General features: G+C 32.8%; 2 protein-coding genes, 1 non-coding gene and 1 pseudogene across 3 annotated transcripts; 2 read left to right on the plus strand and 2 right to left on the minus strand.

Annotated features, from left to right (window-relative positions):
- Positions 1–3,420: 3,420 nt before the first annotated feature.
- On the plus strand, positions 3,421–11,493 carry LOC133692577 (mitochondrial import inner membrane translocase subunit TIM22-4). Its single transcript, XM_062113632.1, has 4 exons — positions 3,421–3,830; positions 4,468–4,658; positions 4,757–4,829; positions 11,015–11,493. Exons 1-4 carry the CDS (start codon positions 3,641–3,643, stop codon positions 11,098–11,100), a joined length of 540 nt encoding a protein of 179 aa, XP_061969616.1. The 5' UTR covers positions 3,421–3,640; the 3' UTR covers positions 11,101–11,493.
- A 6,134-nt stretch (positions 11,494–17,627) lies between these two features.
- On the plus strand, positions 17,628–17,709 carry TRNAS-CGA (transfer RNA serine (anticodon CGA)). Its single transcript has one exon. It is a non-coding gene; the product is annotated as a tRNA-Ser (tRNA).
- Positions 17,710–25,820: 8,111 nt separating this feature from the next.
- LOC133703148 (protein LIGHT-DEPENDENT SHORT HYPOCOTYLS 5-like) lies at positions 25,821–27,077 on the minus strand. The gene has a single exon (XM_062127592.1). The coding sequence runs from the start codon at positions 26,622–26,624 to the stop codon at positions 25,941–25,943; it is 684 nt and encodes a 227-aa protein (XP_061983576.1). The 5' UTR covers positions 26,625–27,077; the 3' UTR covers positions 25,821–25,940.
- Positions 27,078–40,845: 13,768 nt separating this feature from the next.
- On the minus strand, positions 40,846–52,380 carry LOC133675633 (uncharacterized; annotated as a pseudogene).
- Between the last annotated feature and the right edge of the window lie 7,042 nt (positions 52,381–59,422).

A 59,422-nucleotide genomic window follows, 5' to 3' on the forward strand; every position in this document is an offset into this window, starting at 1 on the left:
TGTTGAGGCATGACATGGTTGTCAAACACCTGATACTAGAGTCACGCATGTCTGTCAGACCTAGAGAGCTCAAGTTAAGCATGGTTTCCAGACCCCCAACATTTTGTGTCTGGAAATGTTAGCAGACTCAAGCGTCATGGATCTAGTAAGGACGTCAAACCCATGTTAATTGGGTTTGGCCAAAGAATATAGGTTTGGCACCAATAGATCAAAGTAACTTAAGTTTGGAAGGTGATGTCATATCCAAGGAATTTGGGTCTAGCTCGGTCAAATGCTAGAAACTTGGGTGTGGCACGACTAAACCTCAGGAGCTAGGGTCTAGCAGGGACGTTATATCCAAGTTATTTGGGTTTGAAGGGGGATGTCATACCTAAGAAACGTAGGCCTTATTATTATTATTGAAAAAAATATTACTAATATTGAAGAAAAATCATAGATTTGATTTGAAAGGTAAAAATATCATGGTTGTTAAACATCTGGCACTAGGGTCAGACATGTCTGCTAAACCTCAAATACTCGGGTATAGAAAGGTAACTAGACCTCGGACGCTCGGATCAAGCATGATTGCCAGATCCTAGTGCCTTGGGTTTAGAAAGACTGTTAGACTCATACATCATGGGTCTGGTAGGGGCATCAAGCCCACGTTAATTGGGTCTGACAAGGGATGTCATACCCAAGAAATTTAGGTCTGGTTCCAACAAACTCAAGTTACTTGAGTTTATAATGGATGTCATACCTAAGAAAACATAGGTCTTATTGTTATTATTATTATTATTATTAAATTTGAAAAAAATATATGTTATTACTATTAAAGAAAAACTATACATTTGATTCGAAGGATAAAATTAAAAATTGTTGTTGTTGTTGTTGTTGTTTTTTTGTTATTGTTATTATTTTCATTATTGTTAATATTATTTATATAACTATTGATAAATTTGAAAAAAATATTATTATTAAAAAATAGTAATAAGGTCACACTTGGGGTTGACACAACCACATCCTAGGAACTAGGGTCAGGCAGGGGCACTAGACCCGGGTTTGGTAGGTGATGCCAGATCTGGATCTGGTAGAGGATGCCATACCCAAAGAATATGGATTTAACACCAACAAACCCAAGTAATTTGGGTTTACAAGGTGGTGTCAGACCCAAGAAACTTTGATGTGGCACGACCAAACCCCATGAGCTGGGGTCTAGCAAGGTTACCAAACCCAAGTAACTTGGGTCTGGAAGAAAATACTATATCCAAGGAACGTAGGTTTTATCATTATTATTCTTATTCTTTATATTATTATTATTATTATTAAATTTGAAAAAAAAATTATTATTACTATTAAAGAAAAAATCATAGATTTGATTTGAAGGGTGAAATTGTTATTGTTGTTGTTATTCTTTTCATTATTATAAATGTTATTTATATAATTATTAAGTATTACTATTGGAAAAAATAGTAATAAGGTCACGCCTAGGGTGATTGACATGTCTACACCCCAAGAACTAGAGTATGACATGACCTCTAGACTCATCGCTTTTGAGTTTGGCATTTCAGCCAAGCCCAAGTCGCTTGGGTCTAGCATGACTGACAACCCCAAGTCGCTTGGGTCTGGCATGACCGCCAGACTCAATAGGCTTAAAACATTCTCAATACTTTTAATACTTTTTTAAAAAATTTATATTGACCCGCTGCAGAGCGTAGATGAATAAACTAGTTTTATTTAAAACTAGTTGTTTGTTTTTGTTTTTTGTTTTTGAAAAAAGGTGGACAACCCTTATACAAGACAAAAAAAATAAAATAAAAATATTTTTTATTCAATATTAATGAAGAGACATCACTTACATAATATTAATGTTGATTGAATGTGATAGATTCTTATAAGACTTTTATATATAGAGAGGCGTGGAGAGATAATTATTGTTGACTTTTAACTTTTTTATATAAAAAGCTGTAAGAATGAACAAACAAAACCTCATAAGCAAACATTGGGCCTATAATGATAACGAGGCTCATACCTAATTGGATCTGGAAAGTTGTCAAGCTCAAAGGTGATGGGTCTGATAACGAGGCTCATACCTAATTGGATCTGGAAAGTTGTCAAGCTCAAAGGTGATGGGTCTGGGTCTGGTGGATTATCATACCCATGTCTATTTGGGCTTAATGAGTAACTAGACTAAGGATGTTGGGTTTAATAGCTTAGCAGACCTATATCTATTTGGGTTCAACGCATAGCTGAACCCAATAATACTAGGTCTGACCATTTGCCAGACGTATACGTATCTAAGCTTAGTATGTAATTGATATCAAGAATGTTAGGTCTTATGGCTTGCTAGATTTATGTCTGTTTGGACTTAGCACACAACTGATTCTAAGAATTTTAGGTCTAATAGATTACCAGATCCATATATACCTAGACTTAGTGCATAGTTGAAAAAAAAATATTAATCTTGAAAGCAAGCCAGATCTTTATTAGACTTAACATTTTGCCAAACTTAAATATAGCAGCTTATCACCATGTTTTTGTCTCTATCAAATATGTAATTAGGCTAAAAATAAAAATTTGAAAATATGCTGATCCATTCATCAGGTACACAACTTAATTACTTAATAGTTGATATTATCTTAATATAAGTAAAATTGGTCCATGGTTTTAATATCTGTTTAAAAAAATTAGGGTTATGGCACATTGTCGAGCATAGGTACCAAACTCGAATTAGTATGGTGAGTTGATTTGGTGACCGGACCGGTCTAAATAAGATAAAGGATCAGGATAAGCAAACACCCTACAAAATCTGGTTGACTTGTGACCCGGACGACCCGGCAAAACATGGTTGAGACCTTCTTTTTTCAAATGTGTTTTTTCTCCCAACCAAAGATTTTTTTTTAATATTTTTTAGTTGGTTATTAAATATTTTCAAAGTTCACTATATAGATACTAGAAAAATGTTTTATTTTTTCAATGTGGGATTTGAAATCTTTTAGTATATATATTCTATGTTCATAAGAAAAAAATTATGTTTTTTTTAATATGGAATAAAAAATATTTTTTGTTTAAATACTTCAACTTAGAAGGATAGCATCATTCTAACATTGCATTCAATGTGAGATAGAAAATATTTTGTAATAATTTTTTAAACTTTATTATTTATAATATGTATAATTTATATTAACAGAGATTGTTTTTTAATTTTTTCATATAAAATATTAAAATTTTAAATATTTTTTAATTTTTTTAAATTAATTTAATTTAATCCACATCGATCCATATAACTCAATGCCTAGCTTCTTATCTAGCTCAACTTCCAAATTGGATCTGATAAATATATTGTCGAGGTTTTTTTTTTTGTTTTTGTTTTACCACGAAACAGAAATATTCCAATCAAAAGTCATTTTGCTAAAGTACGCCTGACGGTGACTTACAACCTCACACAAGGTATACACCTAAGCAATTTCTTGCAGCCAACGAATAAACCTTTGAACTTTCCTCTTCCTGTGGCTTCCTAAAACCTCAGCTGAACCCAACACCGTTCATTAAATGGCCGCCAAGCCCCAAACCCATTTTAACCTCCATGATATATAAATTTTAATTATTTTTTAGCCTTTTTTTTTTTCACTTTGGTGGGTTCTCGTTTGTATGATTTTTATCTATGGCTAGCAATGAGAATCCAGGAAGTGAATCCAATAATAATGGCGGTGCTGCTTCTTCTTCTTCGACTTCAAAAGATGGAGAAACACCCACGCAAATTCAACCTTTTAGAATGCCTACAATAGAAGAGGTTCGTGCCCAAGACGTTTGGAATAACTGTGCTGTTCGCAGTGTTGCTAGTGGAGTCATGGGTGAGGATTGATTGATTAAATTACCTTCCTTCTTGTTTTTTCAAGACATTGAAATTAATGGGTTTTGTTTTGTTCGTGCTTTCGATAATCAGCTCTTATATAGTTGCAGTGGTAATAGATGAATTGAATATCTAACAATTCTAGCCTCTGAATGAGAAATTTTAAATTTTTTGGGTGGCTTTATGATTGATTGGGTCAAGATACTTTCGGTAGTATAGCAATTATTAGGAAATAATTGAATTTGCACCGTAGCTTTGAATTCAACAGTGGTGATTGACACAGGAGCTCCCCTAAGTTTTCCAGTCGGCGGGGCGACTCTAGGATGAATTTTCAAGGGGCTTGGAGAACCTATTATTCTGTTACAAAAATTCATTTTTTTGCTAATGATCCAATCAAGGAACAACTGAACTGTTATATCTGGTTTCCGTAATACTATCCATTACAAATGAATTTTTTATCATTTGACTCCATACCACCAAAAGGTTTAGTTGTGCATTTGAGCTTGAAAGATAGCCTAATAAGGGGAAGGAATCATCCTTTAAGAAACTTCACCTTCAATAAAAGTAGAGTGTTTTCAAATCTGTGGTTTCAAGTAATATGATAATGTGTTTTGTGTAATGGAAATGTTTATTTGTAGGAGGTGGGCTGGGGTTGTTCATGGGACTGTTTCTAGGTGCATTGGATAATCCCATCATGCAAGATGAGATGACAGGAAGGCAGCAATTTATTTATACTGCGAAGCAAATGGGACGGAGGAGTTGGAGTTCTTGTAAAACGTTTGCAATTATGGGCTTGGTTTTCTCAGCTGCTGAGTGTGTCACTGAGAAGGTAGTTTACCAAGGAGACTTTATTAATAAAAACGTTGATTTTTATGTACCTTTGAAATTTAAAAATCCATAGGAGTTTAATTTGTTGATTGTTTTTAGGCCCGGGCAAAACATGACACCACTAATACGGTTGTTGCTGGGTGTGTCACTGGAGGTACAATGTCAGCAAAAGGTGATCTCTTACTTTGCTGCTGTTCAATGCTTTTTTCATATTAACTGCATTCAGTTTGAGATTAGTAGTCAAGATGTTGGATTAATTTATACAACTCAGCACTTGCTTGTCGTAGAGCTTTCAAATATGTCAGCTCATGGTTCCTGATACCATCCTATCAATCCACTTCCTCCTCACAGCTTATAAAAGATGTTCCTTAAATCTCCTTTGTGCTGACTTTTTTGAATCCATGTGCTTTATCATAGCTTGCAATTCATGTGGCCAAAAGGATAAAATCACATGTCATATTAAAGTTTGATGAAATTAACCTATTTTGCATATGAAAATCCTGACTAAATTTGCCTATGGTTTCTTGTTAGTGAAACTGAACAACATCTGTGGTAAACATGCATACACTTTCAAACCAATTTCAAAGGAACAAAGGAAATTTATCTGTTAGGAAACCAGAGGGACAAGTTCAGGAAAATGTGGAAAATTTTATACCAGTGCAATAGTAGTGATGACATATTCTAGGTATTTTGACCATTCACTATGTTCATTAGGGTGGAAATGAAGGAGAGTGGATGGGGTGTATACTGTTGAGGGAGGGAAGAGGTGCTCACCTTGTTTGGTAGGATAGATGCATTCTTGAGAAAGGAACAGAAGAATACCTTCCTTCCATCAATCTTCAGTTTCCAATCCTTCCAAATTGGAAATATTGAAAAAGAGACCCGAGTGAGATGAAATATTTTCCTGATTTTACATCATTTGGATCTTTTTGATTACCTTTTTCCTGCATTTAAACTACTAGAAGTATGGATTTGTTTTCATTCTTCACCTATCCCTCATGCACCGTATTGTCCCTATACTCCCGACTAAGTAGTGTTTTAATATGGCGGTAGAAGGGCATAACCTCATGATGCGGACAACAAAAGAAGCAAGATTGGTGACTTTTTATAGACAAGGGTATCTCTGTAATTTCTCTATTTGCTGGAAATTCTGGGAAATCTTCGATGATGCAGGAAAAAAGAATAAGATTTATATGGTCTATTTCAACTATAGAATACAAGGGTGTTTTAGTAATTTTCAGATGTGGAAAATCTGAAAAATATAGTTATTTATATCTATTCATTGTTTCAAAATATGTTCCAAATATCTAAGAAAACAAAAAATTAAAAAAATATATTTTTGATGCATTTCATCTATTCACACGTCCTTCTTGTAATTCTCAATTATTTTCTCTTGTTGATGTCTTATATAAAAAAAAATCAAATTCAAAGAAATATGTTTTTGATATGTTTGTGTTCATTTCGTATTTTTTGATTACTTTTCTTATCAAATTAACATTAATGTTGTTTTTTTTTTGTTAAAAAGAGAAAATAAAAAAAATAGGGAGCAAAATAGACAAGGGACTAAAGTGCAAAAAAAATGAGGCATCAAGATATAATGGAGTTGCTTGGGGGACCAAGTAATTAAAAAAGCTATAAAACAAGAGAAATGAGAGACCAAAACAAAATAAATTGGGTTATGTGGAGACCAAGCAACTAAATAGAAGATAAAATTTGTGGGTTATAAATAGATGAGTGAATTGTAGATGAAAGAAGCCCACCACACAAAAAAACCTAACTTTATCTCTCTTATATAAAATCCCTAGCCTTATCTCTTCCACCACAAACCCTAGCTGCTAAGAGATAAAGAGAGAAAGCGAAAAAAGAAGAGAAAGTGTACTGAAATTTAAAAGAAAAAATCCAGTCATAAAAAATGAAGAGGAAGAAAAAACAACAAACTCTTCACTTCTTACCAAGGTGAAAACCCATCTCCAAGGTTGTTAAAATTGACTCGTAAATTTATGAGTCAACATATGCTTATCATGTAAAATCACATAAAAATTAAAAAAATGATAAAATCGGATTGAAATCATTTAAAATCGGTAAAATCGATTAAAATTTTGATTTCACTACCAATTTTACGATTTTACAATAATTCTAAATTTTCAATTTTTATCTTCCCCGTTGCATACATTAACGCATGAACCTCACAAGCACATGTATCCATGAATTTTTTTTTCCAATCAATGATGAAGGAAACATCGTCTTGCTTAAACCCTTCCTAACAAATAAAAAATTATCTATTATGGGACAAAAGTTTGCAAATTCTTATTCTATAGAGATATTTTTACGGATAAGAGTAACAGATCATACTCTGGAGTTTGATCCACCATGTGTTTATGTCTAAATACCATAGTCTTTTAAATAAGTTTACTACATTATGATTTCTCTATAGAAAATCCTATAACTTGTCTAAGATATGATCTAACAAGGATCCAAACTTTAAGATTAAAAAAAAGGTACTATTTTGAATTGTTTGATTCATTCGTTTTGGTTCATACAAAGCCTACAATTCTTTATCGATTCATTTGTTGAGATTGACGGTGTGTAACAAACAATATCTGAAACTTATAAAATAATAGCAATATCTAAAAGAAAGCATAACAATATCTAAAAGTGTTACATTATTCATGGAGAGAAAATATATCGGATAAGCTAAAACACTACATGTGGTCATGCATTTGGAGGGAGGATTGGAATTGGTGCTAGCCAATAAGGGAGCATAGTTGTGAAGACATAGCTATTTTCAATGTTTTTTCTTGGACGCACAGTCTTACCAACCACTTACAACTTTTTTCCTTGGATCTTGCATGATAAGATTTTATCATGTAAGAACAAGCACACAACATTTTTATTGATGAAATTACTTTGAATTTTATGATTTATTTTTACAATCCGAGCTTACATTGTTTTTTTCGTGTCGTGTCATAGAAAGGTTTTTGACAGCCTTTCCCATCTCCCTCTTCATCATTTTCCAGCACCACTTCCTCCATTTTCCAGCCCTGAAACCAGCCTCCAAACCTCACCATACAACCTAGAAAACTATAGCTGCAACCCCCACGTAACAGCCTTGAAAACTCCATCCAAATCAATGCTTGGTTTCTGGATTATAATTGGAGCTACACTCCTCGATTTTAGATGTTTTTTGGCTTGATGGAAAGATAAGACATAGGCCTAAAATCTTATGATGAGTTTAAGACTCAATCCTGCTGTTTTGATGCTCAAAACATGGACGAAACAGAAAAGTCAGAATCTGTCAAGAAGTTCATTTCAGCTTAGACTTTGTTTGGGTTTTTGGCCTCTATCTAGAGTTATAGATGTCAGAAAAAAGCAAACTTAGATGTGTTGAAAAGCTTAGAAGAAGATCTAAAACTTTTGTGAGGTGTACAACTCCAAATTGTGTAGTTTCGATGCTCTAAATCCAGCGGAATATTGCGGAAGAAACAACAACAATACTACGTAGCAGCAACAACAATGCTATCTAGCACCACCCCTGACTATTCTAGCAGCTTTTCAAACCTCATCCCATTCCTTGAAGATCAATTTCAAATTCCAAAGATCTTTTGAATGACTATTTTGATTTATGTTGCTTTTGATATGTATCAATGAGGTTTTTGATTGAATAATTTTTACTATTGGGTTGATATTTTTGTTTGCATTTCAGTCAAATCCCTCAAGTTGTATCTTGCTAGTTTATGTGTATTGGTCATATCATAGTCATCTCAATCATTCTAGTATCATTTTCTTTATGTGTGAGAAGCATATTCACATTGTTATTTGATTCAAATAACATAATATTTTTTTTTCTTATTCATGCATGTATATTCATATCCGATGAGTTTTGTATCTTGGTTTCAAAATTCATTAAAGGTTTCAGCCTACATTACATTAAAAGGCTGACATTCCAATATTTTCATAAATACTTCTTTTCCAAAATCATTTGTTTAATCTTCAATAAAAAAATTCAATGTTATTCACCTACAATGTTTAAGGCAAATGAACTTATAATAAGTCATACTTTGAATGTTGATTGGTAGTAGCACCTTCAACTTATAATTTAATTTTCAAAAATAAAAATCTTTTTTTAAAATGCATTAAAATTTTTAGATTAGTCATCCATCAACGATTCCTAATATAATGTACTCTTAAAGGTTGTTACTCTCAAGTGTCAATTGGAGATGACAAGTTGATTCATTAATGCGTGATGTGAATATCTTGGTTTTGAATAAATTGTCTACTTGTTGTGGTTGTACATACACGAGTCATAACACGGATGTATACTGACATTGATGAGGGGCAACCAATAAAAAACTGAAAATACCACATCGCATGAAAAATAAACCCTAAAAGGGTTATTGTCAAAGCAATTTAGTCCACAAGGGATCTTCATATCAGTAGATCCTATTCCAAATAAATATACCCATGATAGTCATTGCTCAGGTAGAACTGAGGCGTACAATCTTCATTCATTTAACAAGTATTGCGAATGAATCTTGGATACTATAGTATAAATGAATCCTAACAAAGCATTATCCATGGATCATTTTTAAGATTTGGGTTGGGTTCTATGAGTCTAACATAAGCCCATTGGTTAGTCATTGGCACAAATTGATAGACTATTGGTCATAGGTCATGATTAAAAGTCACCAACTGTAGACATGTCAATTCACCAAGTATTATTAAAATATTATAAACGAGAATGACAAAGATGTATCGGGCTTGTGAATGATTAGGCTTAAACCAACCACTCAAGGTTTAACTCATTACAATAGATTCACTATCACACACACACACACACACCACTAGTAGATTAGGCATGACAAACTGTTGGGAATAAAAAACAAGAGTAACAATGCAACTTATCTTAGGTGGAATGTTTTAGGATAATAGCATCTTCCCTATAGCATATCTAATCCTTTACCTTAAAACTTTGTAAACTAGTTGAGGTTTTCTATAATCATAATACTAGGCGATACTTTTTTTTTAACATAAATTCTTTTTCCCCTCTATAACAAAAAAACCTTCCTCATCCTTGAGAAAGAAGGTCATGGTTGCTGCAATATTAGGTGCGGAAAGTGTTTTATTTTATTAGTCCTAAAGCTATTAGGTTTTCCTACTCTAAAGAGGAATGCTTAGGTTAGGGGCTTAGAAATCCATGTCCTTGATGGAGCTGGCTGCTCTCTTTCAATAAGCAGCAATTTTGCTTTGATTGCGGGACTGAATCAGAACCTTAGGCGTGACTCTTAAGAACCTTAGGTGCAACTCCTAGCATCTATCAAAATCCTTCTTCATATTCCATCACAAATCAACAGTAGTACAGTTTTAACAGCCCTAAAACAGCATTTAAAAGTCAGATTTGGAACATCCCCTAGGCTGTCCTGCATCACCTCACTGTCTTTTTTTGTTGTTACATGGTTAATGAAAGGAGCTGCTTCGCCTTTTGCTGTTCCTGCTAGGAGCTTTCCTCTTTTATTCATTGATTTCGAACTTCTGTTAATTTGTTATGTTTTGATGGCTTCAGTTAATTACCCATGCAAGAGCCTGGTTGTTTTGGTCTTTGTTAGTCTCTTAGAGTGTGAACGGACTAATTAGAGTGGCCATACAGTTTTAATTTCATCATCAATTATTATCATAGTTTTGGTTTATTTTGAGTCATGCGCATTAATCAACTTAATCCTGGCAGTGTGAGTACCTGCATCCTGATTGAATGACTATCTTTAACAAACATATTTTAGGTTCAGAATTACATGTTAGAACCTTTCAATCATCTGCTTTTCATTCTCTTCAACTATTTTATGATATCCAGTGCCAGTTCCTTTTGGTTTTCTGAGATGGAGTTGGAATATCAATGTATAAAAGCTTCTCTGTTTTGGCATCACTGGACTATCCAACTATGCTATCCTTGAATAAATTGAAGGCAAGGATAATTAAACTGTGGAAGTTTCTGCTTGTGGATTTTGAGTTTTATTAGCTTTGGCAATGACATTCGGTGATGTTGAGAAATTATCAATCTTGCACCGACACTGTTTAGTTGTGCCCTCTACTGTTCCAGTTGCAGTTTGGTGTTGAATTATTTAGGGAAACGGTGTGAGTTTTGAGTTTTCAAGCTGCTAATTTTGCAACCATCTCTAAAATGGTCTGCCAATGGCTACTTGGCTTTAAGCTATCCACTTCCGCTCTAAAAACCAATAATGTGATTTCGCTGTGTTCTTGCCCTTTTCTGTTTAATTCATGTGGAGACTGTCGTTCCTTACCTGACCTAATGGCAGTTTGCCTTGCTCAACCTGACCTATCTTACCCTTCTGCCATGTTTTTTAGGTGGCCCGAAAGCAGCATGTGTTGGCTGTGCTGGGTTTGCTGCATTCTCAGTTTTGATAGAGAAGTTCCTAGACAGACATACTTGAGTGGACAAGTACCCGGTTCCAGTTTTGCAGACCTTAGATCATCTGGATTTGGATTAGAGAACTAGCAGTCTAGCAGCTTGCAGTGAAATTGTAGTTTTTCCTTGCATTCGTTTTCAATCGATTTTAATTTGCCCCCGCTATGAAGCGGAACGACATTGAATATACATACATGTCTCGTATAATCTTTTCATTTTTCCATTTAACCGATGCATCACATATAGAATATCCAGTGTGATCGTATAAATTCCATATCTGCTACAGTTTCAAATAACGAGTGACTAGTGCTCACTTGTCTTGTCTAGACTTGAGAGATTATCCTTCAAGAGCATGTATTCAACTCTGTCAGTGTGTAGACTTTTGCTGGTTCAATTATGGGTGCTGTTATCTTTATAACTCTGATTTGAATTGCTAAAATTACCCTTAAAAGAAAATGTAGCAGAGGACTTGGCTTCTCTCCCTTCCAAACTATTAAGCTTTTCATTTCGGTGAAATCACAATGTTTCAAAGCGGCCACCAATATTCACGCCATCATGCATCAAGCATCAACATCAGTTCGAAGACGTAAATTAGGTCACCAATCTTCATCACAAATTGGACAAGGTGAAACATAGAATTACAAAAAAAAAGTGTCAGGCGAAGAGTTTTTGGGAACAAAATGTGAATTCGGGGAAAGAAAAGAGATGTTGATTCAAATTAGTAGTGCTTGCTTGATTGGTCTCTGGTTTTTTCTTCTCTTATGAGTGCAGCTAGCAGCTCCTTTCAAATATCATTACCCTCTTTTTTCTAAACAAAACCAAGTTATTACTTCAAACTCTTTCTTTAATCCAATGGGATTTTGATAAAAACAAAAAAACAAAAAAACTTTTTCGTTCATGGATTTAGAACTGAACAGAGAATCTTTAATCAAGGAATTACAATGTTACTGCTTTGTTCAATATAAAAGAAAAAAAATCGAGTAATTTACTAATGATGACATTAAAATAAAAAAATTCTTTTTATATTTGAGTCGGGAATTTGGGAGTGCGTGTTCATACTTTGCAATTTATTGACTTCTCAAATAAACTAGATTATAACAGTGTAAATTAGATTTTACAAACAAACAATCAAGTAAACCACATACATCAATCACAAAAGTACAATTACAAACAATACTAATTCTTAAATAATCCATTATATCAAGAAAATAATGATGGTAAACAAAATATATTGGTAAATTCGTTTTACTCAAGTTTAACAATAATTTGATAAAAAAAATATTAGTAGTGATTTAAGTCATGCATATTGCTAAATATGTTTTACCGTCATAATCCAAGAATTTCCAAAATCTCCGTACATAAGTTTTTAGTTCTAGTAATCTGATTATTTTTTCTAGTCAAGGTGACTGATAGTTTATACATGATAACTGGTATGTTAAGGTGACTGGTACCTGTAAAAGATCTTCTTTTGTAAATTTTAGAACTCTCAGATACTTTAGTAAATATCTTCTTAAAGAGAAAAAGTAAAATGATATTTTAAAAAGATAAACTCTAAAAATATATATACTAAAAATATCAAGAATGAAGAGATTGTGAACCTTGGATTTGAAGGATTTATGTTGTATTTATAACTCATGAGTCTTGTCATTCTATGAAGGAAAGGGGCTAGAATGTAATTTCACTCTTGTAATATCTTGAGTTGTATTTAAATCAAAATAATATGTATTTAATCAATATAAAATATTGAGGGATCTGTATGGGGTCCTAGAAAAATTCTCAATGGAGTGTTGGGCTCAAACAAAATGTTTGAGTCCGTTAAATATGAAAAATAAATCCAGATGTGTTATCTGGACCCAAACATGTTCAAATTGAATGTGATAACTCGAGTCCATGTGGACGTTGAGGTGTTAGGCGGCATGAGCATGCCATGCCTTGCTGGGCTTGCTCCTAGCATGGGAGTGGGCTACCATGCCAAGCTCATGCATCTTGGCCCAAATAGTTTTCATGTTTTTAGGTATTTTGAATGTTTTTTTTTAATATTTTAAAGGGTTTTGTGAGCATTTTAAATTTCAATTTATCACAAAGTATATTATAATTGTGAGAGTTTACCTTAAATGTCACTTTTTTGTAATAATTATAATGCCCAAAAATAATCTCAAGAGAACATTTGACGTCCCCAAACCTTGCTTTTTTTCTTTTACTACTAAGAATACAACAGTAAAATAGAACCAGGAAAGAATTTCCCCTTTTCTTTCTTTCTCCCATCACGCTATCGGGTGACCAACACATGAAAGAAAGACCAACTCTTGCTAACAGCAACCATTTTCATGAAGATAGTGTGATACCGATTGTTTTTTAAAATTATTTTTTAGAAATATATTAAAATATTATTTTTATTTTTTAAAATTTATTTTTTATATTAATATATCAAAACAATCTAAAAATAAAAAAAATTAATTTAAAAAAAAAACAATAAATTTTAGCTCAACTCAATTTATGCCGCAATACCGAAAGCCACACCATTGCCTCATGAATTTAATCATGGGCTAATGTTCATGTTATAGGTTAGATCTACCCAACAACTTTATATGAAACGCCACCCAGAAAGTGGATCAAGCATGGATATTTAGACTCTGTTTGGTTAAGCGGTTGCGTCCACGTTTAGCTGCGTCAATAAGTTGCAATGTGTTTGGTTAACAGAGACCACCGTTTTTTATACATGAGTCCCACATAAATATGTGTTTGAAAAGCTGGTGTAGCAAAAGCAAGTCTGACTTGCTTTTCGCCGTGGCTGCTGTTCAGAAAACGTTGCTTACAATTAATGTTCATTATCCAAAAAATAATTAGCCCAATCTGTCCTCCTCCACTATCTCCTCCTCCACTGTGGCTTCCATCGTCTGTCCTTCTCCACTGCTTCGCCTCCTCCACTGTGCTTTCATCGTCTGTCCTCCTCCACAACTTCGACCTCCACTGTGCTTCCCTAGTCTCATGGATTTGTCCTCCTTCACGCGGCTTCCCTCTCTAAACCTCACACAGAACCATCTCCTTTTTGCTGCATTTTTCTCTATGCAATCTTCCCTGCTTTCTCCACTCTGCTTCCCTTTGTCATGCCAAGCTCAACTGAGCAAGGTAAGAAAAAAACCAGCAATGTCAGCAGTGGAAACTTCAATCTGGACCAGCCAGAGAATGGAGCATACAAGAAAGCTAAAGGCACAAGCTCCTTTAACTCAAGTAAGAAAGAAAGGAACGACGCCCAGACATGTTTGATGATGCTCCCAGACACCACTGATGAGCTTGAAGTGGACCCAGAAATAGAGCCAGAGGAGGAGCCCGAGTTGTATTCAGAACATCACTGTTCACTGAACAAATTTTTTTTTTAGAAACATCAGTGCAGTTAATTGATTTTGCTCGCACTATTTACGTGAACGTGAACAAAAATTGTTTTTTTTTAAAAAAAAATTAGTTTAAGGTGAATTAAATTTACTCGTACTGTAATTTTAATTTTATTTTTGATAATATTTTACCTAATTTTGTAGTTCTTGTCGGATGAATTTTATACATAATAGAATTGTAGATAGTTTTTTGTTAAAGTAATTTTTTTTTATATAAAGTGTAATTTATTTCATGATGTAATAGCAATAGTTAAATCCACAATATTTAAATTAAAAACCATCAATATTAATATATATTTTTTAAAATTATTTTATAACCTCAATTTCAAAAGCATTCTTAACCAAACACATTAAAACTACTTTTTCTTCAACCTCAATTTTAACTACAGTTTTAACCAAACACCTATTTTTTCAAACCAACCTCAACTAAAAGTACTTTTTATAAAACAATTTTTTTCAAATCACAACCATAACAGTTACCGCAATACCAAACACACTCTTAACCCATATAGAAGGTTTGGGTGCATAAGATCGGAGGTTAGAATGAGGTGTGTGTTTAGTAATGCATTATATAATATTTTTTAAAAGTATTTTTTAAATTAAAAATATGTTAAAATAATATTTTTTTTATTTTTAATACCAACATATCAAAATCATAAAAAAATCTAAAAATGTTAATTTATATTTGGCGATGAGGTTAGTATACTGTTAGATTTACTTTGCTTTTGTAGTCGGTTAATTCAAGTCGTGGGAGGTGATTTTCTGAAACCGTTTTCTCTATGAACTAACAAATGAAGTTTCCAAGAACAGATCTCTAAATGTGGTGATTACTCTTAGTTTACAGTAACCAACAGCTGTTTTTTTTAATAGATCATTGAAATGTGCTGACTTCGTATCTGGTTGATGAAGCTGATATTGTATATTGCGTATTAACTGAAGGTGTTTTATATAGACACAATGAAGTTAAGGCTTTGATTTCATGACTGTCAGATGTTAGGAAGCTCCAATAAAGTGTTGACTGTGATTTGTTATAGATGCTGATTAGGATTAAGATTTGTTACTGATTATTTGTCTTAACTTTCTATTTTCTGGGGCACTATTAGGGAAAGACCTTTGATTGAAGCAAATGTATTAAGAAGGTAGATTTAATCTTGTGATTCTTGCTACTATGAGTTTATCTCCTGAATTGATTTTATGTGGGTAAGGAAATCGTTTCTGTTTTCTTTACCCTGCTAGGAATATATTGCCTATAGATTATAGGCTTACTAAACCCGGAAGCTTGGATAAGAGAAGTTAAAATCATGCTCATTAGATATCAGAAGAACAGTTATACTGTTTAAAAGAAAGGATATTTAGGCTAGACAGGAAACAGACACGGAAAATGAACTGGAACAGAAGTACTGAAAATGCTGTGGTGATTTTAATTGCTTTAGAACTCTTTAAAGTTTGTCTGGCAACAGCGGGGAAAGCCTGAAGCAATGCTTACTTGAATGAAATGGTCTTGAGAGAAAAGATCATGCAACTAGAAACCTATAGCTCAGGTTCTGAAATTTAAGTGTATGGTGATGATGCCATCTTTGGTGTGTTTCTCCCACCTGTTGCGTGGTTCTCTGTATTTGAGTTTGGCCCTCCACCTAAATGTTCGTTGTCTTATGTTCTGCTGACTTCCTAATGTTTCTTTTCCTCGTGTTATTATGGTATTTTTTGTTGGGATAAAAATTGTGATCCATGCATAACTGATTGGATCTATACTTGGTACCTCTGTGCAGCTTGAAAAATATGCAACTGAAACAAATGCCCTTCAGCCTCCACATAAATATGTGCCATGGGTGGTGGTTGATGGGCAGCCACTTTATGAGGTTTGTTCTTTTAACTGTGACCTTAAGAAATGGTTATTGATTGTGGACTTCGTATTTTTGCCACCAGGACTTTCTGCGATTTTACGTGCAATTTTGCTATTTGTGATGATCCCAACTTATGAACAATTGATGGTTGTTCACAAGTTATCGATTTCTTTCCTTTTCTTTTTCTACTTTTAAAAGATTACTCGGTGGAATTCAGGAATTGCTCTGTTTTTTTTAGGATTATGAAGACTTCATAACGTACATCTGCAAGGCCTACAAAGGCACTGCCACACCCAAAGCTTGCAGCAAACCATCTGGTTATTCCATCCAAAGGCCAAAAGCAAAATCAATCCCTCCAGTTTGCTATAAGGATACGATTATATCAACGCTAATGGAACAGATTAAATCAGCAATATCATTGTGGATGCAGTAGAAGGAGATCAGAGCTGCTTCAGCATGGATGCATCTCAATTCCAAATACTTTCTAGTTTGATTGCTTTGCTGTCGGCACGCTATTTATGTTGTCAAGTCAGCAGTACTCAGCTAAGTGCATGTCCGAAGTTGCCACCCCCTTTTCTCGACTTAAAACAATTAATGTTGTCATTTACTACCAGATAACGTTGTTTTGTGATTGGGGGATTGGGGTGCTGTTGGATAATATGTTGTCTGTGTATATTTATCAGTTCAGCAACAAGTATGTGTCTCGGTGAATACTTGTAGCCTGTATTGTGCTTGATAATAGGCGGTCCTGTGGTTTGTTGCAGTGATCTAATATGACACCTATAGAGATGTACCCACTTGAGCAGAACAGTGGATAGCTGATGCTAAGAACGGTGCTGATAGACTGCATGGCCTGCACGGCATACATCAGGTGGAGATGTATCCACCTGAGTGGGATGGTCCAGCGGTTTAGTTTTCGTCCTCGGGATCCTATCCTCCGCTAGAAAGATTCGGTTGTCACTGTTATGGAGGATAGATTAATTTAAAACTGAGCACCTTTATCTGGGTGTCCTAGCACACCTCAATCATGCTAGAGCTAAATTTTACCTGAAGCAATTATCAACTAAACTATTTAATCTCCTAGAATATCAGCTAGGTTTTAAAAATGAGGGAAGCAATGACAGCGTTTTCAAGAATACATGTGGGCAAATGTCTAAAAAGGGATGAACAATTGGAATCACAAAAAGGCTACCGAGTACTAAAATGAATATTCTGAGTAATTTAAGGAACGCAATTCTTTCCCGCACCATATAAGTCCTCTCTTAGAGGGGCCTAATTATCAATATATATTGTCTTTGGTAAACCGATAAAGGCTAGTCGATATGTCCGAGTGGTTAAGGAGACAGACTCGAAATCTGTTGGGCTTTGCCTGCGCAGGTTCGAATCCTGCTGTCGACGATTTTTCAGCTTTTAATTAATTATTTTTTTTTGTTATCACTCCGGCTAGTGTTTGATATTTGATTGGTTTTTAATTTTTTAATTTAAAAATATTAAAATAATATTTTTATATTTTTTATATTAATAAAAAATACAAAAAAACATCAAAAAAAATTATAAAAAAGTTATATTTTTAAAAAATCACGGTGTGACGAAACACCCTATGTTTTTTAATTTACAAATGACAAATATTATCTTTTATAGATAAATAAATGTTTTTTATTAATTGTTTGAGCCAGCCCTTAACCTTAGAAAACAGCGATATTAAGTGCTTAACAGCTAGATCACTGACTAATTATTGATCTCAATAATTTATTTATTTAATATTGTAATATCTATGGTTACAAGACATTTGTTCAATTTAATACTCAGTTTATTTATTTATTTATAAGAGATAATATGCTATATATTCTTATTATAATTACCACATCTATTTTTTACTGAGGTATACAAATAAAGCATTGTTTTATTTTTTAACTGGATTATAGAAAAAGATATTATTATCGATAATTATATAATTTAATATATAATTATCGAATATAATTACCCACACCAATATTGTTCATCGAGATCATATTATCCTTGCGATTAATTACGTGATATCATAAAGATATCGTGATTACAAATTAACAATATTATTATAGTTAATCATGTATATTTTTTCATGATATTTGAAAACTTTTATAGAGAAAGTGAGTGTTTAGAAACGCGGTGTAAATCATGTTTTTTAAAATTTTAATTTTTTTTAAAAATAATTTTTTTATATTTTTAAATCGTTTTAATATACTATATTAAAAATAATTTTTTAAAAATAAAAATAATTTATTTTAATATATTTTAAAATAAAAAACATTTTAAATCACTATCACCCAAACATAAAAAAAAATATATATATTAACGGTGGAGCCACTCCAATAAAAGTTCAACAGTCCTTTCCCAGCAAGGCAGACCGCTCAAAGGGTACTCTCATATGGACATGGTCCCACCCAAGCCTATCAATACAGAGATTTTCATGTCCCCCAGTGGATTCACATTTGGATCTTACTCTCTCTCTCAAGTCTCTAGCACGAGCCAGAAGAGGTGAAGGCAATTTCGAAGTTGGAAAATGATAGGTGGCGGTGGCTGTGGCTGTGGCTGTGGCTGTGGGCTAATATTCTTTCGGAGGAAGGGTTTCGATACGAAAGTGAGAGGAGAAGAAGACCACCAGGCACCGTTTGTCAGTAAATTTTACCATCCAGATATCATGTCGGCGACCAAAACTACAGATTGTCAAACTATACAGGACCCACCATATTGCGACATATCAAAGAGAGAAAAAACAGTGATGTCCAGGCATTGTTCTTCTCCCTCGGCCCTCTGTTTTTACCAAAACCACCTTGTCTCTCCACTTCTGGGGGCCACCGACTGTTTCTTACTCTCTCTCTACTCTCTAGCCAGTGAAAAACCCTAGCCAATCGATTTCTGAGATTTAAAGAGTTCATGGCAAAAAGAAAAGCAATTCGAACTGGTTGCACTGCTCGGAGCTAAACAATTCAAATAGCCAGGTTGCACTGCTCGCAGCTTATACGTAAGAGTTCCATACTGCTTGCTTCTCCTTTGAGATTTTATAGCATAGAAATACGCCATGGACAACGAGTCTTAATGATCAGTCCTTTCATCTCTTTACTGTATAAAAAATCATATCAAGAGAAGCAATTTTAATTGAAATCATTTAAATATCAGAGTTAATGTGTGTGATATATATGTGGATTGCATTGACTAGTTTTTTTATATTATTAACATGATTAAATCCTATAAATAAATAAATAAATAAACGTATCGTAAATTAATGAAGAGCGCAAAAAAAACAAAAAACAAAAAACATAAGATAATAAATATAAATTCAACAAATCCAAAAAAGAAGAAGAAATAAATATATTAATGGTTAAAAAATTGGGTTTTTTTTTCCTACATTGCATGCGGACTATTTGAGTAATTAAGGATATAACATATACGGTCATCATAATTAAATCTTACCAAAAAGAGATGAAAATACCATCAGGAAAAAGAGCGCATAAAAACATGAAATAATAAATTTGAATTTAACAAATAAAAAAAATATTAACTGTCAATAATTTGTGGGTTGCGATCGAGATCAATAAAATAAAATATTATTAAATTTTCAGCATATATTATTTACTTATTTTTTGACAAACGTTGTATTATTTTCAAAATATTGTTTGTTGTATTTTTAAGAAAATATGATTTTCTAAAACAATAAAAAAATATATATAACACAAGCCCCGCGAAACAACAGTACATCGGCTAGTTAATTGTATAAATTAAATGCATAAATTGTAAAATTACGAGGCTTCAACTTGTGCTTTAAAAATGTCTTTATCATTAAATTATTGGACATTTATATTTGTGATTTTTTTGGTTTTTTGTTTGATTTATCTTGAATACAAGATAATCAAGTTAATTATAATTAATTAACTCGGTTTTTTGTAATATTTCTTTATTTAAATTTAGTGAGCATTTTACCATATTATCTTGTTAGCTGTAAACCTTTAATATATATATTAAAAAAATTCAGTTTTTTTAACTTTAAATTATTATTATTTTTGTATTTTATATAGTTTTGATATGCTAATATAAAAATAAATTTAAAATAATTATATTTTAATATATTTCTACATAAAAAAAACTTAAAAAAAATCTCTACCCACAGTTATTCACCATTGATTTATTTATTTTAAATGCAGGAAACAAGCAGAGAAATTAAACGACACTGTCGTTGTTTTTGTTTACAAACGTAAACTGTTTTTTGTCTGTTCGGTATCTTCGCATTATATTGGTGGTTTGGGATTTTTCATTTTCTACGTTTAGGTTAAAATATTTATTTTATTTTTAATTAATTAGTAGTTGTCACTGTGCATAAGTTTTGAGAGATTAAATAGATTAAATAAAAAATGAGGAGATAAATTAAAAGTTAAAAAAAAAAAGTTACAGTAAAACATTGTCGCTATATATACTTTTTACTAACAGTGAAATGATATTTACGCTCCTACATAGAAAAAAAAAACTTAAGAAATTTGTATTTGGGGGTAATATTGTTTTTTTTTTAATTTATTAGTTATTATAAAATTAATTGGGACAAATTGGTCATGATAATTTTTTAATCAAGAGTAAAATAACTATTTTGTCCTTAAAGAAAAAAAAACAATGTTAAGCATATGTTATCAGCTGGATATGAACTCTTTTGTCTTTCCAGAGTACACATGCACATATGAAATTCTTTATTTTTTTTATTTTTTAAATAGTTAAATTACAAAATTATCCATGAATTAAAAAAAAATAAGGCTGGTTTTAAAGGTGTTTTAGTCTTTTCATTCTATTTTTTTTTCATCTTTTGCATTTGGTTAGGGGTTATTTGATAATTTTAAGTAATTAAATATTATTTTAAAAAAAACTATTGACGTGTTAGTGCGTGACAACTCTCACATTATTTGGGTAGTTCGTGCAAGCCATACAGTTGCCAAAATCTTTTATTTGTAGCGCCAATCATCTTTTTCAAACAATATGGCTTATGATCGTGGCGGAAGTCAATTTGAACTATGATGAATTTTTTTTCTTTCCTCTTTCTTTTCTCTCGCATACCTTTGAAATTCATATCAACCTTTTCAAAAATTAATTGTGTCTTTCAATTTGTAATTTTATCTATTTGGTTCTTATTCTCTTAATCACTATTTATTTTGCTTTTGAAGCTTTTTAAAGTTTAAGTTTTTTTTTATCAATTTCATCATTGGATATTTTATTCCATTTGATTTTTATTTTCACTTGGTCCTCGTAATTTTAATTGCTCTTCTATGTTTTTTATATTTTTCTTGATTATTTTTTTTTAAATTTTTTCTCTTGCTATTTTATTGCATTTGTTTTTTAATTTCAATTCAATTTTGATCCTCCTTTTTTTTATTGTATTTTCTTATCCTTTTCTTAATTTATCTTTTTTTTTTATTTTGTCCCTTGATATTTTATTTCATTTTGTTTTTTATCCAATTTTAGTCCTCATTCTTTCAATTATGTTTTTTTATTTTCTTAATTTATTTTATTTTTCAATTAGCCCCTAATTATTTTCTTTTACTTTGTTTTTATACCATATTTGGTCCATATTGTTTAATTTTTAAATTTTTCTACAGTTAGATATTCTACTTTGTTATTTTTTTTATGATTGTCTTTCTATTGAGTAATCCTTATCTCATGACCTAACCGAATTAAGTTTGACTCTTTTTGTGGGTTGTTTATTAAAAATTAATTTTTTTTTTCAAATTCATCATTTGACATTTGATTATTAGGCCATTGATTTCATTGTTTGTTCTACTTTTTTTTATTAAGTTATCTTGATTTCATATTTCAGGTAATAGGTTAGTCGAGTTAACTCAAGTTAACTCAGATTTTTTTTCCTAGATTTTTTATGAGGTTGATTTTTTTTTTAATTTCATTATTTAGCATTAAATTACTGACCCTTAAGCTTTATGATTTTTTTAGTTTTCTTTCAGTTGGGTTATCAAGAGAGCAAGTTAGTCAAGTTAGTTAGGGTTAGATTGACCTTTCTTTTTCAATGTTTTTTATTTAAATTTGGTTTTTTTCTAGGTCTTTATTTGGAAAAAAATTTTTGATCTTGATCTTATGTCGTGGGTGACAAGTTAGTCGAGTTAAGTCGGGTTGACTTGAGTTTTTTTCCCTTAACCTTTTTTTATGACATTGATTGTTTTTTCAATTTTTACATTTGGCATTAAATTATTGTTCCTTGACCTTTTTCATTTTTAGCTTTTTTTTTTATTAGGCTATCATGAGATAGAGTAAATTAATAAAGTTAATTCGAATTAGTTCGAGTTTTTTTTAATTGAACTTGGATTTTTACTCGGCTTTTCTTTTGAATTTTTTTTTATCTCAATCTCAGATCATGAAACATGGGTTAGTTAAGTGGATATGGTTGATTTAAGTTTTCTTCTTTAATATTATATTTATTTTTTATTTTTTAATATTTGGTTATTAGAACTTGAATTTTTTATTTATTTTTATATAATTATTTTGATCTCATATCTAAATCGTGTATTGGTAAAATTAACTTGAAATTACTAGAATTATCGCCATCCGGCCACATTTCTAATTTTATCTTCGAGAATGAGATTTCACCAAATAACAGATAATAACTTGAGCTAACAGCCAGTCGCCTGCTTGAGCTTGGGCCACATTTTAATTTTTTTATGTCTCCATTTCTTTTATTTTCTATTATAAATTCCTAATTGGAACATGCAAGTTCCAAATTATTATTATAATTTGAATTCAATTATAAGTTGAATCCAAGTTATTATAGATCTGACAATTTATTAAATGCAGTTAGATCTATAATCTTAGCAGTAAATTTTAATTTCTTTTTAAAAACATGATTGCAAACATTATTTTTTATATAAAAAGGTGGACACCAAGCCTAATTGCAACACTACTTGGAAAGAGCACGTTGGTGCCACGATGGGCCAGTTCGAAAATGGTCGATTCCTCGTTTTGGATTGTCCAGCTATCTATTTCCGACCAAATTTCCAAGGTGGATCCAGCACACCACTCAATCGATGCCTTCGTTGCTCGATATATTTCTCTCAGCATCCCATCATGTCATTTGCACTCTATATATATGGAACTAGACAGGCTTTAAACTAGAACGGAAATTGTAAGTGTTGTTTTTAAACAGTCTCTGTGGCTGTATCACAGACATTGCTAAAAAAGCAATCCCAATCTCACCATATGACCATCGCGTTTATGATCATCTATCATGTTAGAAGGGCAGGAAAGATGGTCTGGACCCTTGGAAAATTGGGCTCCGAACATCCACACGTCTGACCTGTATATTACTCTCAAAACCAAAATAAACCACAACTGTAAATACATGGTGCATCGCCTCACTTAAGGGCGACTGCTTTGTCCATTATTTTTGTGCCTCAGAGTAGAGGGCATGTGGTGCCTCCTTTGGTTGCAAATATTAAGTAATAATATATTCCTCACAGCAATGCATACGTCAATATTAAGACTGGCTGTGGTGTGAGTCAAGACTAGTCGATATAAGGTGTTTTAGGCTTTTAGCCTTAGCAAATCCACCCCCACCCAAGCCCGCACCTCCCCTGCTCCTCTATTACTCCTTAAATGAGGTACTCCTTTGGAAGATACATTTTCTATACGAGGAGAACGGCATTGATGAATTACACTTTCTTTGAACTTTGTCCCCGGGAATCCACAGCAGCGATGAAATATACAGAGTACTGTCCTATTTTTTTTATTTTTTTTGCAGTTATATATCTTCGCAGGAATAATGGATCCAACTAGAAGAAGAAGCGATGTGTTAAAGCAGGGACAGATCTATCTTTTGACTTCTTAAGGACTCGATTCGGTTGAAGTTACAGAGCAACAGAAAGAAAAAATAAAGTATTGTAATCAAAATGATTTGATTCTACAAAAAAGACAGAAAGAGGAGGAGGAAAAGTTCTGCTGCTATATAAAAAACGATGAGGAATATATTAAGATTTAAAAGCAATGGTAATAGTAACAATAAAAGAAAATGAAAACCAGGAAAGGAAGAATAATACAGAAAAAAACACTATATTATACTAGATTTCCAAATTATTTAAGAATTTGAGAACATCAAGAGTAGAGAAATACGTGTTGCATCATTTTATCGGATAGGGGAAGAAATGGGGTTTGTTTGCGGGTCCGTGGTAATAATTAACAAAATATATAGAATACCATATGGTATATATAGTAAGATATGCATTAATTAATGATATAACAATGGAATGGTGGAAACTAAAGGTTGGCTCCTGGTCATTTTCACACTGAGTTAGTGGTTACCAAAATAAAATAAGAGCAGTAATCACAAGGACTATTCTTATTCCATTTCATTGATAAATGCTTGTAGCTTTAGCCTATTATCTCTCTGTTTTTTTTTTGGTGTAGCTGTGGTTATCATTGGAAAGAGATGTTGTTTACATCGGGATCCGGAGAAGGATAGAAACGAGTACTCCCTTAAAAGCCCGGAACCAGAGACCTTTAAAATCTGTGGAAAAAAATCTAAGATCAAGATGGATAGCTAGATAGCATAGTGAAGAAAGCACCTGAAACTGTAAGTGCAAAATGGGGTGTAAATTAGTAGTGCACGTGCGCATCACCATAGAAACATTACCCCATGGTGGGGAGCCCGAGCCGGGACCATGAAGCCACAGTGGTTGCTAGGGAATTAAAAGATTGGGTAAAAACTGATGTTGTCCTTCTTGCCAACATGCCCACAACCTCCCGAAATTCGAGTAGTTTGATGCTAGCTAGAAACAAATCACAAAAAACAGTGCAGCTATACAAAACAAAGAAAATAAGATAGGAACAAAGAATCTATACCAGGTAATTATATTAATATTAACCAATAGCAATCAGTAGAGTAATCAAATTGTTTAAGCAGACTAGTTTAATTAAGATATAATGGTCAATCTTATCACAAGTGGGGAAGGAGGGAGAGATAATTATGATCTTAATCAGCAATAAGATACCATGGAATTCTTTCTCTTGCATTTTCTTCCTCGCAATAAATTTCTAATTATTAACAGGTCAAAACAAGAAAGAACCTCGAACTGAAATAGAAACTGAAACTGAATAACGCGGTCGTAATTAAGACATATTGGTCTGTTTCCTAGAGAGTAGATAGCCCAAGTGAGTTAGACTAGCTAGCTAGGTAGGTACTTTGGTTCCAGAAAAACAAGGGTTTTAGGCCTCTTCATTCTTGCTGAACGCAACCTTTATTTCTTTCTTCAAATATGGCCAAGAAGGAGAATAGAAACATGGTCACACTAAGGATTTATAATTCTCAACCAACCTCATTCTCTATGTTGTAGCAAATTTTCAAATAATTGAATTATTGATCAGTCACTATAATAATCTCACAAGTAAATACTACAATGCTGAGATAGTTTAGTACTAGCTATATATAGCTACCATTGAAGAAGCAGCATAGGAAGAAGAACCGATTTTTTTAAACTAGATTTCTAGCTATATTTTGCTCAATGGCTCGACAGTCGACCCGTTTATAAAATCGTCAGAGATCATAAATATCTCTTAATAATCACAATTAAGATAGGACATTGAAATTAGAAGAGAAAAAAAAATTACACTAGCTATACGGTAGTTGTAGCAGCGGCCGCAGCAGCACTTGTAGCGGCGGCACTACTATCACCACCACCACCACTTCCTTCTCCACCGCCACTATTAGAGCCACCAGCAGCTGCCTCCACCGACACACTCGCTACGGCAACAGCAACATTAGGCCTTTTTCGCTTCTTCTTCTCATAAGGAATCCCTCTGGCTTTAGCTTGACCTTCTCGAACTTCCCTCAAATAAATCCTAACAGCTCTAGCCCCAAAAGGGTTTGATTCTGGCAGTCCACCGTTTTCTTCATAAGCAGCTCTAAGCCGTCCGATTAGCGCATCAAGACTACCCCAAGCCTGCTTTAGTGGACAAGAACAAGGTGCTGGCGGGTTCGGGTGCCCAAAATAAGGACAACCCGTTATGTGGACTTTAGTCTTACCAAATTGATCCAAGTATTTCAAGAACTCAATCACATGTGCACCACTGCAACGAGCTAGGGTTAAAGGTGGCTTGTGGTTCTTTAAGTACTGTAAGAAAGTGTTCCAGTCTCTCCTCTTCTGTGACTCGTATCTACTTGGTGGTGCTGGCGGTGATGATCCCTCCGGTTGCTGTTGTGGCTGCGATGCTGAAGACGATCCTGCTGTTGCTGCTGATGGACAAGGTTCTCCACTATTCGGGTCGGGTGCAGTGGCTCCTCCAGATGTCGAGTCCATGAGAGTGATAATTGGTAGTATTTTTGCCAATTATTTGACCGAGTAATCAGAAGGGTTCTTACCTTGAAAACTTCCTACGGCCGGCACGGTTTTTTATTGGGCTGATAAGAGTGTAGTAACGATAGTAGTACAAGTTGGTGTTACGTTTCTTGTCAAAAAGAGAGGGCGGTGCTGAGTTATTGTTATTGTATGAGTTAGTGAATATCTTTTCACGGGAAATAGATTGCGTGCTGAGTTTCTTTATTCGTGAGAATGAGAGGGTTTTCAGGAGGAAGAAGGGAGAGAGAAGAGAGAGAGTTTGTGTTTGTGTTTGTGTTTGATGATGGGACGTAAAAAGAGATGAACAAATGAATGAGACTCTTCTTACTTGGGGAGATATAGAGCAGAAATAGATAGAGAGAGAGAATAAAAATAAAAATAAGTTAAAAAAAGAAAGAAAGGAAATACTGTACGAGAAAAATAAAAAAGAGAATAAATAAGTATGGAGAGAGTTATGGAGCTATGGTGGTGGTCTTTTGAGGATTTTATTCACAATTTCACATGGTGGCCCCAATAGACAAGACATGTTTACTATTCGCCACGGCGGCCCCGCCACCCTCCCTCCCTCCCTCCTTCCTCTCTCTCTCTCTCTCTCTCTCTCTCTCTCTACTAGCAGTATTTCAATTCTTTTAAACTAAATATATACCACGACTCACGTGCTAATCAGGTGCGTGGAGCTTACATGTACACCGACGGACCCACAAAGCAACGTGACTGAAGGGGACTAAACTAGAAGAGAGAGCGTGGTGGCCACTGTAGCTGTAAGGAGCGTTGATTAGGTTGTTGTAAGGTAGTGGTGGATCGGATGGGGCAATTAATGAGGTCTCATGAAGGTCAGGCGAATATTTGTGGAGGCCAAGGCAGTTTTATAGCACTGGTCACGGTGGAATGTAGACGACTGCTGCATTGGATTTTGTATACTGTTTTGTTTCCTCCACCTCAAAATGGAATTCTTGCTTCGATATCCAGAAATTCTTGTCATTAATTAATGATTAATTTACCCTGTCAATATATTGAATAGTGGGCTATTCACTGATTATGATAAAAGTGAGTGTTAATAACCCTCCTAGAATACTGTCTGTGTCTTCCCTTTCTCGCATCCCAACAGAATTACCAGGATTTTAAAACATATATATATATATATATATATATATAGATAGAATACTCTAAAACGCGTGCCATTTTCACTGTAGCAGGTTTTTTTTTTTTTTTGCTTTTGTTTCTTCTGACTTTTTTTTTTCTCTCTTTTTTTTTTTGCCTATAGGTTTTTGTTTTTGTTTTTGCTTTTTTCTTTGTGTTTTTTTTTTAATGAATTTTTTTTGTTTAATTTAGTTTGCTAATGTGAAATTTTTATTTATTTAGTTATCATATTTTTATTTTATGGATCTCGGGTTTGACGAGTTAACCTTAATTTTTTTTTGTTTTTTTCCTTTTTAATCAATTTTTTTCGTTTGACCCATCAATTTTTTTTTCTATTTAGTTATCAAACTTTCATGATGCGAATCTCAGGTTTGATGGGTTAACCTGATTTGACGGGTTAACTCAGTTGATTCAGATTTTTTTTCTTTTTCCTCATTGGTAATATGCTTATGTCTTTTGTTTGTTTTTGTTTTTTTTTAATTAATTTTTTTCGTTTGGTTTAGGTTGTTAATGTTCACTTTTTTTCTATTTCTTTTAATGAATTTTTTTTTGTTTAATTTAGTTTGTTAATGTGAAAAAAAAATCTATTTAGTTATCATACTTTCTTGATATCAATCTCGGGTTTGACAGGTTAACCTGGTTTAACGAGTTAACCTAATTTTTATTTTGTTTTTTTCTTTTTTAATCAATTTTTTTTTCTATGTAGTTATCAAACTTTCATGACGTGAACCCCAAGTTTGACGGGTTAACTCAATTGATTCAGATTTTTTTTTCCTCATTAGTGACAGACTTATGTCTTTTGTTTGTTTTTGTTTTTTTATTATTTTTAGTTAATTTTTTTCGTTTAGTTTAGGTTGTTAATGTTCATTTTTTTTTATTTAGTTATCAGACTTTTATGACACGAATCCCAGGTTTGACAGGTAACCTGGTTTGACGGGTTAGCCCGATTAATTATGGGTTAACCCGTCAATTTTTTTTTCTATTTAGTTATCAAACTTTCACGACACGAATCCAAGATTTGACGGGTTAACCCAGTTAATTCAGATTTTTTTCTTTTTCTTTATTAGTTTTTTTCTTTCTATTGGTTTTTTATTTTTTAATTAATTTATTTAATTATCATACTTTTATGACATGATCTTGCAGCCAGATCCACATCCAAGGCTATTGGGTCTGGTATTAGAGCGAGACCTGCTAGGTCATGCAAGTTTAATATTATTATTATTATTATAAATATTACTTTTGGGTCAGGCGTTATAACCAAACCCAAGATTCTTGGATATAGCTTTATAGAAAGACCTAACACTTTTATATTTTAGTTTTTTTTATACAAAAAAAATTAACCCGGGACATCGTGCGGGTTATGTGACTAGTATATATATAAAGCGTGTTCTTCTAAATCCATGTTGACGGCATTTCAAGTGATCGCTTTTATTACACGTACGGTGACGTTTATTTCAAAATTGAGGAATGGAAGTATTAATTTTAGTAATTTTATTAATATAGCTTAATATAAATTGTTGTTTAAATTTTTTTCACTTGAAAATATATTAAAATAATATATATTTTTATTTTTTAAAATCAATTTTTAATATCAATATAATATCAAAATGAAGAAACATAAAAAAAAATTAATTTAAAAAAAAATCTAAATTTAATGAAATTTTTTTAGACCATAACCCCCAAACAAGACATTATATTGTAATTGATATTTATTAATATTATACTCAACAAACTCAAGCTCCTCATAAAAAAAAAAAAAAACAACATCCAGCTACATTTCACTGGATTTTAATGGAGTTTAACATGAATGTAACGCAGTCATATAATATTTCCCAACAAGATTAACATAAATACGGTTCAATTTATAAAACAGTGGCAGTTATGAGATATATTTGCCATAGCATTTTTTTTAAATACAAATATTGGGAAATTAATGCTATTAAATATCAATTTTGCTGTACCGGAAAGAGTTATAAACTATACACTCCAGTTATGAGAGTGCTCAATTAATTTGACTAATCATCCTCGATCGATACTCTTTGAATTTACTCAAGATGAACCCCTTTTTCTTTCAACTGTTGATGGAAAAGAAAAGGGAATGCGGTTAAAAAATATGCCATACCTTCGAACTCTATATATCTTGATAATTTCTCGTACAATGACATTTTTAATGATATAATTCTCAACTTTTTCTTTCTATTTCATCAACTAAACCATGTAAAAGTATGTGATTAGTATGATCTAATAGGTGATTTAGTGGTAAGAGTTTGTGATTAAAAAGTTTCTTTTCCTGTGATCTCAAGTTCAAGCTTTGTGGTTGCTAATATAACAGTTACTGGAGGTTTACACGGTTGTTAACTTCAAGGCTCGTGAAATTAGTCGAGATGCGCGAAAGTTAGCTCAAACACCCACGTTAATAAAAAAAATATGTGATTGGTCGAAATCTAATTTGATTTAAAAAAAAAACAGTGTGGCTCTAGCATTATTTTTTTAAAAAATTAAAATAATAATATATTAAAATAATGTTAATTAACCATCAAATCTGAACCTAGGATACCCGTACATCTCATGTGTTGAATTTGAAACTGTCATGTTGAGAGTTCTGAATGTTGAATTTTCACTTGAAAACATCGGATTCTGTGTCTTTCGAAACTTCTTCAGCTAGTTTATTAATTTTCTTGCCTCTTGAATTTTCTCGACATGATTGCACAAATTGTTTCATGACGTACGTGGGTGAACTTTTTTGCACGAGTTTCTATTTGTTTACGGCGTTTCAAAATGATTTTTAAATCAAAAGGTGTTATTTTTTTTAATTGCATTGTAGATTCCGGGTAAATCTAACTATCTAGACCGTAGATTTTTATTTTTTTATTTTTTTTCTGACTTGTAGCAAGAAAGATTCGGAGATGAAAAACCGATGGGCAATCCGATACTTAAAAAATGAATTAGAATTTCTAGAAAAATAAACTATAAAAACGGGTCCGCGTGTGAATATATCATTGGTGATGATGTTCTTTTTCTTTAACATGCTAGTCCAGTGGTCCTGCCTTTCTCTTACTTGCTCTCCTAACATCTCCCTTGTATCAAGGACATATTCTTTTACAAATGCTGAGGTAAATTAATTACGTTTTTTTTCCTTTGTCGGAAGGAAAATGCTCAAATTCAAGATTTCTCCAGGATCAGCCATTGATTCACAAGGCTCCCGAGCTGCACAAATTAGTTGTTGAATGCCATACATATCGTGTTTCGAGGGATCATTTCAAGTTCATAACTCTGAAAAATAACGTCTTCGGTTTCAGAAACTCTGAAAAATAACGTATTCTAGAACCCAAAGGGATTTATTATCTCCTAATAATCTCCGCCACGGCTAACCATCTAAATATAGAAAACCATCTGTCCCTAACCTTCTAGCTACAACCTACAATCTACATGGTCTAAATTGATAAAAAAATATCCCACATTTCTCATTCGTGAGCGTCACGGTGAAGTTAGCTAGGGGAAGAGGGAGCCAATGTATTTGCGTGGGGATCTTGCCATGCGTGCTTGACACACACTCTCTCTCCTCTCCTGTATATATTTTTGCCATAAAACATCCTCTCAGTTATAAGACCAGCATCCTGTTGTTTTCCTACGAGTTTTGCGTCTGAGTTGTGTGGATTCGGAAACTGACTAGGCAGAGTACTGGGGGGTCCAAGAATTTGAGAATTTATAGCCTATAAAGCAATTACACATATTTAGCCAGAGACCTTGTGTGCACGACTATGCATGCCCCTGGCCCTGGCATCAGTTTTACAGCCTCGATTGCTTAGAGAGGAAAATGCAAGCCAGATCGGTCCTTGTACATTACGTATCATGGTTCTTATGCTTCCGCGATATGTCAAAAAATAGTATAGCTAGTACGTTCCACAGGCAGTATTTTTTTAATATATAAATGAATAATAACTGAATCTCAAGGACTATATTATTTTCAATAAAAGAAAAAGGATGTTTAAAATGTGTAATCGGGCCCAAACCCAACAAACTCCAAGTCTAAAAAAGATGACCAAAATCCAGAGGGCCTCGTTAAATCTTTTTTTTTTTTTTTGTCCTAAATGAAGGGCCTAATTAAACTCAAAATAAAGAGACAATAACAACGAAAATAATGATCTTCTGGGAAGCATATGTCGTTGTAGCGTTCTTGTAGCTTAGCTACAGAGTTCGATCATTTTACATCAAGGACATAGGAGTGTGCGTGAGAGTAGGCAGATCACCGAAAACCAAAAGGGGAGAAAAGAGCATTTTCTACACCCATCATGTGGCTTAAAACCATCCAGAACGCCAGATGATCAAAGCATTCCCCACGAATCCGAAGGCATTTCACGATCGATATCAGTGGGAGATAATTTGACTGAAGACTGCTTAGGATTCTGAATAATGTTTCACAAGTTGGGCTTATTGGTTATTATAATATGATTCTGAGGTACGAATCCATTTTCAATCAACTTGATTCAAGGCGTCCACAGGTGGCTCCGTGCATGATTCCCGTGATACATTGTCGAGAATGAAATTGCTCATAATTCCTTGCTCTCCGTGATTATATTCCATTTTTTGGTCTGGTAGTAATATCCATGTGTTCGTCTTCTGTTTTTGTTTTATGTGGGTAGGATTAGCTCACATGATGGAGCAGATATATATATATATATATATATATATATATATGGAGGAGATGTGTGTGTGAATGAAGGATATGACTTCTTTAATTTATTTATTTTTTGCATTTTCTCTCTTTTCTTTCTTTCATTTTCATCATTTTTTTCTCAATTATCCTTTAATGTTTGCTTGATTTTGAATTTATCTTCCTGAATTGTTTTAATTTACTTTCTATAAAGTTATTACGGTCTCAAATAAATATTTTGATATTTTATATCTATTTGATTTTAAAAATATCTATTTTGTTATTGTATAGTACTAGAGTAAAAAATAGTTTTTTAAAAATAAATTAAACATTATGAAGTTTATCACCTGAATCATAAATTTAACAGGTTAAGTTGTGAAAACTGGATCAATTTAATATGTCAACGTCTCAATATTAAAAAAAAACCATATTGAGTGGGTTTTTTAAAGTCAAACCATGTTTTTTTTACTGAGTGCTCAAGTTATTTTTGGATTTATTAAGTCAACCGGGTCATATTAGAGTAACTTTTACCTATTTAATTTTAAACCTAAATTAAACAAAAGAGATAGATAAAAAAAATTTCAAAATTATCCTACTAAGCAAGGTTTAATAAATAATGTTAAATACTTTTTTATTATTTAAATAATTTTTTTTGTTTGAGTCTCAACATAGCGCTGCCATGTAAACTAACATAATTATAGAAAAATATTCATGATTCTTTCAAAAATAAATAGTGTAACAGAGCACCCTCAACGCTATATATGTAGCTCTAAGTTCATGTAACCTTTTGTCATTTCTATGGATGTTTAAAAAACTGAGTATATGTAATATTTATATTAATTGGCCTGACTTACCTTACCTGACCTGTTGAATTTAATTAATATAAATATTATAAATAATATGTAAAAAAACCAAATAAATTGATATTATAAATAAAATACAAGTTGAGATTTTTTAAAATTATTTAACCCACGTAACCTATTTAGTTAGTGAATAACCCCAATATTCAATATAAATATTTCTTTGTCATTCTATCTTTTTATTATTTTTATATATATCATTTTTTATATATATTTAGCGCTAACTATACTTACACTGGATTTATGTAAAAATGTTCTTGAGAGATTTGTCTCCTATCAATAATAATTTGTATCTTGATAGTGCTGAAAAGTCATAACTTTTGTATATTATCTATAATCTAAACCATTTGAAAAATCATATTGTGCAAGAACACAATGTTTTCCCCATTTTTCCTTTTATATATAATCTAAAACATATGGGGTGAATACTGTGTAACTGTACTGTTTACCCCTTCACATTTTACCGTAGATAATACTGGTTATTATTTTTTTAAAAAAAAGTTTTGCTATAAATTTAAGGGGAAAATATATAAAGTGAACACTATGCAGCCCACAAGTTTTATTGTGGATAACACTGTTTATTTTTTTTAAAATATTTTCTCTTTTTGTTTCTATATTTTTTAAATTAATCTTAATCTTATTTTTATTTATATTTAGATTAATATGCCTTTTCTCTTTTATGTTATTTAGAAAGTCTATTTGAAATGATGATTATTTTTTAATTATACATTTAATTTTTGAGGAGATTTTTATGATTAATCTATATTTTTTTAATCTTTTGTATAGATAAACTTTATTTTTGAAAATAAAAATAAATTTATTTTCAAATAATATTTCCAATATAAGCAGTCTTACATATTATTTTTTTTCTTTTATTTTATTCAATCAATTTAATATGTGTATCTATTTTTATTATCGTTTGATTGAATAAAAAATATTTTAATTAAAAAATTTAACAAAAATAACCGCGTGAATGTCAAGTCATGCAAAATGAAATATTTTAATTTATACTTATCTCTCGATTTTTCTAATTTTTATTTTTAATAATTGTTTATGGTTTTTTTTCATTTATTAATACACATAGTTCTCAATTTATTTGATTGTATATATATTTTTATTTTCATTTTTTTTTAAATATAAAAATTATTAAAAAAATCTATATATAATTTTTTTTTGTTAAGAAAAAAATATGTCTGACTTGCGATACATGTATCTAGTAGATGTTTATTACATGTGATATTTGTTTTTGATAGGTGGCAACCAACAAGTCTTGACTGACCGCTGCTAGAGGACGTTTCATGATCAGAAAAAAGGGATTTAGATGGTAGAGTAAATTTTTATTTTTATGGTTGAAGTTGAGGTTTGTGTATAGAATTTTTTTAAAAAAAACTAGAAAAAATAAGAAAAATTAAATTTTATAATTAAATTTTATACATAACTAAAATTGTATCCAACCCCAACATCAATTTTAACCACAAAAACATACATTGTATTGTCATTTAATTGTCACTATCTTGTCTTATTGGAGGGTCAAAAAGTAGTAAAAACATTTTTTCATTTAATGGCAACAATGTCATTTTACTATACAATTAAAAACTAAAATAATTATCTTGTCCTGGATCAATTTTAAAATGCCAAAATAATCCTATTAATTGCAAAAATAATTCTACCCTTAACCATTATCCTGTCAATATTTTTCTTTTAAAGCACAATATAATAAAAATAATATTCCCATCCAAAATACTTTGTATCCAGAGGAACAATGTTTTTACCATCCCTTCAGTGTTTACCCTATTGCAAAGTTAAATTTCAGTTTCTCTTCTTTTACTCCAAGTCGCTATTTAAAAATATAAAATTTATTTAATGTCATGTTTTTATATATATTTAATTTTAAAACTGTGATAAATATAAACTATATTATTTTACCCAAAAACATTTACAACTATATTATTTCACTAAAAAATTAAATTTTCTATGCTAGCAAAAAAAAAAAAAAAGCCAATGTTTCGAAGGCAAGATAACTCTTTTAACTTTTATTTTTCTCAAAATAATAGTGAACTTTTGAGGAAAAAGTAAATAGATGGCGACAGGTTACACGTTACACTGCTGTTAGAATCTGAGTCCACCATGCAGAGTTAAGTTGTCATTACTCTGGAGGAATCCCCTTCTCCGGCTTGGCTGGCAGTGGGATTCCCGGTGTCAGTGGCGAGCAAGAATTAATGCGAGAGTGAGAGAGGAAAGGGTCAGCAAATTTGATTGTTTGAGCGACACCAACGGGAATACGTACGTACGAGGGCGGATTCTTTTCTTTCTAGCCTACTCCACACGTAAGGGATCTGTTTTTATGACAACTGGACATGATGTATTTTTGGATGCCTCAGATTAGGAGTGCGTGTCGAGCGATTTTGTTTTCCGTACGTGATATTATTTATTTTATAATGAGATTATGATATCTTTTTATTATTAGCCTATATATACACCTATATATCCCATATTGATTCTTTACTAGATGATGCTAGTGTATCATTAATACATTAATGAGATATACATTTGAAATTTGTTACCGGCAACCCCCCTCCCTTTGCTCGCTCATATGTTTTTAATTAATTTTATAATTTTGGTGATGGTTAAAAACAAAACATAAAAAAATTCAAGTGTAATTGAAATAAACCCATAAAATATATCTAATTAATTAAAAAAAATAATCACTATAACAATAATTAAAAAAAATAGTAACACTAGTGGATCCGAAAAAAAAGTAAATATAACAGAATTATATAAAATAAACCTCATCAATTTCTGTAAAGTGGAGAGTTTTACCTGGCAGCTTTGCTTTAGCCTTGCTGCGTTACTTTATATTATTATACTTTTAGTTTATGGTTGCAGAGGGCTACAAAGCCTTTTCTTTTCCACTTTCACGTAAGCAATCAGTGCATATGAAACTTGTAAAGTGGAGAGTTTTAATAGCTAAGGAAATAATAATTTATTATTAGAAGGGCCTATCTTTTTAAAAGATTACACTGGCCATGAATTTAAATACTATATGTATATTGTTTTGCAGGGGCCGGCCCCCTTTAATTTAACCACGACTTGAAATTACTAAATTATTTTATATAATTAAAATTATTAAGTTATTTTATATATTAAATTAATATTATGTTTTAATCCTGCTACGAGTTGTTCTAATTAAATATAATAAACAAGCAAATATCAAGTATAACAAAAATTATATAAAGGTATTTGAGTAATCAAAAGAGGATTCATCACCTCAGGAAAATTGAAGAATAATATTCTATATGTTCTCAAATAGTATTGATTGTAAGTCCTTGAACAAGGTAAAATGAGATCTGAAAAATTTTTAAATTTTATACAAAGAATCAATTACTATGGTATAGAGAACAAACATGATTTGACAAAGTAAATACATTTCATGCTATGATGTCTAAATTAAGATATTATTGATGAAGGGATAATAATTACACCGAGAAACTAGTCACTGAAATATTAAGTTAAATTACTTATGACTTTTCTAATATTTAGAGAATCATGATAGGTTGATAGACATTGTATTTGATCTTCAACTACAAATCAGTCAATTGTTAAATTGATAATAAATTAATTTATCTAATAGTATTTTATTTAGAACTGTGATTTATATTTAGACCAACTTATTTGAAAACTTTGGGTCATACACATAAGAATCATTGGTTATAAATTAAAACGAGATGATTAATCAAATGTGATTTGATTGTAAATAAGTTTTAAAAATTGAGAATTAGAGTGTAATTTATACAGTATAATCTTAGACCTAGAAAAATCGAGGAGAAACTTGATTGAATAAATTTTTAAAATTATCCTTAAATAATATATGTGATATTATTCATGGAGCAAATTGATATTTTTTAGTTATAATTTTTTCAGATTTTTCTATAAATAAAATGTAATGCTTATGCCTTTTATTTTTTGGCAACATACAAAAACTAAATAAGTTACATATAACACTAGAAAAACACAAGAAAAAGTTAGCACTTAAAAACAATATCAATCCCTCTCTCCTTAAAAAATTTCTCATTGGTGATTTGTGTGAATTAACATTAAAGACTAGACACTTGAATGATTTATGATTTGTGACAACTCATTTTTAAAAAAATTATTCAATATCGAAAAGAATGTCTAATTTACTAGTAATATTCGTATAAATCTTAAATAACCTAAATTTATGTAACTGAATTCCTGAGATTTTTTTATTTTTTTTATTTATCATTTTTGTTGTGTATGTATTTCAGGAAACAATAAATATAATATTGGATAATGTTGTTAAATTTTCCTAGAAATTACCAGTTCGAGTCTTACAAACCTCATGATCATTAACTTTAGAACCTGTGAGATTAATCGAGGTGCATACAAACTGGCTAAACATCCACTTTAATATTAAAAAAAAATATTCATTGTGATCATTCATGATTCAAGTAATCACAGGTAGAACTAAGAAAACGAATATCCCAAGCCTTGACTCTAGTGCTAAATAATTAAATAATGAAGCTAATTGATAAGCGCATGCTAGTTGCTTACTTTGCTCTTGTTAAAGGAATTCTAATGTGATTAATTTGCGATTTTGTGGTTCGAAAAATCAAGCCAGTTACAGGACAGGCTTTATTGAGAACAGTGATCAATGTGAAGATTCATCAGAAAACAGTACTTGCCTAAAGTTTCTAAGTTTAGAGACTTGAAATATATTTCTCTTCGTTGAAAAAGACATATCTTGAATCATGGTGGACGACACTATGATTTTGGTGTCGTCTGGCTTTAACCATGCTGCTCTTCTTTCTGTTGCTTCGAGTTATGATAGATGTATTTTCTTAAACGACACACTTCCATTGAAAACATTTGTAGATTTGAGTTTCTTTAGTAATTAAGCTTGTGCCTTTATATAGATTACAAATCTATTTAGCGAACCATCTAGGTGGTGGTTTAATGGTAAGAACTTGAAATTAATAGGTTTGTTTCCTCTGTGATCTCAGGTTCGAGCTATGTAATTATTCTATGATGGCTACTAGAGGCTTACATGGTCGTTAACTTCAAGACTCGTGGGATTAGTCGAGGTGCACGCAAACTGGCCCGAACATCCACGTTAAACTAAAAAACTAAAAAAAATCTATTTGGCGTTTTTATATATACTTTCTATATATATATATATATAATTAAAAAGGCCATGGTTCTAATCCATTTCTCTTGATGAAACAAAAATAGGGTCAAATTCTACAGACGGTTTAATTGCTTTGATATAAAAAATTCCAAGAGCATTAATTTGAATGACGTTTTGTTATATCGGACATATAGTATACTCCTAGTAACGGGATTGAAAATGTTTTTTCAATGAAAAAAACATCAAATCAACGATTTTCTTAGTTAAAATTATCTTAAAACATTTTAAAATATGAATTTAATAATTTCTTAAATAAAAAACACATGAACTGCGGCACCTATTATATCAACATCAACCTAATATTGTAATAAATATTTGCTTTTTAAAATATTTTTAATTTAAAAATACATTGAAATAATATTTTTTTTATTTTAAAAAAATTATTTTTAATATACATCAAAGCAATTTAAAAAAAAATTAATCTAAAAAAAAACCTTTACAAAATAACTTTCCATAACAGGCAAAGGGAGGTATCTTTTTATTTTTCAAATTGAATGTTGTATGGAAACAAATCATCAAAGTTGCATCTTTTTCAGGACTGGTCACTGCCTGCTTTTTATCCAAGACAAAAGCAGACAGCCACCAATGACGTAAGATGTGTGTAGACGTTAATCTTGTGTAGTGGTGCATGACATGTTATGAAAGCGTTGATAGAGTTGTCTGAATCTGGCCCTGGCAGGTTTACCCGGACTGGGTTTAAAAAAAACTAGTCAAGAATTTGATCCAGTAAAACTTGTAAGTTCCGGGTAAACATAGATGAAACTAAAAAAATATATATATAAAGTAAAATGTCATTGTATTGTCAAACGGATTGACAATAAAAAGCTAAATCGATAAAGATAAAAAAATCTCTTTAATTTTCAAAGCTATATCAGTTGTTAAGAAGAGTAGAGAAAATTAGGCAGCATAAAAAAGATTTTAAGCCAGTCATACCAGGTTCTATCCCCGTTTCTCTTTTGATTATTAAATCATCAATGGATCTTCATTGTAACTTTTTAGTTTTTGTGGTTTCTGGCTTTTCTAGTTAGTTTTTTACATACATCTATCTAATTTTAGACAAACTAGTCTTAATTAATTCTTACACGCTTCTCTAATCTTTGACACAACTTCTTTTGTGTCTTGAAGTGGAAACACAAATATCTGAGATTCCTTTTTTTACATCACTTTTTTTTCTTTATAGGAGTGGATTAAAGGGAGGGAAAAAAGGAGGAAAGAATGAAAGGGGACGGGCTAGAGGTGTAATACATTTTGCTGTGATTTAAGATAACTTCTGCAGCTTCTTATTAGAGGGATTGTTAGATCCAATTACTTATTGATATGTATGGTTTTAGAGATGTGCAGGAATAGTTTGCTTAGGGACTGCAATTTATTGAATATATTTAGCTTTAAATTATGTGGAAAAAAATATATTAAACAGTCTATTAATCAAAATATTTGTGTTGCTATGTAGTTTTGACTTTAATTTAAGAGGAATGCTTGCTTTCCAAAACTAATCTAAATAGTCTATTCTTTTGTTTTGACCCGAGTCAACCCATTTGACCCGTGATCCGATTATTGTACTAGGTTGGGTTTAAAAACTATGGTTAATGGTATGCAAGTTATCTTCTATATGGAGTGCACACGCTTTTTATTTATTTATTACCACTAGATCGGGTTTAAAAATTATGGTTAATGATATTAATTATATGCGGGTTATCTTCTATCTGGAATGCACACGCTTTTTTTTTTAATTTATTACCACCCAAAAACTATTCATGCTTGGTAATTTCTAATCTATCATGTCTTTTACACAGAAGATAAAACAAACAAATATATATGATTTATATTACCACCTAAAAAAAAAAAACCTATTACAGCCATGGTGAAGGAAATTGTGAGAATCACCAAGAAAGCGTTAGCCTGTATTGCTGACTCAAACATATCTATGTTTTGAAAAACATAATTTGAAACTCCAATTACTTTAAATCTGTCAAAGAACCATCTTAACCCAATAGCTTAAGCTGTTAGGTAAGGTCTCAGGATATGATTTATATTATTTTCTAACACACCCCCTCAAGTGAAAGCCCTTTGAGCTTGAAACTTGCACATGTCCACTTTACCTTGTGCTTAATTTTTATCAAATAAATAGGGATGCTGAGATTCGAACTCGTGACCACTTGGTCATTAAGACTCTAATACCATGTTAAAGAATCATCTCAATCGAATAACTTAACCTATTAGATAAGATCTCAGGATATGATTTATATTATTCTCTAACAAAAGCAACATGATATCTTGCAGGTAATATGCACAACATAAAATGTTTAGTCACTATAAAAGTCCACAGCCATTTTATTAATTACCGAGGTTCTTGATCCCAGTCAATAAAATACAAGATACTCGCTGTAGACAATTCCACAGTGGTTCCATTTAAGTCTATCACGTGTAAGCATCTACTTCAAGCCAATACGAGATGGTCAGTATTTTCCCATTCCACAACGATTCCATATCATACATGATAGCCTGGGCCAAATCAAAATCATTTTGTAGGGTGCATTACCAATACTGCTAGATATTCAAATATACTTTCATTTTAGTTTTAACTCGTTTCATAATTCGAAGCCAACTCAACCAAATCAGATTGATGCATTAACAGGAAACAGGTTTTAATGGCATGAAGACAGTTTTACCTTGTCATCAACATCAAGCAAGCCTGTTGACCCTGTTCCCATTCTTGGAAGATAAAAGTTGTGCTAGTCAGTGAAAATTGCTTCAGAGAGGCATGGAGCCTGCATGAACTTCCAATGAAGAGAAACTGCAAGAGTGAGCAACTTCTCAACATGTTCAAAGACAACACACAGGCGTATTATAAGGTCTTCAGTGGTCTCGCTGTTGCCAGATATATGATTTGCTGCCATAAAGACAAGATTCGCAAACTTCTAAGCACTCACATGCTAAGAGGATCAATAGCAAGGCAAGATGAGCAAGAAAAAGGGAGATAAGATATACTTTGCAGAGGCTTCAATGTGGAAGCAATAGTATGATACAGTTGCTCCATTTTTGTTCTCATCAGCTTCAAGCCTCCAAAATTAGGCTGGTGTAGTGTATCTGCTGATGCTCTGAAGGCTGTACAAACCATCTGCTCAAGCAGTTGATGAGGCCGCAATGTCTCCAAGTAATGAAGGGTCTATGGAATTCAAGTATCTTTTAATTGGTCATAACAATAAAGGAGATAATAGAGTAACTAGAAAGACACAAGAAAGCACCCTGACCAAGATATAAGATATCAGTCAAGACATTGATCTTTGTTTTATTCTTATTTTTTCCTGAAAGAGCCAAAGAGGCCCGTGAATTTGCAATCTGCTTCCTCATTTACTCTAAAAAAGCAATGATCTTGCATGTAAGCAACCTCTTCATTGACTAGCCAATCAGATCACTGTTTGCAATTAGTAGAGCTAGTGAAGTGGATTGTGGAGCTAATTAGCAAAAAATTCAAACAAATCACTGGTTATATTAATTTAAACAAAGCACCTGACCTGAGCACAAAATTAAAATTTAGTAAAATTTCAAATAACTGGCTTTGCAGCTTCAGCGATTTGAACCGTCTTTTGTTCAAAAGTTGGGTCATGTGACCCATGACATAAGTGTCAAAAGGTTTGAATGTAAACATCATAACTTCTGATTCCGTTTAGTTAAATGAAAGTAACAAGTTCGTAGTACAATCAGAATAATAAGACACACAGTTGGAGATGAATGCTTTTGGTGAACTTCTACTAGTCCTTTAATCGACTAGGTTTAATTTCCTTAATCTTTTCAGGACAGAAATGATACGCATACACAAACCACAAACATAGCATAACATAGAAGTTAGGCTTGATGGTACAAGGTACAAGTGAACATAACATTAAGATTGCAATAAAAAGTTAATTTATCGGACCTTCTATCCTTTCCGAAAGGGGTCTCGTAGAGGTTTCTGCTCATATGCTGGCAAAGCAGGAGCATCATTCCAAATCTTGTGCCATAAATTCCCTTGCTCAGACAACTGCTGTGAAAGTCGGCCTCGTGGTGGCAAATCATCCTTCAAACCCTTTTTCCCTGGACTTTTAGATGGCCTACTTTCCTTGCTATCATCATTCTCCCAATCCCCCCGGTTAATGCCACCGAATAAAATCTTCAAAAACAGCATCTGGATTTGCTGCTTTGAATGCTGACGTGTCCAGTTCAAATTTTTCCAAAGATTGCAATATAAAATCTTAGGAAATTCAAAAGGAAAATGTGCTTGCATTTGAAAATCACTACTAAAAAATTGGAGTAATTAGCAACGGACTATTCCGTTGCAAATAATACTACAATCCGTTGCTAAAACAATTTAGCAACGGAATCAGCAACGGCAAAAATCTGATGCAGATTTGTTGTTGTTGATTTTTTAGCAACGGATTTATCCGTTGCTGATTTGGCAGCAACGGATTATCTGTTGCTAATTTAAATATGAATAATCTTATCCCAATGAAAAGCAGAGTTTCAATTAATTGAAAAGATTACAATAGGCATGCCCAGCAAACAAATTAAGCATAATCTAATTAAGCAACTATCAAAAAATGGAGCAAAATTGACTTACCAAAGCCCCAATAATCAATGGCCCAAGGTGGAGATTTCCTTGTTGCAACCAATCAGACTTAGCCAACTCTATTGATTTATATTGTGATCCAATAAGCCATTCATATTGCTGGAAAAATAAAAAACATAAACAGTATGTTAAACCCATCCAGCTTTATCAATTGCTAGTCTTTAAAACAAATCTAAGTTAAACTATGAAAAACAGAAAGAATATCCAAGTTAAAGTACTGTTTAGTTTTCATATTTTCATGGCAATTGTCTTCTCATAACAATTTTTTTTCTGAATTGAATAAGGAAAGAAAAAAAAACAGTTCTATGCCCTGAAAATTTAAAGATGCATATTTAAATTTTGATACAAGAGAATCAATACACACCACTTAATCCTGTCTTTAGTAGCTATTGCAATATCTGAATTTTGTTTGCTGAAAATAGGAACTCCATCAACCCTCCTGCTCCCATATAGCTATGTGGAATAGTCTTGAGAAGTTGGTGTGCTGCCTTGACCTGTGAGAGCATAAATCAGATAAACAACATTATGAATCTATCAAAATAAATACAATTTTGTTAATACAATGTGGTCTGAACAAATGGTACCTGCTTTTAATTTGGAACAAACTGAAATAGTTGAGGTTTCTCCTGCATAACACAGCAAAATAAAAGGTGGATTATTCCAGAAAATGATACGATATTACAAATATGAATAGGATCGCAAAATTTGAATTTTGTCAAGGAAAATAAGTGCGTATAAGTTTTGCAACTAAAACTAATAATTGCATATTTTGAAATAATATCTACACGAATCAGCAACCACCACATCCTAGTAAGTTGGATTGGCTGTGACTAAAAGGTAGCACTAAAACTCTGCAAGCATGCTCAATCAAATCACAGCAAGAAAAAAAGAAAAAAAGAAACACTTGGACTGCTACAGAAGAAGAAAATGCATCACAGGTTAACCAGTTGCTAGACTCTCTAGATTTTAACAGCATCCATACGCTGCTGTAACACTTCAAAATTATAGAAGTAGAGCATTACAATGTAAAAAGTTGAAGCAACAGGGTAGTAAGTTACAACAGGGTATAATATTCAGAGCCAATTTCAGTGGGGCAAAGAAGGAGTTACTTAGCCAAAAAGCCTTGCTTTGTTTAAAGACAATTATATGCCTGAGGAGATGAGAAAATGTGGAGATATAACATTGGATCTTACAAAACAGTAGTTTGAACAGAAAAATGCATCCCACTTACACGATGATATGAAGGTATCTCATGGGGGAAAACAACTATCTACTGGCAAAAAGAAACTAAAGGGAAGCAAAAATGATTATAGCTCAACTGCTGGGACATCAAAAAATTTATGAACCGTAACCCTAAAAATTAAATTAGGAGTTTTGATAAATTTTCAATTACACATGCATAATTAAACATTTCATAAACCCCTATATTATCGAATTAATAGCCTAAAACCATTATTCAAAATATTGAAAAAAAAAAGTTACCTGTGTTCTTGAGTTACAGGTGACCGAGATCGTTCTACAGGGACAGAAAGAAACCTGGATTGGGAAAGTTAGGTGAAAATTTTTTAGTGCAAGTTAAATTGCAACAAACAAAAACAAAAACCCTCAATTACTTACCTGAACTATTGAAGAAAACCGTGAAACACCCAACCCGTTTACAAAGAGACACCTTAAATCAGCATGTTCGATGGTGATAATGATGGGTCTGGTTCGATTTTGTTCGGATGAAGGAGAAGAAGATGAAGAAAAGAAATTAGGGTTGCTGAAGACGCGAAGAAGATGAAATGTTTGGGATAAAGGAAAATCAAATCGATGAAGAGAGGTTGATTTTTCTACAGTTATGGATCGATGTTGTTAGGGACGAAGGAGACTGGAAGAGTGGAAGATCATTAATTTTCATCTGTTGGTTTTGTTCATTTCGTCTCTGTAAACATGAATGGTGTGGGGGGAGAGCAGTACTGGTGTTAATTTACAAAGCCAGCGAAAAATAGACGGTTGAGATTTAATCATTGTAAATGTAATCAACGGTGTTCGTAATTTTGGTTTTATATTAAAATTTAAATAATTATTTTTTTAATTAGCAACGGAAAATCCATTGCTAAATTCAATGTAAATTTTGTAACGGATAATCCGTTGCTAAATTCCGTTGCTGATATTAAAAAAAATAATATATGTGTAATCCGTTGCAAATCCATTACTGAATTTAGCAACGGAATTATCCGTTGCTAAATTCAGATGCTAATACCCTCTCTTTTTTAGTAGTGAATGAAAGCATTTGGCAACAAACAAAATAGAGATGGTGAATAAAATAGGCTTCTCTTCTATTACAATGTAAACCGTTATTGTTTTCTACAATTCTTAAGAAGAAGAAAAAACGTTTTTCTATAATTATGTTATGTTATTGAAATAATATTTTGGATGTGGATACGGAAAGGCAACAATAAATGAACAGCAAAAGTAGCTGACAATACCAAGGACTTAAAAGGAAGCTTATTTAGTGCCTGATGATAAGGTATCCTTCCCCAACTGAGCAGAGAAGTTCTGCAATAAAATAGTATAAAGCTTCCTCGTTAAATAAATTTACACAAAATAAAAAAAATTACACCCCCTTGATTAATAAACAAAAAAGTTTGGAAAAATTACTCTGCTCGTCACTGTTAGATTCCATAATCTAGATTATAAGATGATCTTTCAAAAGTAACAAGGATACTCATTTTAAAATTGCATATGGAGGTGTTTGAAATCTGTTTCACTTCTTGAGGCCGATAATATTTGAAAAACTTGCTCAGTTTTACTGAACAGAACTAGGGTTTAACACTTCCTTTTTCCTCTCTAATGATGGTGAACTGAGGGATAGTCAATACCCGTGCTTTATTGAACAGGATGAATCCCATCTAGGATCAGCCAGTGCTGCCTGTCCTACTGTGATGAAAATTTTTAGTTGAATCAGGTACAACACCACTATCAGACATTAAGACAAACTTCTGTAAATTTTTTGAGACTTAACTACCTGGTGCCAAAGAAATCCTTCCCACTCAAAAACTAGTGGAAAGTTTTTAGATTAGATCATTGATCATCCCATTCACAAGACACAGCTCCTCGTGACTGATGTGATAAGTAATATATGGATACAGCCACAACAATAATCAACTGACCAGGGACAAAAGGTCGTGGATAAATAAATAATTTGAGCTTACAAAAGAATTCCCAGAAGCTTCAACTGCCTGCAGTCTTTCTTCATGCATGTCTTCTGTAATAAGTGGAGCTTCCTATAATATTTAACAAACAAATATAAATAATCTTTCTCCATTGAAGTTAGTTTATAACAATCATGTGATAAGAATGTCAGTCCAGACACAAAGATATATTAAAACCTGTGTGAAAGGGGCATGCATGCTCTGATACGACTTCAGAAGCTTCATAGAACCCACAACACCAGCTGAGCCCCTCCTGTTATGATCAGAAGATTTCAAAAGATCAGATACAGTGTCCACATGCTTCATGCTAGGCCTTGATGCCGTCGTTCCAGTCCCATCCAAACCATCTTGTGTCAAAGGGCTGCCACATAGACAACAAAGTCATGTGCCAGTGATATGCATGGGATAAAATGAATCATTCTTGAAGGAAGAAGGTCAAAGGTTGTACAGTCCAATGGTGTATTCTTCATTTCAAAGTAATGTAAATACATTTCTAACAAAAAGAAAAAACAGTCCAGTTCAAACTACACGTCCATCAGATACCATTTCTATACTAACAACTTTTGAGCTCTAGAAATTTACTTCATTAACATTTTTAAGAGTAGTAAACCATATATTCCAAAAAAAAGAAAAACTTTGAAGGTTCTTCAAGTACTGGAAAATTAAGCATCCAAACTCTCTTATCTACGTAAAATTTCACAAAACCAACAGCACAATGAGCGAACAACTATGTATCATATGTAATTTAAAAGGCACAAAAGCATAATACAATAGAACAAATCATGGCAGGAAAAGGATTGATGAAGATGAATACCAACATTCTAATAAGCAAGTTATTTTTTATTCTAACTGAAATATATATTACTGAACATTAATCCATGAGATCCAGTGGGCAGCTCTTCTCCTAACACACACACACACAAAAAAAAAAAGCATGCAAACAACCTTAGCACAATAAGGAAGAAACACAGTTGGAATATGTTGTCACATGAATATGATGCCCATATTGGTTGTTTACAGGAACCTAGCTACCGATATGATCAGCCTCGCATCTTCTAGTAAAAACAGTTCCCATATTTTGAATTCCAATATAAGCCTTCCTAGAAGGATCATGAACTGAAATAAAAGCTGGCCACAAGCTGCATTTTCCAAGTACAAGACATTGGAAGCCAATTCAATGTGCTCACATTCTAAATTCTAATGCAACAGAGTTACAGGAATTAGTTATTTAGTGTGGGCAATCTGTTGTGGAATCCCGAATAGTGATGTACTGATAGTTGCCCATTAAAGGGTAAACACATTGACACAATATTTAACGTGGTTCAGCAAATCATCTACATCCACGGGAGATGTTCATTTTATTTAGAGATAGAGAAATAATATAATAAATACATGGAAGAGGAGGATCACTCAACTCCCAGCTCACACACTCTGCTGCCCATGGCAGCAGCTCCTCTTTTCTCTCTTCTTCTCTTCTCTTCACTTCACTCTCTCACGTTATCCCTCACTCTCTTACATTGCTCTCAAATAATCATGCCTCTTTTATAGGCATCAAATGGTAAGCTTCTCCAGCACAATTGTCAACTTTGGTGGGACAAGGAAGCCTTAAAACATGCCACCATTAGTGGCACTAATGGTGCTTCCACTTGCTTAGTGGTGGGGTATTGCCACATAATGGCAATATCCTAACAATCACCCCCTTTGCCATTTGTGTGGACAATTGTCCACTTGCTTCTTCAGCACAAGTTTGCATTCTGCAGCTCTTTCAACCTTACCATTATGAGAGCGTCTTCAACACAACATCCCCTTCGAGCGTATTAATCATGCTCGGTCCGGAAAGATTTTTCAAGCCTTACACCAAGGCTTACAACACCCCCTCAAACAAATATTTCCAAGTGCAACTGTCATTATTTGAGTATCCTAATGTGATCACAAGCTCACCACTCTTTCAAGAGTCTACTCATCCAGGAGTTGTGTATGCCCTCTGTTCCACCCTAGGAACCACGTCTTACTTCTCCGTGAGTCTCTCGCTCTTAGTCGTAAGAGTCCAGGTAGCTCTCCACCTTTAACCATAGGGGTAGCCCATTAAAGGTTGATCCATATCTGTCTTCATACTCTGAGTAGTACAATGCCATTACCGAGCTCACCACCTTGACAAGAGTCAACTCGTTCCCGGAACCTGCGCATGCCCTCTACTCCTTCATAGCAGCCGCGTCTTAATGCTCCACAAGTCACCCACTTATTGTCCAAGGCAAATGTCTTCTAGCTCATTGATCTTTAGCATAGGGGCAATATCCATGAAAGTAAATCCTGCATTTGTCTCCATACTCATCATAGCCACTTCATTGGATATCCATACACATGTCCACTTATATCTAGCCATTACATCGTCTTTGGGGCATTCTGAACTAGGCTCATATCGTGGCCCACACACCTTCTCCTTAGGTGTCTCCGCTCGTCGTCATGCGAAGGTCTGAAATGGGGCTCCTATCGTGGCCCCCACACCTTCTCTAAGGCGTCTTCGCCAGTTGTCATGGGGCGGTTTGATCTTGGGCTCATATCAAGGCCCTCACACCTTCTCTAAGGTGTCTTCGCCCGTTGTCATGGGGGCAGTCGCATCCTCCTTCAGCTGAGATGCTTCAAAGTGGCTCCAAAATTCTCTACCACCATGTGCACTATGAGAGAGATTACTGCCACTGACTACATAGAAAGAGAAAGTTGTGGTATACTCCTCGCAATCCTCCACCTCGATTTCTATGTTTGGAGCTTCTACGCCTTTCTGCTTGACAGCTCCACCTACACCAACTCTCTTTGGTGTCTTCGTCTTTCATCATAGGCGGTTGCCTTGTATCACAGGCATTTGCACCCCCTCAATTAGGTGCTTCTACAACAGCTCTCTTTCCATCCTTACATGCATTGGAAAAGTCTTCACCTGTTGTTTTCATCAAAAGCATAAGAGACTTCCTGTTGTACAAACTTTAACAGTCTCTGCTCTTAGCTTCATCTAGGAACACTTCTTCTCCTTGCACCTATTGTCTCATTACAGTACCTCATTGGATCCTACGGGTACTCCTGCACAATCTCCGTGTGCCCTTGTGCAATTTCTGTTCTCCTGATTTTCCCATATTCCTTGCTTATGTTTGACAGCAGCTCATCCTGTCATAACACCTGTCCAAGTCAAAATAGGGTGCCAATCTTTATCCCTTGCTATATTTCTCCTCCATTATCAGGGTCTTCATCAATTCTCCCTCAAGAAATCACAGTCACCGAATCTAACTTCTTTGGAGAAATCACCACTCCATCAGATCCTTGAACCTTCGGAACCCAACTGTTCCCTTGTGTCGCCATCCTGCTAGTCTTCAACTGTTTCATTACAAACTACTATATATACGAAAATAGTACCATATGGATAATCCTTCCACTAAGCAAGTTCCCAGGAAAGATTGGAGGGGTCACACTGGTCCCGCTTAAAACTCAATCTCCTAGACAGAACTTCTTAGGCCATATCTATCCATCGTACTGTCTTTCCGCATATACAACTATTTGCTAGCTTTGTCCCGGCTTTCCTTTACAAGTGATCTGGAATATACTGGTTTAATACATGATTTCTCAACATCTGGCTAGACTAGCAGTTCTTAGATTCGTCAAGATTGGTCTTCATCAATTTCCACTCTTCACCTCAAATTGTCCACATGATCGGGTGTCCAGAGTGTCCCAATTTTTCTTTCCTTCAAGGCAATTAAAATTTCCTCACCTAGTAGTTCAGCACATGTAATTGGGTAAACATGCGTGATTTCTTCTTCTTCATCTCCAACGACCACCATGAAGACCATCAGATGCATCCTGATCAGGTAATCTCTTTTGTTAATTCACCACCACCACTTTCGGTCTCAAATCTCAATGATCAGACCATATCATTGCATCCAAAACGATCAAATTAGCTAGAAACAAGTCTGAAATTGTCCAAATCGCATTTCAGACGGCTAAGATTTAATCAAAACAATTTTGGCCTGATGCACGGCCCAGATTCAATCTCAGATCCGATTGCACGTAGACTCTGCTACACAGAATCTTATCCCTCGGCTCACGGCTCGGCTCGGCTCAACTCGGCTCGGCAGGTGGCAGGTGGGTCTCACTTTGATGATGTGTCTGGTGACTGGATGCTAACATAGCATGCCAACTGTGCATGCTGGCGTCATGCTTATGTAATGATAACGTCATCCTTATCCGAGTCTGGCACGTGGGTCGGGTCGTCTGGCATTCGGTTCGGGTCAGCCCATCCAGGTGAAGAAGACGCGTGTGATGCATGGCGCACATTTGTGCGCGTGGGCAGTCACCTCGCCGGCGCGTGACGACGTGTAAGGATTATTCCGACGTCTGATTTCAACGCTGTTTTCACTAGTGGCTTCGTCTCTTCCTCCTCTACACAGTGGTATAGTCAAAACACAATTTTGAGAACTTTAATTTCTGGGTTTGGATCAAACACCCTCTTTTTCAAGAACAAACTCCGATACCAGTTGTTGTGGAATCCCGAACGGTGGTGTACTGATAGTTGCCCATTGGAGGGTAAGCACACTGACACAATATTTAACGTGGTTCGGCAAATCGCCTACATCCACGGGAGAGGTTCATTTTATTTAGAGATATAGAAATGATACAATAAATACATGGAGGAGGAGGGTCACTCAACTCCCAGCTCACACACGCTACTGCATATGGTAGCAGGGTTGCTGCCACTCCTATTTTCTCTTTTCTTTTCTTCTCTTCACTCTCTCACGTTATCCCTCACTCTCTCACATTGCTCTCAAATAATCATGCCTCTTTTATAGGCATCAAATGGTAAGCTTCTCCAGCACAATTGTCAACTTTGGTGGGACAAGAAAGCCTTAAAACATGCCACCATTAGTGGCACTAATGGTGCTTCCACTTGCTTAGTGGTGGGGTATTGCCATATAATGGCAATATCCTAACACAATCCTTTGTGGCAAACCTATTGAAACTTCAGTTTTATTTTAATAAGAAAGGAAACAAGACTGGTATTACATTAGCCCAAACAACAAACGTGATGTTGTTACTAATAAAATGTAGCACTATGTAAGCCTATAAACCAACACATTAAACTATCTAGAATCTTTGATTTGAAACTCACCTGGAGCAATTTGTCAAAGCAATTACAAACGCACTTCAGAGTTTACAAGCCTCGGGTGAATCAAGAACCACACCACTAGCATTTTGAGGAGCAATAACCTGGTGATCCAAAAACATATTAGCTATGACTACAACAAAACATCAAATAGAGCAGAGCAAACTGCAACACAACGACTTTGCAAATACCAAAAAAACTCCCTCCAAAGCATAACTGGAAATCATGCAATATACTATTCCCATCCATAATTTTTCTGGCATCATCTAAAAATTAAATAAACAAAAAAGATTCCATAAAAATCTACCGCAATAACTAATACAATTTTAGAACAAAATGCTTCAAGTATCATTGCCGTTAGTTTTAAAATAATACTCCATGTTATAGCTTTTCGTTGTGTGTTTCAGGTCGAATTTAACCTTATATAGCTTCTGCGAAAAATCCAACTTAACTGCACCCTTTTTCTTCAGTCAAATAATCAACAAAATCCATAGGGGACCACTCTATTTGTCGCATCACTCATTCGCATAAACCAATAAATTTACTCGTAAATTGAGAAAACTTACTCGTAAATTTTTTGGACCATCGGCAGGCCAATGCCTACAAACTACCTCTATTTCAGAAATAAACCTACAAATTAAAGAACCGAAAAGGAAAATAAAACAATAATCATCCCCCTTGCATTTGCTTCTTATATATAAAATCCATATAGTAAATGTATTATCATAATAATAGTAAAAGTATCTTTTCCAAGCAGAGACGAGTGTAAAATCATCAAATCTTTGGAGCTGCATATCCAGTAAATGAAACACGATTAATCATTTGAGATAAATAAGGAGGATTGATTGTATGAATTTGAAAATTCAAAATTGTAACTATACCTCCTCTTCATCATCTCCAGATAGGCCCATTTGCTTGTAGATGCCATAAAAGATTGCTCGATTGCAAACGTGGTTACAGTTGCTTTTCAAAGTATTTTTCATTCTGAAATGCATTAAAATAATATATTTTTTTATTTTTAAAAAATTATTTATATGTAAAAAGAAATTGACAGTAATAGATGAAACAGAGAGAAAAGAAACCGAAAGGTCAGCAGCTGATAGGAGGAACACTTGAATGCTTTACTATCAAGTTGTGTTATTCATTGAGTATCTTTAAACTAATAGTAAAATGATTGGGCTTATAAATTAAAAAAACATTCATCTCCTTATCAAAAAAAAGCTAGGTCAATGAAGATAATTCAATCTTAATGAAGCATTGAGCTTTAGTGAGGTTTTTATTAGAAAAGGAATATATGGATAAGGCATGGTGCGATATCATCCACATGATTGTTTGTCATTTATTATTGGGACGACCTTGGTTATATGACCAAAGAATCTCCTATGATGATTACATCAATACCTATTCTTTTATGTTTAAAGGCAAGAAGCTCGTTTTCTCAAAACAATTCCAGTATTGAACAGAATTTCAGAATTTGAGGCAACCAAAAACAATTATATTAAACATGCATTAGTTTTTTCAAGATTTAAATGGAAAACAAATGTTGCTATTTATAGTAAGACGTGGAGTAAAGTAAAATGATGGCTTAATGCTCAAAGAACTGGCAGCAATACTTAAGAAATTCCAAGATGAAATGCCATACCAACTTTCACAAATACAGGATGTACAACATGTTATTGATCTCATTCCATAATCATCCTTACTCAGCTTACCTCATTATCAAATGGGTCCTACTGATAATGAGGAGCTTAATTGGCAAGTTCAATAGCTATTGAATATGAGTTTCATCTAATAAAACATTGGTCCTTACGCTGTTCTAATATTACTTATAAAAAAAAAGATGGGAGCTAGAGGATGTGCATAGGTAGCCGAGCAATTAATAAGATAACAGTGAAATACTGATTTTCAACCTTATGGCTTGATGCCACGTTGGATTTGCTAAGTGCTACCTCTATTTTTACAAACATTAATCTTCACAGCGAGTATTATCAAATTCATATTTGTACTGGTGATGAATGAAAGATGGTCTTTAAAATAAACGAGAGTTTATTTGAATGGTTAGTTATGCCCTTTGAATTAACTAACACACTAAGTACTTTCATGCATGTTATAACATAAATTCTCAAACAAATCTTGGGTAAATGTGTTATTGTGTATTTAGATAACATATTAATGTTCAGTAACTATTTCTAGGACAATTTAGCTAACGTCGAACAGTTGTTGACAACCTTAAAGGCTGAACAACTTTATATTAATCATCCCACATGTTTATTCTTGAAAAAAAGAGTCTAATTTTTAAGCTTTATAATCTCTAATCAAGGTGTTGAATTTGATCACGCTAAAGTGCAAGCTATTTAGAACTAGCCTACACCTCGAACTTTTTTTGAGGTCTAAACCTTTCACGGTATAGTTGTATTTTATTGGCAATTCATTTGAAATTTCAACATTGTAATGCCCCTAATAACCAAATGTTTAAAGGGAAAACACTTCTCTTGGATTGCAACATCCACCAAGGCTTTGAAATTTAGGAGAAGTTGGGGTAAACACCAGTTCTAAAGTTGCCATACTTTTTCTAAAGTTTTTGAAGTGGCTTATGATGCTTCACATGTAGGAATTTGAGGTGTCTTAATCCAATAAAATCATCTTATTGCTTTTAATAGTGAGAAGTGTAATGATACTCGTCGAAGTATTTGATGTATGATATATAATTTTATGCTTTAATTCAAATTATTAAACATTGACGTCCCTATTTGATCCATAGAGAGTTTATTCCTTATATTGATCTTGACTTTTTAAAACACCTTGGCTTTCAGAGTAAACTCAAAACTAAGCATTCTCGTTGGATGACTTATTTACAGCAATTTGAATTTATTATTAAGCACAAGCTAGGAACTAAGAATAAAGTGGTTGGCGTCTTAAACCGACAACCTCACATGATGCACCTTTTCTCAGTTCATTCTACTAGGTTTAAAGACTTTAAAATGCAGTATGTTAGTGATAACGACTTTAGCAACATACGAGGTAAATTAAATTTCAAAATTACATAATTGGTGGTGAACGCTCTATGAAGGACGAGTACTTATTTTATGGTACTAGGATGTGCATCCCCAAGGGGTCTCTTCATGAATTCATCATAACAGAACTATATAATGACGGGTTAGCCGTATATTTTGGTTCTAAAAAAACTTATACCATGGTTGTTGATTGGTTTTATTGGCCTCGGATGTGTAAAGATGTGTATAAGATGGTCAATCATTGTAAAGTCTCACAACTAAATAAGGGAACTAAAAACCAAGTTGGACTCTATACACCTTTTCCAATTCTAGATAAGTTGTGGCAGCATATTAGCATGGATTTTGTTTCGGGACTACCAAGGACTATTCGGCAATATGATTCAATTATGGTGATAGTAGATTGATTTTCAAAAATGTATCATTTCATTCCCTGTAACAAAACCTTTGATGCTTTTAAGGTAGCTATTTTATTTTTACAAGAGATGGTCCGATTACATGGTATGCCACTCTTTATTATCTCTGATAGGGATATCAAATTTGTAAGTTATTTATGAAATACCTTATGGAAAAAAATGAGGACAAAATTAATGTTTTCTAGTGCATTTCATCCCTAAATGGATGGTTAGACCGAAGTGCTCAATTAAAGTTTGGAAAATTTATTATATTGATTTGTCGTTGATCATACAACCAGTTGGGATCTTATACTTTCACAAGCAGAATTTGCTATCAATAATTTTGTAAACAGGTCCACAGGGCGGACACCTATTGATGTGGTATATGAGAGTCAGCCTTACACTCTCTTGGATCTAAAGTCTTTGCCAATACCTCCCAGACCAAGTGAAGTTAGTCTTGATTTTTCAGAATATATGAAAGATATACATGCAGAGGTTCAACGACGTCTATCTCTTAGTACTAAATCATATGCAGCTTTTGCCAATGCTAAATGCAAGGATAGATAATTTAACATTGGTGATACGGTCCTTATTCATTTAATACCATAATTTTTTTTCTTTAGGGAATTTCAACACGATATATGCACGACGCGCTGATCCTTTTCAAATCACCAATAAGTTGGGTAGCAGTGCATATGTCATAGACTTGTCTTTATAATTTAGTAGTAGTCTAGTTTTTAATATTGAAGATATTACTGCATTTAAAGATGATGCAAATGATCATATTCCTATTTCAAGTACAAATGGCATGGTAGCCTTTCTACCTCAAGTCTCTGCACCCACTACATCACATTATAAAGTTGCCTCAATCATTGATTAGCAGTTTGTTTCTACTTATCGTGAGGGATATTACAAATTTTTAGTCCAATAGAAACATCGACCGACATCATATTCAACTTGGATAAAGGGTATTGAATTCCAGCGACTACATCCAGATTTATTTGTTGCATGTGTTAATCATAACTTGTTGGGGTCATGTTTTTCAGGGAGCCGATAATTGATGCAAATAAGGAAGATGAAGGTGTCCTTTAATTCATGGAGTCTGATGGCTGCTGGGCAAAGAAAACGGGCTATGGAATATACTAGACAAATGATATATGTTGGACAAAAAAGCTCTTTGAAGCATTTATAATGTATTAGTTAGTTATTTTATTCTAGTTAGCTGATATTTTTATAATCAATTTAATATTCACTTCTTAATTATATCATAAATTGTAGTCCTTTAGTTGGACAATATATAAGAGATGAAAAAATTAAAAAAATAAAAAGAGTTTTTTATGTTTGTAATTGATTTTTTTTTAAAAAAAAAACATAGTGTATAGCTTAAATTGATTCCTCTGTAGAGAGATTTTGTATTTATTAGTTAACTCTTACTCTTCTTAGATTCAAAGTGAGGTTGAAACTAGGAGTATTACATCATAGTTTTAATTAAACACATATTTTAATCAAACCAACCACAATTAAAAATAATTTTTTAATTTTATTTTTTCATACCACAACCACAAAAGCTACCATAATACCAAATGCACTCTATATTGTTGTGGTTGGAAAATCTCAATCCCAAACAAGTTTTTGCCTCAGGAACTTGGGCTTCGAGATAATAAGGCCAGAAATCTTTGTAATTTTGATTCTTTCTCATGACAGTCCCTCTACAAAAACAATTTTTAATACAATCCTTATATTTGTCCCTCCATGGCATTCATGTGATTTGACTATTAACTTTGAAATATATTTTTTATGCTTTAAATAACATAAGAAAAAATAAGTCTTATCAATGTCAATTTCCACTCACATATAATTAATTATTTTCAAATTTAAAAAATTAAAAAAATATATAATAAAATTTAAAAAATTGATAATAAAATTATTATCAATTCCCATTTAAAAAAAAAGGAAATAATAACAAAACTAAAATCAAACAGATAAAAAATAAATACCCATGTTTTCTCTACCTTAATTTAAAAAAAAAAAAAAATTGGATTCCATTCAAACCACGGATGTTTTCTTCATGGACAGGGCCAGGCAGAAAGGGGCCTAGACACTCTGTTCGAGAGATCCTCTTCATGGAATGGGCCTGGGCTATTTAAAAACTGGACCAAGGGGCCCAACCAGAAAGGACAAACTCTGTTAGGTAGTGATGAATATATTATAATAAAACATTCCGTACAAATTTTATACTTTGTGGAGGAACCATAAAGATTAAAGATTCTCTTCCTTTTTCCTTTTTTTTTTTGAAAAAAAAAAAGATTCTCTTCGTTTTAAAGAAAAGCAAGCATGAGTACGTGGGCCCTCCACGTAATGTAAAGTAGCCACTAGCGTCAACATTCATAAGTATCGTAGCTGGTACGGTTCCCACCAGTTTTGCCAAGAAAAACGGCCCATGCATCACCGTTTCACGTGATTTTGCTTTGTAGGGTCACTTTGCTGACCGTTAGATCAACGTTGGACCCCACCAAACCCGTCAAATCGACCCCTCTTGGTCTTATCATCAAATGCTCGATCCACACCAAGTTGCGGATGGTATACTTGGAAAATGTATGTCTGGCGGCTTAAGAATATGAGAAATTTTATGATATTCATATAGTGATTATTAGTTGTTTTTTTTATTTTAAAAAATAATAAATATGGGTGAAATAAAAGAAATTTTAGATGAATATATTTTTATTATTTTTTATGGGTTTTATTTTATTTTTTATTTTTATGTTTTTCTTTTTGTCAATACATGTCTAAATAATAATTATTAGTATATCACCCGTTATTTTTTAAGTTCCATGAGAAAATTTCAGTAGTACTTGGAACAACTATTAAAATATAAATTAATTTTAAAAACCTTCAAAATGAAGAGCTTCCCAAGTTTTTTTTATTTTGTTTTGACACAATGCACAAACTTTGCAACCTTTCTTTAATTATAAAAGAGTTTGCATTGGTTTACTATTCAAGACAAAAAAAAAAAAAAAAAAACCAACATCGCCGGTACAAATTGTAAGTATGTTTGTTATTGATATTATCATCCAAGTTTGATTTGAAATAGATATTTATTACATTATTGATCGGGCTACGCAGTAGGATGAGTTAATTTTTTCTTGGATGTAAAAATAATATTTAGATATTGCTAATGTTTTTTTAGTGGAGACAAAATTTAAATCATGTGGGGGTGACCCGATATGACCCAGTTGACTATATTGTTAAAAAAAAACCTGGACGACCCGTAAAAACATAGTTTGTCTAAAAATATTTCAAGATAATATTTTTTAATATTAAGATAACAACATATTGGGTTGACTTTGATCATCTTAGGTTAATATGTCAAATATGTGACTTGGGTTATGAGACTATGAAAACCCCACAGAAAGCAAATCAAAATAAATTATAAACTTTAATTTCCAATTAATCCAATGTAAAGGGATGAAATTAAAAAAATCAATTAAAGAAAGCATTTAGAAAAGCATCTTGAGTTAACCCATCAAACTCGCAACTCGGGTCATAAAATCGAGATAACCCTATAAAAAGAATATCGAAATAAATTACGAAGTTCAATTCTTAATCAGTTCAATATTGAAGTATGAGACTAAAAAAGAAATTAATTAAAAAATATATAAAAAATGACTCAAGCCAGATTTGTAATTCTGTCATGAAATCAAGATAACCCCGTAAAGAGCGAATTAAAACAAATTATGAAACTCAATAATTAATTGATTCTATTGGACCCAATGTTAAACGATGAAATTTATAAAAAAAATTATTTTTAAAAATGACACAAAAATTTAGCAAAGTCAATATGGTTTAACTTCTTAAGCATTATTTCTAGGTTACGAGGTCGGAATAATCTCATAAAAATCAAATCAAAATAAATCATTAAACATAATTCTCAATCAAACACAAGATTAAATTATGAAATTGAGGAAAAAGTCAACTAGAAAAAAAAACAAATTGAGTCAACTTTATTAACATGTCAAACATGCAACCTGAGTCATGAAATGAAGATAACCTAATAAAAAAAATTCAATGCTGACTGGCACGAGACCGAGATAACCTTTTAGAAGAAGAAAAAATCTGATTTAACTAGGGTTAAAATACCCAAACTTAAGCTCTGATCATGAGACCAGCATATCCCTATAAAAAACAAAGCAAGCCAGATTACGAAGCTCAATTCTTAACTAACCCAATATTAAATGATAAAATTTGAAAAATCTCAGTTAAAAACAAAAAAAACTCAGGCTAATTCGAGTGAACCTATTAAGTACTATTCTCATATCATGAGATTGAAATAACTCAATAGAAAACAAATAACACAAATCATGAAGTCTAATTCTCAATTAACTCAATATTAAAGTATAAAATTAGGGAAAGGGATAAAAAAAATAGCCCAACTAGATTAACTTGTTGAACTAGTGAGATAACCCAATAAAAAACAAATCTAATATTAATGGATAATTTTAAAAAAAAGTTGATTGAAAAAAAATCAAAAAACAAAGAAAAATGATTTT

Source organism: Populus nigra, chromosome 1 (genome assembly GCF_951802175.1).
Source record: "Populus nigra chromosome 1, ddPopNigr1.1, whole genome shotgun sequence".
In the NCBI taxonomy this organism is placed as follows: domain Eukaryota; kingdom Viridiplantae; phylum Streptophyta; class Magnoliopsida; order Malpighiales; family Salicaceae; genus Populus; species Populus nigra.

What these genes read in the sequence shown, in the direction of transcription:
- LOC133692577 (XM_062113632.1), top strand. Translation starts at nt 3,641, where the DNA reads ATGGCTAGCAATGAGAATCCAGGAAGTGAATCCAATAATAATGGCGGT. An exon ending in TGTTGCTAGTGGAGTCATGG is followed by an intron (nt 3,831 to 4,467) that starts GTGAGGATTGAT and finishes GTTTATTTGTAG; the next exon opens with GAGGTGGGCTGGGGTTGTTC. An exon ending in AGGTACAATGTCAGCAAAAG is followed by an intron (nt 4,830 to 11,014) that starts GTGATCTCTTAC and finishes CATGTTTTTTAG; the next exon opens with GTGGCCCGAAAGCAGCATGT.
- LOC133703148 (XM_062127592.1), bottom strand. Translation starts at nt 26,624, where the DNA reads ATGGACTCGACATCTGGAGGAGCCACTGCACCCGACCCGAATAGTGGA.